The sequence below is a fragment of the Panthera tigris genome, chromosome A1, assembly GCF_018350195.1.
Source record: "Panthera tigris isolate Pti1 chromosome A1, P.tigris_Pti1_mat1.1, whole genome shotgun sequence".
In the NCBI taxonomy this organism is placed as follows: Eukaryota; Metazoa; Chordata; class Mammalia; order Carnivora; family Felidae; genus Panthera; species Panthera tigris.
The window spans coordinates 199,452,012-199,524,100 of NC_056660.1; positions in this window are offsets into that span (position 1 = coordinate 199,452,012).

Genomic DNA, 72,089 nt, shown 5'->3' on the forward strand with positions numbered 1-72,089 from the left:
TCTGTGTGTGTGTGTATGTGTTTGTGTGTGTGTGTGTGTGTGTGTGTGTGTGTGTGTGTGAATGTGTGTGTTTAACAAGCTAAGATTTTTAAATTTCTGATTAACATTAGTCAGGATTTTAACATTAGCAGCTCTTAAGACTGATTATGCTTTGGACACCTTAGGATGTCAATCCTCTCCTCAGGCAGTCTGATGTATACCAGGGAGCCAAGAGGAAATACCTTGATTATAAAGTTATCCAGGTTATTTTCAAATAATTGCAAGTAAACAGGAAGTAATGAACTGACATTCTCAAATATTAAAAAAAATTGTGGTCCTATTGTTTCTGTGATTTGCAAAGTTACTATAGTAATTACTGCTTGTTTATTCAAGGGTTGCTTAATTTATACAAGAAAACTTTCCTTTCTGCTTGAAGAGAGTTTTCTCCTACTTTTGGCCATACCGAGTAATTTGTAGTCACCCCTCACTATGTAAAGGGATGTCATAAAACAGTTTGTGCATATCATGCAGGGCTAGTCTATTCACCAAATCCTGTATCTCTTGAAGTAGTATGCACCTGCTGTTAAGATCAGATGGCTTAGATTATAAGGGGGAAGCCTGTGGAATTTAATCTAAGTGATGGCTCGTCATGATCTTCCCTCTGTTTAATACCTGTCTGTGAGATGGCCCTGGCAATGCAAGTTTATGTATGACAGGAAGACAGGAAACACAAAACTACACTGAGACACTGAACTTAATCTTGACTTTTTCATCACATGAATGGAGAATAGAGTCTTCAAAAATGTTTGGAAGATCAGTAAACATTTTTAAGAACCAAACTGCTAAGGATATAAACATTCAAAATGTTTAGTCTCGGGAGAGAAACTCTGCTAGAAGATACTTAAAAAGACATGTTACTCAGAGGAAAGTAAAGTTCTAGTGCCCATCTTTACTTGTTTAGGACCCAACAAGCTGCTGACACTAACTGCCAAACTTCAGGTTCATCCCTGCCCAGTTCTTGACTAAACCAGGCAACCTAGACAAATCTTGGGATCCTCATTTATACTGGCCAGTAGGCATCTGTAGTAACTAGATCTGGTAAGCCTGGAGGATTTCAGAGCTTCTTCAGCCCACCTCCTGCTTACCATTTCATCTTCTACTTCTATTGGACTCAAGCTATTTGAAGATGTTCTAAACTTCTAGCCTCGGTATTAGTTTGTTCTAGAGATCTTTGCTATAATTTTGAGTTTTATCCTAAATCCCAATATGTACATAAACTCTAGTATACTAATATAGTACTTAGTATAGTGATAACTACAGTAATTACTAATTATATATAACATATACTAATTGTATAATATGTACTAATTATACTAAGGTAGTATATTAGTCCATAATGTTAATATAGTATATTAGTCTATAACACTAATGTAGTATATAGTCTATAATACTAACATATTAGTCTAATACAGTTTATCATTTAACTTCTCTGTTTCATTTTCCTTTATTGTAAGTGGAGTTGATCATAGAGCTAATATTTTCTACCTCATGTAGAGGTAGAAGTAGGTGGGATAATACATAATGGTCACAATGCAGTACAATGCCGCATAACGATTGTTTAATACATAATGACGATTATTTTCTATCTATAATGACCAAGTGTGACTCTTGGTGAGGCCCCAACTCAGCTTCTTCATCACAGCACTCAGTGTAAGAACTATTGGTTAGCAAGGAGGTCTGCATTATACAAAAGCAGTAGAGTGATTTCACACTGATAACAAAAGGTTTCAATGGTGTTGCACCATCATTCTTTTTTTCTTTTTAATTTTTTTTTTAGCGTTTATTTATTTTTGAGACAGAGAGAGACAGAGCATGAACGGGGGAGGGTCAGAGAGAGGGAGACGCAGAATCTGAAACAGGCTCCAGGCTCTGAGCTGTCAGCACGGAGCCCGACGCGGGGCTAGAACTCACGGACTGCGAGATCATGACCTGAGCCGAAGTCGGCCGTTTAACCGACTGAGCCACCCAGGCGCCCCTTGCACCATCATTCTTATAGGGTATGAGCCAAATGCAAACACTTTCATTGCCTTTGACAGTGAGTGGAATCTAAGTCTTTTGTATTTGCTCTTCCTTTCATTCATACTGAATCTGGAATAAAATGAAAAATAAAGATGACTCTCTTTATTGAGAGCTGGATGTAATAGTTCTTGGATCCTTTATATATAAATACTGATGCTGTGGATCTATGACTTAGACGTAAGATAATATTCCATTTAAAGAACTACATTTCAGGGGCGCCTGGGTGGCGCAGTCGGTTGAGCGTCCGACTTCAGCCAGGTCACGATCTCGCGGTCCGTGAGTTCGAGCCCCGCGTCAGGCTCTGGGCTGATGGCTCGGAGCCTGGAGCCTGTTTCCGATTCTGTGTCTCCCTCTCTCTCTGCCCCTCCCCCGTTCATGCTCTGTCTCTCTCTCTGTCCCAAAAATAAATAAAAAACGTTGAAAAAAAAAATTTAAAAAAAAAAAAAAAAAGAACTACATTTCAGCAGCCACCTCCTCCTGCCACTATCTCCAAATTAAGAAAGCAATTTTATTCTTTAATTACACATCTTCAGGATCCAGTTCAGTATCTTCTAGCAATACGTTGCCCCTTTCTAATTTTTTGTACCTCTTCCACACTCTCCAGAGATCAGTTCCACAAGAATTCAATACCTTTATTCTCTTTCACTCCTCTTGTTTTATCTCCCTCTCTTTACATATACTGTCGTGACTGATTCTTGCATAGTTATTTCTCCTATCTTCTGCCTCCTGGGTTTTGCCCATTTCTATGCATTCTCTAAGGGCTTATCATCAAAGTCTAGTATTTGATCCAACAAAGACAGGTTTACTGTGAGATCACAAGGGCAGGGTACATGCATGTAGAGATGACCAGGATAGTAAACCTAAGTACTAATCTAGCCTAGCAGACAATGATGGGAGAAGTTACAGGGATGGGGAGGAGTGGAGATGACTTGGCAGTTGTGACACCATTTCCATGTCAATAATTTTAGTCCCTATTGAAAAAAATTGATATCTATAAGGTAGGCATTGACATTATATTTTTTTAAAAAAATGTTTATTTGTTTTGAGAGAGAGAGAGAGTGCGAGGGAGAGACAGAGAGAAAGGGAGAGAGAGAATCCATGCAGGCTCCACGCTCAGCACAGAGCCCAGAGTGGGGCTCGGTCTCACAATGGTGAGATCATGACCTGAGCTGAAATCAAGAATCGTATGCTTAACTGACTGAGCCACCCAGGCACTTCCCTTTCTTTTTTTAACATTCTATTTTTACAGGTGAAAAAACTGACTCAGAAGATTTTTATTATTAATCTATACAAACATAACTAATATTTTTCTAAGTCAAATATGTCTAACTTGATGGTCTTTGCTTTTACCCTTCATTGTGAAATTTCCATGTTTGTTATATATGGTATTAGGTTATGTTATAAGAATTGTTATGTAAGCAATTGTATTAAATCTATCAACTACATACTATTCCATTATATAATGACATGCTCTGGATGATCTCAGAACTGGACTCACTTTACCTCAATTATAACAAAATCACTAAGTAAAATATGTATTTGTGCTAAAGTAAAAATAATCTAAACAAACAAAATTAACACACTTACTAAATCAATAGCTCTTTTCTTCCTAGAATAAAGGAAATTTTATGTTAGTATACTGAAAGATCTTATAGGCATCAGTGCAGGAAGCAGAGTGAGTGTCCGTGTGGATCGGAATGAGAGCAAGCATCTATCTCTGTGTCTGTCTCTCTCTTTTGGGCCCTACGTGTCTCTTGTCACTACTGTATGTGTCTGCTTCATTTTTATCTGTCCGAAGACGGACTTCTTGTTATTCTATGTGCATACATCTCACCATGGCAACCTTCAAAAGGTATTCTCACTCTCCCAGTCAACATGACCTTTCAGTGCAAACCTCAAAACAATAAAAATTTCACTACTTGTGTCTTTATTCCAAATTCTGTGGTACAAGACTAGGATTGGCTGAGCATGTTTTAGTTGTTTACCCCAAACCAAATGGTGGTGGCCTGTAGGTCAGAGTCTTTTGCTAGGTATCTGCTCCTTCTGGGATGTGTGAACATGTTTCACCAAAAAGAAGTGTGGATAGAAATAAAAGGATTGACAACCCTTTTATCATAGTGTGAGAAAGAAGAAGAAACCAGGTGTTTCTATGGCCTAAATGAACGCTGGATTTCAATTTGGGCAATTTTAGTGCATAGCTAATTATTCCAGGCTTTGGTGGCTAGACTCTAGTGAAAATTTACTATGGTATTAACCTTCTTGTTCACTGAGTGTGGAGATGTTTTAGATTTAGTAGATTTTTTTCCCTGATAACTCACCCCTGGAATTCAATGATAGAAAATAATGAGAAAGATCATTTATATTATCTTTTCATCAGATGATTTTGTTGTTAACAGTTGTGAAGAATCTAAAATTCTACCCCACTTGAACACTGACAAATTAGTTTGCAACAGTTTGATACACAGTAGTAGAAGGCAGGAGACTCCAGGGTCAGAGACAGGAAACTTACTACTCAACAGCAATAGTGGTAGCCAGAATAGAAGCATTTGCACTGTTTTTTTCTGAGCCCTGGTTGCCATTAAACAATACCTGTTGTTTGAAGATGTTCTGGACATCTGCATATGAGTGTGCTATGCTGTAGGGGAGGAATTCTTAATTTAGAAAACCCAGCTCTTTTATAATGAGCAGTGATCCCAACTGTGGTTTGCCCCAGAGGGTAATATTATCTTTATAAACAAACCTGCCTTTTCCCCAGAGGGAAGTACTATCTTTACTTTCAAGATTATTTTCTGTACAAATATTCTTGGAAGATTGTTCACTGAGAAGGCAGTTTATGTCTCTACTTACAAGATATGCAGCAACAAGGGAAACCCGTACAGAATTCTCTCCCAACAGTTACATTACTATCATTTTGAAAGAATCAATATAATCCTCAGAAAGGCACAAATTCATGTGAAAAAGTAAATAGGAAATTTCAAATATTAAGAAATAAAGTAAACCACTTTTTTTTTGTTAAAATAACTCTCAAGATTTTCTTCCTAGTTAGTGATGTCACTCTAGGAAAAGACATAATGAGAAAATTCAAATTTAAAAGATGGATTTTAGATCAAACTAGTTTTGAGAGAAGTCTGTATGACATAAAAAATCAACTATTTTTTTCCATTGATTTTTTTTTCTCATTTTCACCATTTTGTGTCATAACATGAGTGATAGGTAGCTTTGCTGATTTTCAACTATTAGGATTTTAACTATCATCAGGGTTTTACTTGATCTTTTAAAATTAGAGTTCATATTAGTGTCTGATTCATAAATGTGTTTAAATTGTTCAGAATTTATATACTCTGACATGTTTTTTCATAATTATATTGTTAGAATTCATCACATATGTATTCACAATATTAGAACCTCACAACAACCTGGGAGACAGGCAGAGCAAACATTTATTTTTGTCTTGACCTGAGGGATGAGGAAGAAAGCAGAGTGTTAAGTGGCCTGTCTGTCCAACTCCACAGAACTAATTAGAGTCCTAGATATTAAGTCTTCTTACTTCCAGTCCAGTCTCTTTCCACCACCTTGCAGTATCCTTTCCTCAGAAGCACAGTGGAAGTGGAAACTAAATTATACACAGGAACAAAGAGAATGATCCTGTCTAGTCAGGGTCAGAAACACATTTGTATAGCAGCATGTTGAAAACTTGGTTGAATTCATGGGGATTTTACTTGAAGAGGCTCAAGGATATAATCTCCTGCCTTAATAGAAAACGTACTGAAGAAATAACTCTTTATGCTTAAAAGATCCAATGATGGCAAGTACAGAGAAACTCACTAGGATTTCTATTCAGACTTAAAGTAGGGGACTAGGAAAAAGGTTGTTAGAATAGCCATCCTGCAGTTTTAACATAAAGGTTTAGAGACTGAATGGATGACAGGAGCTTTCCAGATTTTTGAAGTAGTACCATGGTTTTTACTAAGCATTCTTGCTCATGGAATTCTTTCTTGGGCAATAGGTGCAAATAGTTTTGGGATCCCTCAACCTTTAATATTATTAATCATTTAAGTTTACCTACAGAAATAAAATATGAAGGTATATAATAATAAAATTTTAACTGAAGTACTGAAATTTAAAAAAAAATATGAACAGATTTATGTTATTGAATTCAATTAGTTAATTCCAATTGAAATGAAATAGAAAAAAAATTAATTAGAAAACAGAGTAATTAGAATGGTTACTCTTTAAGACTAAATAAGAGATAACAAACAATTGACTGTATGTGCCTCTGTGTGTGTGTGTGTGTGTGTGTGTGTGTGTGTGTGTGTGTGTGTCTGAGTGTGCGTGTGTTTCTATGTGCACACCTGTGCTGTGTGTATGTTTATGCCTCCCACTCAAAACTATTTTGGGTTCAATGTGAAAATTTCTCATCTTCTGGTATTTGTAAGGATTAATATACCAGATTAGCTTTTCTACACCTCAAAAGGCAGAGAAAGCCAGACATAAGCTTGAGGGGATAATTAGGTAATGAGGCAGTTATCTATTAAATGGAAATAAAATGCTAGAAGCTTTATAGTGACTGGACTCAGGAATTTAGAGCAACATTCTAGAGTACCTCAGCTCAGTGGCACCAAGGAAGATAGGAATGTGCTGAAGGGAGCAGGGGAGACCATGCTAGATTTCTAATTTTTCCTCAGACTGGGCTTTGACAGGGTGTCTGAAAAGGTTAAGTATGCTTTTATCTTTCTTTTCTAATTCAATTATCACAATAGCTCAGTGACTAAGGCATTATTCTTACTTTTGAATATACTGAAATCTCAGAGTTAAATGGTATGTGACTTGCTCAGGATCTGAGATTTGAATCCAAATCTGGCCCTCAATTAAAAACCCTCTCTTCATTTCATTTCAGTTGCTCTTGAATTGAGCTCTTTACAGATCAAAAAAGTTGGGCCAGACTTTTTTATTATTTTTAAAAATTAAAAAAATGTTTCTTTATTTTTGAGAGAGAAAAGTGCAAGCAGGGGAGGAGCAGAGAGAGACGGAGTGAGAATCCCAAGCAGGCTCTGCCCTATCAGCACAAAGCCTGATGTGGGGCTTGAACCCATGAACAGTGAGATCAGTACCTGAGCTGAAATCAAGAGTTGGATGCTTCACTGACTGAGCCACCGAGGTGTCCCTGGGCCTACTTTTTTGTAAAAACTAACTTAAAATCTTGACTTTGAAAAAACAGTGTTGACCAAGGATCATTTATAAGTGAGGTGGCAGGATGTGAGTGAGTGAGTGTGTGTGTGTGTGTGTGTGTGTGTGTGTGTGTGTCCCCGTCTGTGTGTACGTGCCTGTATGTTTTTGAGACAGAGAGAGGATCAGCTTTTAAAAAATTTTAATATTAATTCCAGTGTAATTAATATACAGTGTTCTATTAGTTTGAAATGTATAATATAGTGATTCAGCAATTCTATACATTACTTGGTGCTCATTATGATAAGTGTATTTTTTATTTTTTCAAATTTTTATTTAAATTCTAGTTAGTTAACATATAGTTGCAATATTGGTTCCAGAAGTAGAATTCAGTGATTCATAAGTGTATTCTTAATCCCCTCATCCCACCCACCCACACCTACCTCTTCTCTGGTAACCATCAGTTTGTTCTCTATATTTAATAATTTGGTTAGTTTGTCTCTTTTCTTTATTTGTTTTGTTTCTTAAATTCTATGTATGAGTTAAATCGTATGGTATTTGTCTTTGACTGACTTATTTCACTTAGCATAATACGTTCTAGATCCATTCATGCTGTTGCAAATGACAAGATTTCATTCTTTTTTATGGATAAGTAATATTCCATTGTGTGTGTGTGTGTATGTGTGTGTGTGTGTGTATCTATCTATCTGTCTATATATCTATATATATCTCACATCTTTATCTATTCATCTATTGATGGACACTCAGGCTGCTTCCAATACTTGGTTCTTGGAATAATGCTGCAATAAACATAGGGGTGAATATATATTTCTGAATTAGTGTTTTTCTCTTTTTGGATAAATACCCAGTAGTGGAACTACTGGATGACACGGTAATTCTATTTTTTAAGTTTTTAAGGAACTTCATAATGTTTTCCAGAGTGGCTGCACCAGTTTGCATTCCTACCAACAGTGCAAGAGGGTTCTCTTTCCTTGCTAACACTTGTTGTTTTCTGTGTTTTTTACTTTAGCCATTTTGACAGGTGTGAAGTGATATCTCATTGTGGTTTTGATTTGCATTTCCCTGATGATTAGAGATTAGCTTTTTAAAAAAGGTATTTTTCATTATGTATTGAAATATTATCACCACTGATTCAATCTGAAAATTATGTATGTCATATCATTTGAAATATTTGTTATGTGTTGTGTTAGGTGAGGCTGCCATAAGAAAATATCACAGACCAGATAGTTTAAATAACAGAAATTTATTTTTTTCACAGTTTAGGGTCCAGAAGTTCAAGATTAGGGTATCACCAGGATTGGATTCTGTTGAAGTTTTTCTTTCTGGTTTGCAGATGGCCAACTTTTCAGTTAAGTCCTCACATGGCCTTTTGTGTATGTGTGTGTGTGTGTGTGTGTGTGTGTGCGCGTGTGTGTGCGTGTGTGTGTGCGCGCGCGCGCAGAGAAGGATGGAGAACTGGTATCTCTTAGTCTTCTTATAAGAACTTAAGTGCTATTGGATTAGGGCCCAGCCTTATGACTTTATTTGACCTAATTACCTTCTTAAAGCTCTGTTTCCAAATATGGTCATATTGGAGGTTAGGGCTTTAACATATGCATTGGGGGGGGGTGGTGTCACAATTCAGTCTATACATTGTGTACTATCAAAAATTTGTGAGATGAATTAAAGAATGCTAATTTTGATGTATGTATATGTGTACACATGTATTGTGTTTATATAGAATTTATATCTGATGTTTGAGAAGTCTAAGTGGATTTTAACACGTAAAAAATGGAAATAATTTGAGATAGTTCCTGAGATTCAAAAGTTTCAACACTCCACCAATGATATGTTACAAGATAAATTGAGGCAGGTGTTAACAGCACAAACAAATCTCCATTTTAAAACTTCCAAGAAAAGTTTGGAAATGGGATAAGAAATATGTATGAAATAACTATTTTTTTTTCTGATCTGAAGTCTAAAATTTCTACTCGTGAGTGCTCTGACACTGGAATGCCATGAATACTTTTAAAAAATAAAAATGTGTGTAATTTAACACATATTTAATAGTTCTCTGATGTCTTAATATTTGGAATATATTTGAAATATTTCATAAATATGTATTCAAATTTCAAAACAGCAATTTCTTTAGTGGCAGTGCACTTCACTAGTTGAGAACATAGGACATAGACATTAACTTCAGACTCAAATCCTGGTTTCACCACTTATTAGCTAGCTATGTGACTTTGGAAAATCTACTTAATAGTTTTGTGTTTACATTTTTTCATCTGTAAAGTAAGGATAATGGAAATGCCTGTCTCTGGGGTTATAGCAAAAAGTCAATGAAATAACATCTGTTAAGTGCTAAGAATAGTATTTGGTTCAATAAATGTTAGTTCAAACAATTTGTGGTAGCTAGCCTTCAAACAATTGGTGGTAGATCACTTTTAATAAAAATAAGATCATCTACTAAAGTATGTGTACTTTTTTGAATACCAAAACATATTTCTAATTAGATCTGTGTAATCTATCTACCATTATATGTGTCTTTAGAGAAAAAGATATACTTTAAAAAGCATGAGAAAGTTTGTCAGTATTCTGGGTATAAACAATGTTTATTTCCTCAGGTGTTGAGAATTAAAATGTTACCCAAAGCAGGGGAGGAGTTAAGATGGCAGAGAAGTAGGGGGACTCTGGGCTTTCCTAGTCCCTTAAACACAGCTGTATTGAGGCCAGATTATTTGGAACACCGAGGAAATTGATCTGCGGAGTGGCAGAAGGATCTCCACAGTTGGAGGAAGACAGCTTGGCAGGTGCAAGGTGTGTAGATGTGAACTGGGGAAGAGAAAAACAGCAGTGGTGCAGAGAGGAGGGAACCCTTTCCATGGAGTGACAAAAGAGAGAGAAAGAGAGGGGTTGAGACAATGCGACATCAAGTTAGCATAACAGGAAAACATCTCTGGATCACGGTCTGGGGAGTGAGAAGTACTGAGTGTCCCAGTTCTTTTTTTGCAAATAGCTTTTGGAACTCAGACTCTGAGGTTTTTGGAAGTGCGTGATTTTCTCTGGAGAAGAGCTGTGGCATGCACTCCTGGGGAGGAGGGACCTGTCCCCAGAATATATAGCCTGCGATAGCAATCTCAAGAACATACTGGGAAAGAACATTCCCCTTGCTGGAGTACTTTTGGGAGAGGGTTTATTGCCTCCCCAAGGACAAAAGACCCTGGAGGTGCCTTTCATCAACAGTAGAGAGGCTCTACTCTGGAGGAGGGGAGAAGTACTGTGCTGTGCCAGGCTCTTTAAGATTTGGGGTTTTAAATCCCAGTCACAGGCCAAAGAAAAAACAAGAGAGTTGTGGCACAGAGCAAGCTGACTGCCTTCACTATTCTGTGAGGGCTGCCTGAACAGTGGAGGTTGAGATCCCTGGGCCAGGGTTGAGAGATTGGGGTGGCACCATTTTCCCCCCAACACCAACATGGTAGGACTTCAGAGAGCAACACAGTGGTCTCTGGTGGCGGTGGGACCCACTTACAAAACACTGCCCCTCTGTGCCTGGAAAATGCTTATTTACTGGGGCAAGACTGACTGTGAGCCAAAACAGCTGGCCTCTCCTGCAGACCAGCACAGCCAGCATCCCCTAGTTGCCAACAGACAACTCTTTTTTTCTCTTTTTTTCCTCCTTTTTTTCTTTTGTAATCAGGGTCATAGTTCCTTATTTATTTTTTTTTATTCATTTCCTTTTCTCTCTCTCACTCTCTGTCTCCCTTTTTTGGATCAGACTTTTTGATTCTTGTCTTTTTTCTTCTTTTTTTTCTTCTGCTTTTTTTTTCTGTTCTTTTTATTTGGAATCAGCCTTACATAGTTTTTTGATTCTCTGTTCTTTTGTGTTCCCTTTCCTTTTCTCTTTTTTTGGGGATCAGCTCCCTCCACCCTTTTTTTTTTTCGAGGGTTACTTCAACAAACAAATCAAAACACACCTAGCTAAAGATCCAAACACTTAAGCACTGGAAGCAAGAAGGAGCTCTACAGAGTACTGATCAGTGGGAAAGAGCACCCAAAACACAACAGCAGAGTGCACACAGCATACATGGGAAATACTTCCTGAGGTGCCAGGCCCTGGACAGTGTATGACCCTTTTTAATATAGTAGTAGTCTCTGGTGCAGGAACATAGCAAGCTTTTAAAACATGCAAAAGACAAAAACTTAGCCAAAATGACATGCAGAGGAATTCTTCCCAAAAGAAAGGTCAAAAAGAAATCATAGCCATGGACTTGCTCAAAATAGTTATAAGCAATATATCTGAATAAGAATTTAGAACAACAGTCATACTGGCTGGGCTTGAAAAAAATCATAGAAGAAGAAGAGGAACCCTTGATACAGAGATCAGAGACCTAAGAACTAGTCAGCATGAATTAAATAATGCTATAACTAAGATGCAAAATAAACTAGATACAGGGACAATGAGGATTGAAGAAGCAGAAGAGAGAATAGGTGAAATAGAAGATAAAATTATGGAAAATAATGAAGCTGAGAAAAAGAGGGAAAGGAAATTACTAGATTACCAAGGGAGATTTAGAGAACTAAGTGATTCCATGAAATGAAACAAGATCCATATCATAATAGTCCCAGAAGAAGAGCAAGACAAAGGGGCAGAAGGTTTATTTGAACAAATTATAGCTGAGAAATTCTCTAATCTTGGGAAAGAAACAAGCATCCAAGTCCAAGAGGCACAGAGAACTCCCTTCAAAATCAACAAAAACAGGCCAACACCATGACATATAGTAGTGAAACTTGCAAACTACAAAGATAAAGAGAGCAGATAGGGGAAAAAGGTCCTTAGCCTACAAGGGTAGACACATGAGGTTATTAGCAGACCTGTCCACTGAAACTTGGCAGGCCAGAGGAAGTGCAGGAAATATTCAGTGTGTTGGATAGGAAAAGTATGCAGACAAGAATCCTTTATCCAGCAAGGCTGTCATTCAGAATAGGAGAGATAAAGACTTTCCCAAACAAAAACTAAAGGAATTTGTGACCACTAAACCAGCCCTACAAGAAATTTTAAGGGGGACTCTCTGAGTGATGAAAAAAAAAAACACAACAAAGCAACAAAGACTAGAAAGGACAGAGACATCAATAGAAACACCAACTCTATAGGTAACACAATGGTACCAAGTTCATATCTTTCAGTAATCACTCTGAATGTAAATGGACTAAATGCTCCAATCAAGACATAGGGTATCAGAATGGATTAAAAAACAAGATCCATCTATAAGCTCCATATAAGAGACTCATTTAGATCTAAGACACCTGCATATTGAAAGTGAGGGGATGGTGAACCATCTATCATGCTAACAGATGTCAAAAGAAAGCCCAAGTAGCTATACTTATATCAGACAAACCAGATTTTAAACAAAGACTGTAACAAGAGATAAAGAAGGACATTATATCATAATTCATGGGTCTATTCATCAAGAAGATCTAACAGTTGTAAATATTTATGACCCCACCGTGGAACACCCAGATATATAAATCAATTAATAACAAACATAAGAAACTCATTTATAATAATACCATATTAGTAGGAGACTTTAATATGCCACTTAAAGCAATGGACAGATCATTGAAGCAGAAAATCAATAAGGGAACTGGTTTAAGACAAGATGGACTTTATAGATATATTCAGAATCTTTCATCTGAAAGCAGCAAAATACACATTTTTTTAAATATGAAATTTATTGTCAAATTGGTTTCCATACAACACCCAGTGCTCATCCCAACAGGTGCCCTCCTCAATACCCATCACTCATCCTTCCCTCCCTCCCACCCCCCATCAACCCTCAGATTGTTCTCAGTTTTCAAGAGTCTCTTATGGTTTGGCTCCCTCCCTCCCCCAATGGTCTTCTGTTAAGTTTCTCAGGATCCACATAAGAGTGAAAACATATGGTATCTTTCTCTGTGTGACTTATTTCACTTAGCATAACACTCTCCAGTTCCATCCACATTGCTACAAAAGGCCATATTTCATTCTTTCTCATTGTCACGCAGTATTCCATTGAAAATACACATTTTTATTGAGTGCACATGGAACATTCTCAAGAAGAGATCACATAATGGGTCAGAAATCAGCCCTCAACAGGTACAGAAGATCAAGATCATACCATGTATATTTTTAGATCACAATACTATGAAACTTGAGATCAACCACAAGAAAAAATTTGGAAAGCCCTCAAATACATGGAGGTTGAAGAACATCCAACTAAAGAATGAATGGGTTAACCAGGAAATTAAAGAAAAAAAAATACATGGAAGCAAATGAAAATGAAAACATGACATTCCCTTTGGAATCCAGCAAAGACAGTCGTCAGATGAAAGTACAGTGCAATTCAGGCCTATCTCAAGAAGCAATAAAGTTTTGAAATACATGACCTAACCTTATACCTAAAGGAGCCATAAAAGGAGAAGTAAATAAAAACCCAAGCCAGCAGAAGAAGGGAAATAATAAAGATTAGAGCAGAAATAAATGACATAGAAACAAAAACACAGTAGAACAGATCAATGAAACTGAAAGCTGGTTTTTTGAAAGAATAAGCAAAATTGATAAATCCTTAGCCAGACTTCTCAAAAAGAAGAGAGAGGACCCAAATAGATAAAATGAGTGAAAGAGGAGAGATCACAACCAACACAACAGAAATGCAAACGATTATAAGATAATTCTATGAAAAATTATATACCAACAAACTAGTAAACCTGGAAGAAATGGAAAAATTCCTAGAAACTCATATAGTACCAAAACCCAAACAGGAAGAAATAGAAAATTTGAACAGACCCATCAACAAAGAAATTGAATCACTTATCAAAAATCTCCCAACAAATAAGAGTCCTGGGCCAGATGGCTTCCCAGGGGAATTCTACCAGACATTTTAAGACGAGTCAATACCTATTCTTCTCAAACTGTTTCAAAAAATAGAAATAGAAGGAAAGCTTTTAGACTCATTCTATGAAGCCAGCATTACCTTGATTTCAAAACCAGACAAACAGAAACAGAAACAAAACCTAAAAAGGAGAATTAGAGGCCAATATCCCCAATGAACATGGGTGCAAAAATTCTCAACAAGAAACCAGCAAATCGAATTCAACAGTGCTTTAGAAGAATTATTCACCAGGATCAAGTGGGATTTGTTCCTGGGCTGCAGGGCTGGTTCAATATTTGCAAATCAATCAGTGTGATACACATTAATAAAAGAGTAAGAACCATATGATTTTTTCAATAGATGCATAAAAAGCATTTGATAATATACTGCATTCTTTCTCGATAAAAACCCTCAATAAAGTAGGGATAGAAGGAACATACCTCAACACCATAAAAGCCATATATGAGAGGCCCACAGCTAATATCCTCCTCAATGGGGAAAAACTGAGAGCTTTCCCCTAAAGGTCAGAAACTCGACAGGGATGTCCACTCTCACCACTGTTATTCAACACAGTTTTGGAAGTTCAGCTTCAGCAATCATACAACAAAAGGAAGTAAAAGGCATACAAATTGGCAAACAATTCTCAGATGACATGATACTCTACATGGAAAACCTGAAAGACTCCAAAAACTGCTAGAACTGATAATGCAAAATCAGCACAGTTGCAGGATATAAAATCAATGTTCAGAAATTGGTTGCATTTCTATACACCAGTAGTCAAGCAGCAGAAAGATAAATCAAGGAATCGATCCTTTTTACAGTTGTACCGAAAACCATAAGATACTTAGGAATAGACCTAAGGAAACAAATAAAAGATCTGTACACGGAAAACATTAGAAAACTTATGGAAGAAATGGGGGATGACATAAAGAAATGGGAAAACATTCCATGCTCATGGATTGGAGGGACAAATATTGTTAAAATGCTGATGCTACCCAAAGCAATCTACACATTCAGTGCAATCCCTATCAAAATAACAACAGCATTCTTCACAGTGATAGAACAAGCAATTCCAAAATTTGTATGGAATCAGGAAAGACCCCGAATAGCCAAAGTAATGTTGAAAAAGAAAACCAAAGCTAGAGGCATCACAATTATGGATTTGAATCCATATTACAAAACTGTAATCATCAAGACAATATGGTACTGGGACAAAAACAGACATGTTGATCAATGGATCAGAATAGAGAACCCAGAAATAGATGCACAAATATATGGCCAACTAATCTTTGACAAAGCAAGAAAGAGTGAAAAACAGTTTCTTCAGCAAATGGTGCTGGGAAGACTGGACAGCGACATGCCGAAGAAGGAACCTGGACCACTTTCTTACACCATACATAAAAATAAATTCAAAATGGTGAAAGACCTAACTGTAAGACAGGAAACCATCAAAACCCTAAAGAAGAAAATGGGCAGCAACCTCTTTGACCTCAGCCGCAGCAACTTCTTACTTGCCATGTCCTCTGGAGGCAAGGGAAACAAAAGCAAAAATGAATTATTGGGACCTCATCAAATAAAAACTTCTGCACAGCAAAGGAAATAGTCAAAAAAACTAAAAGGCAATCAAAGGAATGGGAATATATTTGCAAATGACATATTGCGTAAAAAGTTAGTATCCAAAATCTATAAAGAACTTATCAAAATCAACACCCCAAAACCAAATGATCCAGTGAATAAATGGGTAGAAGACATGAATAGACACTTTTCCAAAGAAGACATGCAGATGGCTAACAGACACATGAAAAGATACACAACATCACTCATTATCAGAGAAATACAAATCAAAACCACAATGAGATACTACCTCACACCTGTCATAATGACTAACGTTGACAACTCAGGAAACAAAAGATGTTGGTGAAGATGTGGAGAAAGGGGAACACTTTTGCACTGTTGGTCAGAATACAAACTGTTGCAGCCACTCTGGAAAACAGTATGGAGGTTCCTCAAAAAATTAAAATAGGGGCGCCTGGGTGGCTCAGTCGGTTGAGTGTCCGACTTCGGCTCAGGTCACAATCTCGCGGTCCGTGAGTTCGAGCCCCGCGTCGGGCTCTGGGCTGATGGCTCAGAGCCTGGAGCCTACTTCCGATTCTGTGTCTCCCTCTCTCTCTGCCCCTCCCCCGTTCATGCTCGCTCTCTCTCTCTGTCTCAAAAATAAATAAACGTTAAAAAAAAAAAATTAAAAAAAATTAAAATAGAACTACCCTATGAACCAGCAATTGCACTACTAGGTGTTTATCCAATGGATACAAAAATGCTAATTTGAAAGGGCACCCCAATGTTTATAGAAGTGCTATCAACAATAGACAAATATGGAGAGAGCCCAAATATTCATTGACAAATGGGTAAAGAAGTTGTGGTATATATATAGATATAATGAATATATATAGTAGAATATTACTTGGTGATCAAAAAGAATGAAATCTTGCCATTTACAACAATGTGGATAGAAGTAGTGTGTATTATGCTAAGCAAAATAAGTCAGAGAAAGATTAATATATGATTTCACTCATATGTGGAATTTAAAAAATACAACAAATGAACATAGGAGTCGGAAAGGAAAAATAAGATGAAAACAGGGAGGCAAACCATAAGAGACACTTAAATTCAGAGAACAAGCTGAGGGTTCCTGGGGATGAGGTGGGTGGGGGTATGGGCTAAGTGGGTGATGGGTATTAAAGAGAGCACTTGTTGGGATGAGCACTGGGTGTTATATATAAGTGATGAATCACTATGTTCTTCTCCTAAAACCAGTACTACACTGTATGTTAACTAACTTGAATTTAAATAAATAAATTTATAAAAATAAAAAACAAAATGTTACCTAAGGGTACAAAAGATATCCATGGGATGTATGGGATGCACCTTTGTGTGTGAAGTATATGGACCCTACAGAGTAGTACCAGGTAGCACGGTTTTTACCATTGGGTTCCTTTGGTCTTTACAGTCCTTTGGAAATCCTTTTGTAATTAGTTGAAGTTAAGAACTTAATGGTTAAAAGGAATTAGACTTTAATTCCACTAACATTTGTAGTGTGGTGCTCATTAACTTTTCTGAACTTGCCAGAATTGGCTGGTAGAGGCAAATGAATTTGTAAAACTCTGCAATTCTGTGGGCGTTGTCTGTGGACTCCTGTCCACAGGAGTGGCGTTGTCCAGGAGATCAAAACTGTTTTCCTGTATTCTTTGCCTTTTTCATTGTGTTGACATTTGCCCTGATGATGCAGATGCAATTGTGGATTAAACTGCTGGTATCATAATATAATTCAAGGCAGTGATACCAATGTGTACTGCCAGTTTCATTTAAGGATCTCTTCTATGAAGTAAAAATTAGTAATTTTATGAAATTCTGATCTTTAGGATTTTAAGTATTCTGTGTGACAAACAGAAATTCATGGAAAGTACTCCTGCTGCATCCTAAATTATGAGGGTTGTTTTGTGAAAAGAATTTGTGTGATCACTGGAGGTACAAGCCAGATTTGTACCTTTTTCTTGGAGTACTTATTTGTGCTTTAAAACATAACTGACAAACTATGGTTATGCAGACTTAGGTACTTGGAAGATATTTCCTCAAAAGTAAGCAATATGAGTCTGTCACTTCAAGGAAAACAACGTGTAGAATATTTGTTACCAATGATAATATTTGCACTTTCAAACACAAATTAGAATCTCTGGCTTGTATATGATACCTGCCCAATACTTAAAGACCTTTCAGATGTGATCTATAGTGATCTCTCTCTCTCTCTCTCTCTCTCTCTCTCTTTCCTTATTTATATATGTATGACAGTTTTGGCATTATATAAGTATATGTGTCAATATTTGGAACATCTGCATAGCTCAGTATTTTCCAGAGACCCAGTATTTTCCAGAGACCAGTTCATGATGCTACAAAATCATGCATGGGTAAAAGGTTCATTCAAAGTGATAAATATAATATAAAGTCATTTAATTTCCAATGTATTAAATGTCAATAGATATAATCCATATAAACAAAAGTGCTTTAGGATCCTCAACATATTTTAAGAATGAAAGGGATCTGAGACTAAAATGTTGGTAAACCTTTAATAAAATCTGAATTTATCCTGGAAGCTGGTCCCATGATGTGGATGTTAGACATTGGTAGGGTCACCTTTGTTCTGTTGCATTTTGTCATTCACTGCATGCCAGTTCATGCCAGATCTGAATGGGGAACATCCCAAGGCCACTGGCATGTAACTGGACTTTCAGAACTTTCTATTTCTAAAAGAGTAAATACATTCTTTTTAATCTCTACATCTATCAAGTCAGTCCTCAATAGTAATACCCCTTTACACTTAACAAAATGCAAACTCATATAATCTAATGACTCTCTCCTTTTTGTTGTTATCCTGTATAGCCATCACATATTTCTAGTACATCATGAAAGTTCAGTTTAAAACTTTTAAATTAAAAAATCTACAGAGGTGCCTGACTGGCTCTGTTGGAAGAGCATGCAACTCTTGATCTCGGGGTCATGAGTTCCAGCCCCATGTGTGGGTAGAGGTTACTTAAATAAATAAAACTTTAAAACAAAACGCTGCTAGTTTCAAAGATAATTTTTTTAAAAATCTACAAAAGACATTAATTAGGGAAGAGATTTGAGAGGTCCTCCAGCATCAGTAGATAGTTATGTTTTCCCTTTGGGAGAAAAAAATACTCAGTCTATAAGTTTTTAAAAGTTGTATTGGAACATGTGTGCTTCTTTTACCAACAAGTAAGCTGTAACTGAAATAAAGAGAGGGAATATGGCATGTTTGAAACATTCTTGTGAGAGGCCCCCCTTTCCCCGCCTAAATTATGCTTGCTTATTGTTGTCACCATTGAGTGTATCAAAAATGAGGTGAGAAAGTTGTGACAGGAAACTACCTGTGGATCTCATTGCTGATCCAGAGGAAGTGGTACTCACTCTCCATAGTGAGACACTGTTGTCATTTGTACATAAATTCCTCTTCACTGGTTCCTCATCTAAATTTTCAGAGGAGTGTTAGACTGCTTGGTTGTTCAAATAATTAAAAAAAATCGGGTGGTGAGTGGAGTTATTTCAGATAATGTCTGAATGTCTGTAATAGAAAATGAAGGCACTGTTAACCCTAAGCTTAGTTTCTGTCTCTCAGTGTCCCAAAACATCCATTATATTGCAGAGAAAAGAATGAAATTAAGGCATTATTAGCATAAGAAGAGGAGTCATTTATAATTTTGCCAGATCCATACGCAGCATTACAATCTACTAAAATACATTTAATTTAATTTCTTCAAAAATAAAATTTTGCTATTTTGGTGTCGAATATATATCATATTTATTTTTTTAATGTTTGTTTGTTTTTGAGAGAGAGCACACATGAGCAGGGGAGGGGCAGAGAGAAGGGCCAGAGGACCTTAAGCAGGCTCTCTGCACTGACAACAGAGAGCCCTATGTAGGGACTGAACTCAGGAGCTGAGAGATCATGATCTGAGCCAAAGTCTGATGCTTAACCAACTGAGCCACCCAGGCACCACTAGATACTTATTTGTTTTAAGGATGACTAGCTCAAGTTTTAAATCAAGGTTGACAAACCATGAGATTTTTTTCTTTCTCCCAACTGTGCAGATGATTTTATTTTACTTTATTTTGGCCGAATTGGATGCATTGATTTGGGGTGTTTATTTTTATAAAATTTAAATTTGAAAGCTTTGTAACAATTTTCTTTTTCTTCTCTGCACATTCAGTAAGTTTTTAGTGGAGGGAAAAAATTGAAATCTGGTATTTGAGAATAGCCTCTGCCAAAGTCATGAATAATGTGTATTTCAGACAGGAGGCTCTGGGTGTGAGAGGGTCTTAAAGAGTAGGGGGATGCCTCAAATCAGAATGCTTTGGGAGGTTTCCCAAGAAGGTCAGAAGCACTGAGTGTGTAATAAGCGGGGGGCACTACAGCAGCCATTATCTTCCCTCTGACAGAGCAGCTCACTGACCTGGCATGCTGGCAAATGGAGAGGAAAACTCTGCACCGAGATGTAAATTCCCCATCCAGGTCCCTCATGAATATCTTGTCTCCAGGATTCAAGCCAGTGACCTGGAAAACAAGGTTCCTCCCCAATCAAAATGACAGGCAGAGCTGGTTTCCTGTTAGGAAGACTGTGAGGTGTGTAAAAAAATTATGATTTCTGAGGGGAAAAAAATTAGATGTCACACAGAGCAAAATATTACTTTCAAATGGTCCTCTGCAGTTCTTTTGAATGGCAGCTGTTAAGAATTCAATTGTGTGCATGACACGCTGGAATCCAGAATGGAAGTTCTGTTGGGGGGCAGGAATGAATAGAAATTTTCAATTTAAATACTCATTTGAGAATATTTGAATATCTGTCATTCTTTATAGCCTAAAGGTTAATTCTTGAAAAATAATTTCCATTAGCAACACAAATTGTAACCTTGTCAATTCCTCTTATGTAATGCTTCAGTGCTGAAAGGCATACTCTTGCAAAACTATGCTATTAAATATATAGCCCTGGTTTATACAGTATTTTTCTTTAGAAGTTTCATTGTTTTATCAGTTATTTGTTTATGGAAATTCATTAAGGTTTGTCTACCCTTATGTTCAACATAATATAATTATGGATCAATTTTTTTAATTATGGAAAAGACTAAAATTATGAAAGATACCCGTGTTACATATTTTAATGAAAGAGATGTCTAAAATTTCTATGAAAAATATGACCATTTTAGAGTATTGTATTATACAATACTGTACATAGTAAGTCAATGCTTTAGATTTTGATTATATTTTCAACAGCATGTTTATTTAAAATCTATTTTTTCTAGTAATATTTTATCCTCCTTTTTATAATAATTGATAAACTGCAACTCAGTTAAGACAAATCAAATGTTCTACCACACATGATCAACTTGAAACAATTAATCATATATCAAATACAGCATGTAAAGTATGTGTAAAAATCAGAACTAAACCTCTTTTGCTTTCCCAACAACAGCATTTGCACTTAATGTCAATTAAAATTAAATTTTAAAAAGAGGTTTTGAGATTTTTAGTTTACACAGACATATGTAAAAATTTTTTAGAAAAATAACATCTCAATATTCTTTATTTTAAAATGCATTTTATTATTATGATGATATATAGACCAATTAAAAAATCGACTTTGAAGTTAAAAAATCACTATCTGAAAGAGAAAACAAAACCAGGAACACGTATTTTGGGATTTTCACTAGGAATATTATACATACATAGACATTTTTTTCCCTTGTTACTCCCACGTGAAATTTCTGTTTATATATTGCAGTTTTTAAGAACTTTTTGATTTAGTAAAATCCAGGTGCAAATTACATTCTGTATTGTTATGATCTTTGTATCAGAGTTGGGAGTTACCTTCCAAAAGATTTCTTAGCATGGGAAAATCTTCAGACTCAACCACTGGTGTTAAAAATGACTGGTTTTGATATTTTGGAGTTGTTATTGGGTGGTTTTTGGAAAACTACAATTTAAATTTGCACACAGAGCTTAGACAGAATAAATATGTTAATGAGCTCCAGCCATGGATTGCACACTCAAATTATCATCAATTGTGCATGAAATTTTTCCAGGCTATTTGTTCTGAAAATATGTACTAAATTATGCATTCAGCTTAGATTCAGGCATAAACTAGGTTTTCACAAATATTTTCAGATGGCAATTTTTGTGTGTGCAAATACTATACAATCTTGTTACATGGCATTTTTACTTTACTAGATTAAAATCAACATACGGACTAGTTCCATTCATTGTCAAAAAAACACAGGCAGGTTTTTTGCCACTCTTAAATTATATCCTCAAATAATAAGATACACTATTGTTTATAAAAACTACCAAAAGCATGCCTTCTGTTCACTTCTATGTCACTAAAATATACCTTCAATCTAAGGAAACAATTCTTAAGCATTCCCTTGCAGTAAGCATTATAATGGCAACATTGAGTTCCTCTGAATTTTATGTTCAGTTTTTCAAAGGACTTTATAGATGTGAGAACTACATTTGTCTCTTTGAATTCTACAACAAAATAACTTAAAGTTTCAGATCAAAAAAATAACATTACAATCGTAGCAAAATTTAATACTAGAAGAATAAAAAGGCAAATGAATGACCTTTCTGTGACTAGAACTAAATATTTCCTAATCTAAGATTGTTAATTTTACTGATGAATTTATTATTTGATCGTAGCCAAATAACAGTCCAAGTAGCAGTTTGCAGGGTGATTCTTCATTCTTCACCACAAGAATCAGAGAAAATGTTTTCATGTAGTGGGGGTGAGGAAAGTAAGCATGAGCTTGAAGGAATCTTACTTCTTCTTTGCTGCCTCAATTGTGCATTTAAGAAAGAGTACGAACTTGAAAGCAGATTCAGAGGAACAAGGACCTTTGTCATTGTATGAGCACAGAGCGGGAGATCTGTAGTAAGGGCATGAATTACTGGGTATTTTCTTAGGCTCAGAGCTACAGATTTCAACTGCTTACTGTAAGGGCTTCCATTGCAGCTTAAAGGTTTATAATCAGGGAATGTTTGGGCTAGAAAGCATCATAAAGAACATAAGTCTGGGGGTGCCTGGGTGGCTCAGCTGGTTAAGCGTTCGACTCTTGATTTCAGCTCAGGTCATGATCTCATGGTCTGTGAGGTCCAGCCTGACAGTGCTGAGCCTGCTTGGGATGCTCTCCCTCTCTCTCTGCCTTTCCTCTCTTCGTGCGTGCTCTTTCTCTCTCAAAATAAATAAACAAACTTAAAAACAAACAAAAAAAAAGAACACACTTCTGATCTTCTTACCATGCTCACTGGTTGCTGGGTAGGCTCTAACATGGTTGCAGAGTAGTTCAGTCACAGAGAACTTCAGTGCTTCCAAATAAAGTTGTTTGGAGGCCAGATTATACTTCAAAGTTCATTATAGCCAAAATGTCAAAAATACAGCTATGTTTTTTGTAATAGAAACATGTAACTAAATAAGTGAATATTTGTGATGATCTTCGGAATGATCTAATTCGGTTAGAGTGTTTGCTAATTAATTTAGTGGTTGGAAGTATCCCAAACAGGCTTGTATCTTTTCGATGGCTTTGAAAAGTATTTCATTCTTTTAGCAAAAATGAATGATCCAATATTTTTCAATTAAAATTTTTAAGAACATTTTTTGTATTATTTTTATATTATTTATATTTATATTTTTGAGCTCAGGGACAGCCATCTCTTAAAATGCTGAAGTAGGTAAAATTTGTCATTGGTTTCATCACTTTCCTAACCTGCACCCTTTTCTGCCCAAATTTTCTTTTCCGGTGAGTGAGTCTTTCCTTTAGATTTTCCCAATTGACTCCCTCCCATCCTTGTAAAGTTCAGTGCTTTCAAGCCTTCCTGGTGATCCCACTGTCTGTGGATATGCATTCTCTGTACTGCCCTCCAAAGTCAGCCCTTGTTCTGTACATCCTTACCCTCCTTTGAAGTATATCCCTAGGTGGCTGTCTTTGCCAGGGATTGTTTGGTTTTAAGATATGGAAACCCACCTCAACTAATCTGAGCAAATGAGAATGGCCATCTATCTGAAGCCAAGAGCAGAAACTGTAGCCATGCCTTAATGTAGAACTGAAAAAAAGGACCTGGGAGGTCATCAATAATTAAAAGAAATTACCCTCTCCAACTGTTTTTCTCTGGGGTTGCATGTGTATACATCTCTTGTCTCCATGCATTTTCTTTTCTTTAACTTCAGAGAATATATGCTGCTTAGTTGCAGAGGAGGCCTCATCATGACTTGTCCCTAGAAAGTGACCTTTAAATTTGAGGCTAACTCATTTTATAAGTATAGTATCTGAATTTTTTTGAGCCAGTGCTTAAGTGTACCAGTTGTAATTTTCTTAGAGACAGAATCTCATGGACCTAACACAGCCCCTGGATTACATGTCCAGCCCTGAATTAGTCAGTGTCTAGAGAAAGAGGTATCTGGTATGCAATGATGAAGGGTGGAGAGTGGAGAAATATGGCGTGGCTATGAAAGGCACCTGAGACTTTCCTTTCTTTCCATGCAGCTTTGTTGTGTTTTTGAAATTAATAAATTGTTAGATAAATTAATCAGTTAATATATTCAAAAAGTGCTAGTAAATTACCCTCTGATAAAGCTTTTTGCCTTTTAATGGCTCTTTGGTGCCTAGATCATAACTTCAAATGCTTCTAAGGGGTTTGACTGAAAATTACAAGATGAAAACATCTGGATATAAGGCAGTTGTCTATAGAAGAGCCTCTGGCCAATTGGAGAGGGCATGCCCAAGGTAAAGACATTACACATCATTAAATCATTAAAAAATTATTTCTAGAAAAAACAAAACAGCTTGTTGGCCAGAAGTAGCCCACAGTCTGCTGTGGTTCCTGGTACGAAGCTCTGCTGTGATTCAAAAGGATGATTCTAATAGTTGCTCTGATTGGCATCATGAAAAAGCCAGTGGAAAATGTAGTATTTATTGCCCTATACTATTTCTAAAGTCCAGTAGGAGAAGTTCTGAATGGGGAGTTAGAAGACTTGGATTCTGGTTCTAATTTTGTGCTTATTAAGATTTTTAAGGTAAGTTTCTTCTCTTGGGGCTCATAGAAAAAGAGATGACTGCAGACAGGAATACAAACTTAGTATTCATCAGAACAACATGATGGCGGTGGTGATTGGACGTGGTGTGTCAAAGCAAAGAGGTCTTCTTCTAGACCAACATTTTCAAAATGCCTGAGAGTAGTAACCAGGAATGTGTATTTCTTAAAAACTCCCCAGGTGGTTTTAATGCAATTATGATGGTGACTGCCATTTAGGAAACTGACCTAGCTGTTCGCTTAGCTCTGACAACCAAAGAGACTAATATTCTAAGACTGACCTTTTTTCATGGGCTGCTCTGCTTGAAATGAAATCTGGGATTGCCATATTGAGTAAAACCAGACTTCCCTTGGGAAAGATTAACACATCCACCGTTATTTTCTCCTCAGAGACTAGTATGAGGGATTTCTATTTTCCTACATGTTAAAGCTTGCCTCTGCTAGGGATCAATCATTCAACTGTTAATTCTTTTTTTTTTTTTTTTCCAACTATTAATTCTTGAGTCCTGGTTTTGTAATGCTGTTTTTATTTTATTGTGTGTGTTTGTGTCTTTGGACTGTCTACAATTTTTTGCTCCTCTTCAAAAAACTAACTCTTTAGTTTTTGAGTCTAGAAAGATTGCATACACCTCAATCTTTCCCAGCCAGATTTCTCTAAATGCTGTCTTATTTACACAGTTCTCTTGCATGTTTCTGTCATATCTTGCATAAAGTTTATGTATTTCTTATGTTAAACTGCAGAACTTGGTTTATTTTTCTGCTTTTTCCTATTCAATTTTATCTTCATAAAGCAAAAACTCTACCCTATTTATTTTTCTATTGCTAGTGTCCAATACATTGGCTAAAAAAAGCAGATATCTCTGTAATGAGTAAATTAGTAACCTGAAAATTGCTGCCACCATTGCTTATATCACCACCATCACTGCCATCATCATTATCATTGTCATTACCACTATATGTGTGGAAGAGCTTTACACGCATATTTTCATTTATTTTTCACAAGAATGAGAGTAGTTGCCTATTTCTGTCTCCAGTTGTTTTCAGATGAGAAATCTGGGTATAGCGTAAAATAAATGGACCAAGGTCAATATGTTTGTAAGCTGCAGAGCCAGAGTCTAAATCTAGTCTGACTTTGGAGCCCAAGGTCTTAACCACAAAGATATACTCCTTCCAACATTTATTACAGTTGCTCTGAAGTCGGGAGTAAAGATTTGTTAGGCTGCTTTAGAGTCAGGGTCACCAAATTATTCACAAAAAGAGGAGCTGTAAAGACATTTGTTGCTTCCTATCACTGCTCACACAACCCTAGATTTTGTATCCTTGTCTCCTTTTTTTCTGCATGACTGCATCTCTGTGCAAGCTCTGGTCAAGGCAAAGTCACAGTGATTCTGGTTTACATTGTGAAAGCCAGGAAGAAAATGCACTGTTCTGACAGTAATACATCAACCTGTTCAGGGCAAATGGAACAAAACAGCAAACAAATAAAAACTCCATAACCATCATAGTTCACCAGGTGATCTAAGAAAAATAATACGTTCATTAAAAATACTTAGCATTGTGCATCACAGATGTACAAATTGACTCATATGCCACTATTGGTAATTTCTTATAAGTGCTGGTTACCTTTCTTTATTATTATCTGAAATGTTCTTTATAACTGAGGCAGGAATATATTTCTGAACTCTCCACCATGCATCCCTGTCTCTGGTCATTTCTAACCACCTGAAATTCAAAAATAATAATAGCAGCAGCTAAAATGTTCTGAAAGTTTGCTTTGCATCATTGCATCATGTATTCTACAGACATTCTCTTATTTCATCCTGAAAACAACCATGTGAATCACAACTTAACACTATTTCCACTTCACAAATGCATGTACAACCTGAGGCCTAGAGAGATCAAGTAAATTATCATTACCATGTAACTAATAAATGGAAAAAAATAGTATTCAAATAAAATTCTATCTGATTTTAAAGCTCGTGATATTAACTACCACTCTGCCTCCTCACCATTCTGCCAAGTATTCCACACATTCATGTCCCTGCCTATGCTGCTCCCTCTGTCTGGGTTGCCTTCCCCAGAGTGGTACCCACCTGGCTTCCTTCTGCTCATCCTGTGAAAATCATCCAGTCACCACATCTGGAAGACCATCTTGCCCATACTTTCACCATCTCTTACACTAAGTAAACTCTTTTCTTTTTGTCTTCTAATTTAGCAACGCTCCATTGTTATGTTTGTGAAGCCATATTTAATTTTCCTATAATGTATTGTGAAAGTGTGCCCTCCTACTGCCAATGTCCAGCAACGTGACCAGCTTGCTAGGAACGTATAAGAAATACTAAATGGAAAAATAAATGAGCTCTATTACTGATTTCTTTTAAAAAAATACTTTCTTTTACTTTAACTTCAAATTAACAGAAAAGTTGCAAAAAAATTCATCAGTTATTCAATATATTTACATTACTTCTCTCTAAAATGTATTTTTCATAGATCTCATACAAATATAAGAGAATGGTATCTAGATCCATCTACAGATAAAGATATGTGAATATACATATGTATACATATAATGAGAGAGCAAATTGCAGGTGCCACATACTTTTATTCTTAAATATTCAAAGTCTATTATCTGAGAACAAAGATATTCTCTTATGTAGCTGTAATACAATTATCAAAATAAATATTTTTAACAATGATACAAAAATAAGGCTATTGTTACCTAATTCACAATTTTCAAATTTTATAAGTCGTTCCAGTGCAAGATCACTCATTATCTAGTCCTCTCTCTTTTAGACTCATTTAATCTGGAATAGTTCTTCACTCTGTTTTTTTTCTTTCACTCTTGTTACTTTGACATACTTTAGAGTATATGCCAGTTAAATTGTAGAATAACTGATGGCTTAGTCTGATGTTTTCTCTGACTTTTCCTCCTGATTTGATGCAATTTATGCATTTTTGTCAAGAATTTCTCAGAAGTCATATTGTATCCTTCACAGTGCCTTGCATCTGAAGGTGCCTCTTGGTTCTTTGGTAGTTGCTTTTTTGTTTGTTTCTCTCTACACTATTGGTGATGTTAAGATTTTATCATTCCTTTAAGGTGGTATCCTCTATTCACTTTAAAGAAGTGGATAATTAATATGTTATATGTGAGAATATATTTTGAGACCATAAAAATATTCCTTTCCTCCTACAAGTTTCTCATTCCTGCCTGAATCACTTACCCAAGGTTATTGTATAGTGGTGATTTTCTAATTCCATTATTCCCTGTGCATTTATTAGCTGGAATTCTACTTCAAGGATGATATTTCCTTTTTCCTCATTTATTTATATACTTTAATATGGAATAATGGATTTTTATTTTATTCAGTGGTTTATAATGCATACCAAAATTTTTAAAAATCAGAAAGTGTTCTTACACTTGGCTAGTGGGCTCTCTTAAAGCTGTGCTTCTTTTGCATGTTCTTTTGAAGATATTCCATACAAATTTATTTTTGATACTTCTCCTATAAGAATTTTAATAATCAACAATGTTTTGATGTCTAGGGAAAAGGAACTCTGGGATGGATATGGATGGTTTCCTGAACTGTAGGAACTATAGTCTCGGTAGTTATGATATGCTGCAGCTGTCTTGAAAGACCCAGTTGCTTGCATTTCTGCCCAACTTCCAGAAACAGCATCATGTTTGTAGCTTGAAATCAGCCAGGCCATGAAAATTGTCAGTTTTCTCCTTCCTTCCTATCCCCTATTGAAGAGATAGTTCTTGAATACCTTACTAGCACATGGCTAGCTATATCCAATTTCAAATTTGCTGTTACTTTTTTTCTGGCTAAGAATCCTGAGAAGCTGGTGTAGCTGTCCTTGAAATACTTAATGTCACCTACTCGTCTCCTGCCTTAGAACACAGTCCTAAGAAGCAGAAGGACATAATGAATGGGAGATAAACAGTAGCTGAGAGTAAATTCCCTTATTGGTTGTCCCTCCCAAACATGTAAAAGAGGCCTCATAAGCCTAGAGTCATCTGGTAAAAAGAGGTCATTCCAATTCTATGAACGTGGCTCTTTGGGGTCTCAGAGGGGTGTGTGCCTGGAGCTGAGGAGGTCTCTTCCGAACGGGCAAATACAATTACCCAGCTTCAATGGATGTAGCTGCCATTTGAGGTTCACTGATTCCTCTTCCTCTCAACCTCACAGCCCCCACACCATGTCTTTGTCTCACTGCAGCCCATCACAGAGAGCTGTCCCAGATAACCACAAGTTAAAAATGCTTGGGTGAATTTGTTCTGGAAAGTGGGGTCTCTATCAAATTCTTATTTAAAACGTGTGTGCCCAGCTGGAGCATTTATTTATCTCAGATTGATAAGCAAGCCTCGGCTTGTTTTCATCGTTCCAAATTTGCTGTGACACAGAATGTTGACACTACCAACCTGGGCTCAGATTTCATCACATGCTTTTACCAAAAGGGTGGCCAGCAGGATAGGATTTCTCTAATGTGACAGTACTTGAATGTACTATACAGCTTTTAGTGTAACAGCATTTGAAAGGCTTGCTCTAACACTAAGAGGGGTTGTAACATTCTTGAACAGATGCAATTCTAAGTGCTGTGCCATTCTCAGAAAGGTAACCAGGAGTATGGAAGCTTTGCTTACTCTCTTTCAAATCCACAAATGATCACTCTCTCTCAATCTGCTGCTTCCAAAGGAATGTAGATCATATAAAGATGTATTTAAATATTTTCTCTTTCTTCTTTATCTGGTGTCACAAACACTACATTTTTTTTTTTGCAACAATTTGTAAAGTAAAGATGCGAAAATAAAAATTTTACCTACTTTATTATTTGTAGGATTGTTTCCTGACAGATCTGATTGTGACAACCAGACGAATATTAAATGCTGACACCTGCTATTAAGTTGGAATTTTTGATGAGGTTCAAAGATAGATCTCCATGACCTGGAAAAATAAATCAAGGTCACTGATTGACTCATGCAAAGTCTTTCAGCCATTTATATTACAATGTAATTATAGCAAACTGAAGTACAATTCTGGAAGAGCTGTAACCTAGTCACATTGATACATATGCATTGTATGATGAATAAATGAAAAGAGAGAAAAAGACAATATGCAGAGGAAATTGCTTATATTCTTTATTATAAGGAGGTTCTAAGTACTGCATAGATACCTGAAAGATTAGTTTTCAGATACCCATTGTTCAGTGATGTTCAGGTCATCTTGATATACTATAATGTTGCTTGTATTCACTCTTTATTATTATTATTTGCATTTAAAACATAGTCCTATTATTTTACCTGATCTTAGAAATGAGCATTATTTCAAAACTGAAACACTTTCTGATTAGAATAGTGAAGAATATCTAAACATCCATTGGTATATCTTGAAGAAACATCAAATCAAAGTGTGCATTAAGGTTTCTTCTGCTGCAGTGTCTTTGGGAAATTGTGGGAGGATAGAAATGTTCATATTTCCAGAATTTTTCTGCTCATTTATTTCAGATTTAGACTCAGTACTATTAAGTCAGCTGGTCCCCCCCTTGTCAAGGAGGAGTAATACAAATGTACAAATAGAAGCACTGTATAGAGTTATGTGTGTTCGAGATGCAACTTCTTGTTAGTAGTATTTTCTTTCTTGGATGAAAAGGAAAGTGCTGATTGGCAGGCCCGTTGCCTGAAATATGAAGGAGAATAGTCAAGAATTTATTGGTTAGGGGCGCCTGGGTGGCTTAGTCGGTTGTGTCTGACTTTTGGTTTTGGCTCAGGTCTATGAGCTCACAGTTTGTGGGTTCTAGTCCTGCATTGGGCTCTGTGCTGACAGTGAAGAGCCTATTTGGGATTCTTTCTCTCTCCCTCTCTCTCTACCCCTCCCACACACACTCTCTCTCAAGATAAATTTAAAAAACGACTTTATTGATTAAAAAAATTATAACATCAAGGGGTTACTTAGCCCTTCCCTTGGTTCTAGTCAACAGCAGTTCGTTTCCTTAGTTATTCTCTGGAGGAAAAAAAAAAAAAGAAAATATCAAGGAGCAAAGCTGTGGCTAAGAGGTATTATGACAAATTTCCTGTACCTGAGAAAATGTAAAATGGAGGACCAAGGTAGATTTGTTGTCTTTTTATTTCTTTCTTTCTAATTCCAGGAGATTCCAGTACATTGTTGCACTTTAATAGCTAAATGAAATACTTAAACACAGTGTACATAGATAATTCTCATAAATCAAATGCCTTTTTTAGAGGTACACCTAAAATGTATTGTAGAAAACAAAGTTTCAGTATTGTTTAAAATGGATCCCTCCTTTCAATATGTATGAATTGCATGAATTTTACCATCTTTTTGACTATATGCCTTTAGGCTGTGCCCCTAAAAATTTTATATGACATCCCCTTCACCCAAGATTGCATCAAGCTTTTTTTCTTGTAGTTGGTATGATGGAAACTCTCTCTCTCTCTATCTCTCTCTCTCTCTGTCTCATCTCTATCTCGCCCTCTCCCTCTCCCTCTCCCTCTCCCTCTCCCTCTCCCTCTCCCTCTCCCTCTCCCTCTCCCTCTCCCTCTGTCTCTCCCTCTCCCTCTCCCTCTCCCTCTCCCTCTCCCTCTCCCTCTCCCTCTCCCTCTCCCTCTCCCTCTCCCTCTCCCTCTCCCTCTCCCTCTCCCTCTCCCTCTCCCTCTCCCTCTCCCTCTCCCTATCTATTTATGTTATCTAGCAACTAGCTCTCTAGCTATATAGCTCTCCATATTTAATACTTTATAATGCTTGGTATACCCTAGCATGACCTCCTTCCTGTGGAGTATGTTGTATCATTCTGGGGATATTCTTTCGTGTTTTCTCTAAAACCTCAATTGAGAATCACTGAATTAAAGTAATCTTCTTACGGATCTTTTTGGGAAGGCATTTTTTAAATTAAAAACTTGCTGTTTAATTTACAAAGTAAATGATTTGAACATTTTCAAAAAGAGTTGGGATTTTTAAGGTCATTTCTGGAAATAATAAAGAAATTAAAGTTACCTTCTATTGAACATTACAGCCCAACTCAAAAGTTGTGAAAATAGAAAAATAATTTATCTCTTATTTCCTGCTGATTAAAATTTGATGTTGTGTCAACCTTAATTAAGACTTAATCTCAAATTTGTGCTTTTATTCTCAAGAAGACTACTGATGACTCACTATGTCATAAAGATGATTTAGCCATACTTGAGTGTATCAAGGAGGCAAGTTGTTTTGTCAAGAAAATACATGATTCAGTGCACACCACATTAAACATTAGAATAAGAGAAATGTATAAGGCAGTGAAATAAAATGAATTCTCATGTCTATAAATATTTACATTTGCAGAATGTAATGTAGGATGTCCTAAAATTTGACTGAATAGAACATTTGTCTCCAGGTAAGGGCGGGGGGTGGGGGGGGGGGAGCACATAGCAACACTTTTAAAAAGCTGAATAGATTGCAACACTAAATCACATCAGATGCTGTAGAGTAGCATAAATAGGATTGTGTCTCTGTGCATTTTCAGTAGTTAATATGCAGATAGAGCACTTTTGTGGAATTAGTTTGGCTCCTATTCAGGTCCCAGCAATATCAATATTAAATCTCTAGTACAGTTGAATAAGTAGGGGATTAACATATTTCCAGATTCATTTTATTATGTACCTTGATGGTTGATTTCTTGTATTGAAAAAAAAAATTACTTCTGAAGTTACTCCATAGATGAATAATTTCATTCTAAAGATATGGAAATTTGTACACATTTTAGGTATAACAAACCAACTTAGTAGCTTTAAGAAAAGTTAAAGGGGAGAGAATTCCTTTCTGCCTCATTTTAACATGACTAGTTGTCTATATTTTTGTACAAATGGAAAATTCTGGATACAGTTGATGAATATTAGCCTTGTTGCTAATTTACTTAAATATCACATTTAAAATGTTACTAATTGCTCTCCCTTTCTTTTTTTCCTCTGTCTTTTTTAGGCAAGTAGGTATAACAAAAAAGTGCATAGCTGCTATCCATAATGTTCCCTATAGCGAGTTCTATTTTGCTGGTGCTTCGTCTGCAATTTTCCTCTTGAAATTTGGCACAATATACATAAAAATTAGAATATCTGCCACTAGTATTGTAGATTCTGCCAGACAGAACCATCAATATGAAAAAGGAGGAAAAAAAAACCCAAAAACAAAAACACTGCCTTTCATAGATCACACTTCAACCATCACAGTGACAAAATAATTGCAGGACCAGTAATATTAGTCAGACCACATGGGCACAGGACACCGAGTCTGTGACAGAAGCAAATGTGCTATTAAGAAAGTAGCCAAGTAAGGGCATGCTGTTCTGACATGTCGAGTGCTGCCTGTGAATATAGAATGCCTTCTTTGAGTGAATGTCAGGGCATGGTGATTACCATAATTAAAACATACACATATGGCACATTTGTAACTGTTTAAGGTTCCAGCAAGTAAAGATTAGTCACAACTGGAAATCTGCCACAGCCACTGTGGCCTAAAGACATTTCCGAGTTCAGGTGTTAGAGGTAACACCCATTTAAAGAAAGCACAGCCCTAAACTCAAGGGGCTCTGTTGCCTCGTGGGCCACCAGAATCTATTTACTCATGCTATGGTTTGAAAGAAAAAAATAAATAAACTCATTGGCTTCAACCAGTTTTATTTTTCTTACCAAGCAGCAGAAACTGAGAAGCTTTGGGTCTTATGTTTTATAGGGAAGTCAAAAAAACATTTCTCCCTCTGTGAGAGCCTAGCAATAAAATAGTCTGGAAAATCACATTAATTATTATGCATTGATGATTGAGTTGGTGAGCATTACATCAAGTAGTTCCTGGGTGTACTCTAACTTTTCAAATGCACCAATGCCATGGTTCTATGTAGCCTGTAGATTAGAAGGGTTATACATTTCCAGTACTTAGTTGATTTATTTAAAAAAAAAATCCACTGTGTAACTCACACTTTGCTTCTCAAATTAGCTTTTTGGCACAAAGTAAAAAGTTTTGTTTTGTTTTGTTTTGTTTTATAACAGATTAGACTAATATGAAATGATGGTGGTTTGATGTAACAATTCAGTTAACAACCCAGGTAAAGTTATAGTTTTATTTCCCAATAATGGGTATTGCTGAGGAATACTTCTAGTCTATTTTTGAATAAGTCAAAATTGTGGAAAATTGTGGACACTAAATTGAAGCAGTTACCTGATTTAAAAATATTTCTTCTGGGGTGCCTGGGTGGCTCAGTGAGTTGAGCATCCTACTCTTGATTTTGGCTCAGGTCATGATCCCAGCAAGGGTCATGGGATAAGCCCCACATCAGTGTGGAGCCTGCTTCATATTCTCTCTCTCTCTCTCTCTCTCTCTCTCTCTCTCTCTCTCTCTCTCTCTCTCTCTCCTTCTCTGCCCCTCACCCCTACTTGCACACTCTCTTCTCTCTCAAATAAATAAATTTAAAAATTTTAAATTAAAAAATTCTTCCAAACCACTTCAAATAAAATGTAAATTAATTATAGTCACAAAAGTTATACATTTTATACTAAAAATTTAGACACTTTTTTTTTAGAGAGAAGAAGAACAGAAGAGAGTGGAAAGGAAGAATGAGAGAGAATCCCAAGCAACCTCCACACTAGTGTGGAGCCCAATGCAGGGCTCAATCCCATGGCCACAGAATCATGACCGGAGCTGAAATCAAGAGTGAAACGCTCAACTTACTGAACCACCCAGGTGTGCCTATTCCAAATTTTTAAAAGAATATTTTGGAGAGAAAAATAATTCCTCATTTATATGAACTATCTGAGGAACAAATATTTATTAAATACTTGCACAATATTTGTTAAGTACTTGTTATCCAAGGGGTACTAACTTACCCTAAGATACATTTTTGAAAAGTTGTGGCACCTTTCTTAAGGTCACAATGAAATTGGTGATATCTCTGGCATTTAGTGTGGGGGCCAGCCCGAGCCACCCTGCAATGCAGGGATTATTTGTCCCTTGCTAGCTAAAGTAGGCAGTTTCCACCTCAAACATCTTCATGTCTCTTCTCTTAGTAAAACTTTTCTCTCACATCACAAGAGCTTACTCTGTCACAAGCAAGGGCAATCTGGAAGTCAGGAGTAAAGACTGGAGTGGGTCAAGGGAAGTAATGGGTAAATGCTCCAGCTTTCCTATCCTTGGTTTAGCTATAGAATTCTGAAGCATGTACCACATGGTTTCTCATGGGGGCTGGTCCCTATTTACTCACAGAGGTAGCCTACATAGTAATTCCTCCATAATTCCCTTTTCATCTTTCCCTTTACTCAAGTTCTTGTCTCATTGTCTGCTTTGGAGGGTGACAATCTAAGATATAGTCTCTCCTAAGAAGGGTTGTCCTGAATGCCTCACAACTATTGAATATTCTGCTGGGTATTCAGTAAACTATATAGGCACACACATGCACACACACACACATGCACACACAACTCATATATGAGTTGTGTGTGCATGTGTGTGTGTGTAAACATATATATGTTGTGTGTGCAAACATATATAACAAAATATATATGTATATATATTTAATAGGTCTAGAATCTCTGAATATAAAATAGATCTCACATGGTTTCAATACATAGCAAAATTTTCAAGAATACAACTATGGGGCAAATGGGAAGATTTTACTTAGTTTTGTTTCATCTTCATCAAGAAATTTTCGGCATGTTGGAAAATCTTGCCACCATTAGTAGAAACTTGTCTTTTGAACAGACCATTGTGGCTGCAATGTAGAGAGCCTAATGAATAGGTGATTGTTGATCTTATTGACCAATTAGGTGTCTTGGGCAGTTATTACAAGGCACATAGTGGTAGCTTGGACTAAAGAATTGTCTTGGATCTGAAAATAATGATATAGTTTTAAGGGAGAGTGAAGAGTTAGAACTGATTAATATGGGTTGAGAGAAAGAGAAATGTATAAAGAGTGATTGCTAATCTTCTGGATGATATAACTGAATAGATGATGGTAGTGACATACACAGAGGCAAGGCAAAGTAGAAGATAATTATCTTCATATATGAATCCTGAGTTTGGTTTCCATAGACTGAATTTGAGCTGTCATTGAGGTATGCAAAAGGAAATGTTAGGTAAGCACCTGAATATTTATTTGTCTGGGAATTAGAGAACAGGTCAGATTCAGAGACATAAATGTCATATATCATCATCCTATAGAAAGGTAATAGATTTTGATGGCACAGCTAGGATTGCCCAGGGAGAGAATGTAGGGTGGGACAAGAAGCTTGAGATGGAATTTTCAAAACAAGCTATAAAGCGGAAGCCAGTGGGGTAGGGGAAACCAGAAAAGGCATAATCATGACAGCCAAGGGAAGAGAGTACTTCTAGAAAGATTAAATGCCAAATTTTGCTTCACAATAGCAACTAAAAATTGCTACTTAGTTTTGGTAGCAGACAAGTTAGAAAGAACTGAATTCAAATTTTGGCTTCACCATTACATGTTTACTCTGTAAACTGAGGCAAGTTACTTATAATCCCTCCATCTATATAATCTAGATAGAATTATTGACCTCATGGAAATATTTTCAAGATTAAATGAGGTACTGTTTGTTTAAGGCTTATCATATGCTATCTTAATTAACAGAAATTTCATCAAAGGTAGAGGAGGGTTAAGGTTAAATTTACAACATCCCCGTAACCTGTTCAACATTCAGTGTAACCAAGAGAAATTGAATTGCTGATCCCTACCGTAAAAGAAAGGTGGCAGATACAGGTAGTATAAAGGAATTTCTAAAGCAATTCCAATAGCTAAAAATTCAGTGAACAGTGTTTATTACAGAACCTAATTATAGTTAAACCACATTTATTGAGAATCATTGAGAAATAGTGGGATCATTATCAGGGCATTTTCTGTGCTATACTGTACTTTGCTACTCTGTTACTATACCTACTATTTATTTATTTATTTAGATTTATTTTCAAATTTTTATTTAAATTCTAGTTAGCTAACACATAGTATAATATTGGTTTCAGGAATAGAATTTAATGATTCATCACTTACATATAACACCTAGTGCTCAACACACGGGCCTTCCTTAATGCTCTTCACCCATTTAGCTCATCCTCCCACCTAACTGCCTTCCAGAAACCCTCGGTTTATTCTCTATAGTTAAGAGTCTCTCATGGTTTGCTTCCCTCTCTTTTGTTCCCTTCCCTATATTCATCTATTTTGTTTCTTAAATTCCACATATGAGTGAAATCATATGGTATTTGTCTTTCTCTGTCTGAATAGTTTTATTTATCATGATACACTCTAACTCCAGCCATATTGCTGAAAATAATGCCTGGTTTTAAAAGCATTTCTTATTATTATCTTCTTCCTCTGGTAGTCCATGGTGATTTCAAGTTGTGCCAGGATGCCTATGATTAACCAACATTTCCTTCTCCTCAAACAGTCACTCTGTGCTGCTTTAATCAGTGATGAGGCTATTGTCTTTCCTTTTTTCTCATGTTATGGCTTGAATTTGGGGCAATGAGTAGCTTCTTTAGGCAAGTGTCTAATGTAGGTATGTATTTAACATATTAAATAATAGACAAAATTGCTGATTGCCATTTCTGGCTCAAGTTATGAATATTCACCTATGAATAGTCTTCAAAATAATGATTTACTAGGAGCATCTGGGTGGCTCAGTTGGTTAAGCATCCGACTTTGGCTCAAGTCATGATCTCACGGTTCCTGAATTCGAGCCCCACGTTGAGCTCTGTGTTGACAGCTCGGAGCTTGGAGCCTGATTTGGATTCTGTGTCTTCCTCTCTGTCAGCCCCTCCTCCACTCATGCTGTCTCTCTCTCTCTCTCTCTCTCTCTCTCTCTCTCTCTCTCTCTCTTTCTCTCTCTCTCCAACACTCTCAAAAATAAATAAACATTAAAAAAACTCAAAATAATAACTTATTTGATTTGGTCTATGGACCTTTAGTGTATGTACTTAAGAATCATCTGGGGAACTTTTTAAAAATTCTAAATCAAAAAAAAAGGGAAATAAAGAAATAAATTATGGGGGAGGGGAAGGAAAAAAAAGTTAGGGAGAGAGCCAAACCATAAGAGACTCTTAAAAACTTAGAATAAACTGAGGGTTGTTGTGGGGTGGGAGGGAGGGGAGGGTGGGTGATGGGTATTGAGGAGGGCACCTGTTGGGATGAGCCCTGGGTGTTGTATGGAAACCAATTTGACAAATTTCATATAAAAAAAAGAAATACATTAAAAATATAATAAAAACTCTAAATCTCAGCCAGAGTTTCTAATTCAGTAGATCTTATTTGGCACTCATTAGGCAATTCACTTAAGCTTAGTTTCCTTATATAGAAAATGAAACTCATAATAGTAGCTACATTATAGGTTTGTTGTGAGGATTAAGTGAGTCAATCGTAAAAGTATTTAGCACAGTACCTGACACATACCTAAGTGCTTGTCTTAGGTTGAGTTCCTTAGAAAGCAGACCCTAAAACAAGGATTTGTGCAGTTGTCTTTTTGAGAGATGATCATAGGAAACAAGTGAATGATGAAGGAGAGAGAGGGGAGGGAGAAAAGCCAGTGGAAGGTGAATTAATGGACTGGTTACCACTGAGGGCTACTAGGGTTCAGTGCCATGGGGAACATTCTGAGGGGAACCTTGGATCTGTCCCACCAGAGGAAGTGGAGGCGTGGTAATCAATCCACTAACTCCTATCCCCAGCTGGTTGAAAGTTGCCTGGAGGTGATAATTTTTCTCGATTCTGGGCTCTACCTGTTCATGGGTGATCATCTGTCTTCCTTGATTTCAGAAAAAGCCTTGCAGCTTAAAGCAGAAACACCACTGGCAATTTGATGGGGGCTTGGCATTGTGCATAAAACAGTCAACCAGAGCTGAGCTGAAATTAGGGGGCCTGAGTTATATGACAGGATTCATCCCAGGCATCTGTGGCAATTATTAATTATGAATGACACATATGTGTTCCATAAATGTTAGTCATTATTTTCATATTTTAGACATTGTGCTAAAATTCTTTATATGATTATTTCACTTGCATTCGGTAAAACGCTTTGAGGTGTTACTATGTTTATTTCACAGAAACTGATAGCTAGAAAGATTACCTAAAATGAAAATACACAATATCACAAGTAAGAAGAAGTAGGCATATTTTAAAACTAAGTTGTTTTTCATCATGACTATCTTTACTTCAATATGAACAAATCTGAACAGTGGTAAGAGAGAACAAAGACATATCCCCAGATTTTAAGGTCTTGAAGTCCTTATAGGAACAGCAGCAGCTTTATATAACTTTAAGATTCCAAAAGTTAAAAAAAAATCAGAGTTAAATCTTGCCCTCAAAGTCATCTAATAACTTAATTTCCCTATGGGTAAAGCTCTTTTTTGTCAAAGTGTTTAAGAATACAACATAAAATGGATGCTAAAATTATTTTTGAAGCTAATATAATAAAAATCAGAAAAGCACAGAAATAACCTGTCCTTTACATCCAATAATTTTTGTCAGATATTGCTAAGAAAATAATTTTTATTATGTCCACTTTGCAAAAAAGAAAATTGATACACTAGAAGAGACTATGTGACAAGCCTGGATTTACCGAGTAATCATCTTGAATTCAAAACAATTACTTGAAAATTTCAGCTTGGTGCTTAGTATCATGAAACAATACAATGAAATAAATTCCTTGTAAGATCTTTCCATATTCCAGCATAGAGGTGAAAGAATACCTCAGAAGGAACATTTTTTTTAAAAGACTATTTTGCTAAAATGAAACATGCAATCTCTGATATGCTGAGGAGTGATTTTGAAGTGGGATCCGGTGCTGTGCCTGCACTTGGGCTGAGCAGACCAGCTGTGCTAGTTGTTCTGTTGGAAGGAATACCTGCTGAGAGAGTAGCCTGCATGTGTTCCTTAATTTCCTGCATTATCATATCCTTATAATCAGTTTCTAAACCATGACGCCATTATGAAGACCGAAATACTAGGTGCCAGGAGAGTCTCTAGGAGATGTAGTTTGAAGTGGAATATTTTAGTTAGCCTCGTTATCAGTCAGTATGTGTGTGTTTCTGTGTCTGTGTGTGTGTCTGTGTGTGTATGAATTTATACATATATGTATATACACGTAGACTCTTATGTTTGCCTTACCTAAGCCATGAGCCACTTATGTTAATTTATCATAATGAGGTCTCAGACTCAGATGGTCTTCAAGTAGTTAAGTAAGAAATATTATCTCACTTTAGAAGGCTGAATCAGACAAAATCTATTTGGGTTGTGCATACACTGTGAGAAGAAAAAAAAAACATCATGTCTTACAGACACAATGCAGGGCCAAAATAATGGATACACCTTTAATTGAAAATGATATGCTCTTCATAATTTAATGATTGATGCTTCTTTACATGGGGGTGGATGCAGGAAATAGACTGATCCATAAGAACCATGTTTTTATGAGGGTCCAATAGTCCTTGTTTATCCTTTAGATGTTCTTTTTAAAAAATATTTATTTATTTATTTTTTGAGAGAGAGAAGCAGAGCATGAGTGGGGCAGGGGCAGAGAAAGAAGGAGACACAGAATCCAAAGCAGGCTCCAGGCTCTGAGCCGTCAGTACAGAGCCCAACGTGGGGTTCGGACTCATGAACTGTGAGATTACGACCTGAGCCGAAGTCAGACGCTCAACCAACTGAGCCACTCAGGCGCCCCTATCCTTTCGATAACCATGAGCTGCCATTTTATTCCATGAAGTTTCGCACTGCATGGAGACACTATGGGCTTTTACAGTTAATAAGAACTTAGTTTTAACTTCAGAGAACAATGATTGTTATTATTAAGAATGCTAATCCATGTCTTCTAGAACATTTTGATAGGGTTAAACAGTAAAATTTGTCTTCCTTCCTTTATATTTTTCAATTGCTGTTATTGATAAAACTAAGTTTGTATTGTTTAAAACAATGTATTTTATTGTCAGAAGTTGTAAGCATGAGTGAAATGGAGGATGATAGTATGATATAACATAAAACAACAACAACAAGATAGGGTGTCCAGAAGAGAAGCCCATGTTCAGCCCATGAAAATTAAACGCTTAGATTAGGGCATATTGGGTCTGAAGTGGCGAAGAGAAAGTCATGTGGAAGAACCAGCAGGTCATTTTTGCATGCTCTGCTGGTTGAGGCAACCAAATGCTCAGATTCCCTCAAGCAAATTAATAATGTTTACTTCTTCATGTTTGAAGCAACCCTCTGGATCATTTTTAAAAAATAGTTCAAATTAATTTGGCAGTAAGAATCAAGTGTGAGCAGCAGTAGGTAGCAAGATGAAAAGCCCTAAATGTGTGGGCATCTCACTTGGAGTGGACCCAGGTCTGGACGATGCATGAAGGCCACCCAATTAAATAATCTAGGCCCAAAGTGCCCCCTCTGAGCTAATGGTACTTGTATATTTCCAGACTAAATTTCTTTCTAAAGCCCTTTGGATTAGTCCATTTAAATGACCCTAGGGAATTTACTCTAAATATGCTAAAGAGCAGTCAGAATTTTCCGAAGCAGTGTCTGCTCCTCCTGTGTTCTTGATGTCAGGGAAGAACATCTCAAGCCTATAAAAGAAAGTTCTAGAAACTGTGTATTTTTAAACTGTAAAGGACTTTTTTTAAAGCAGTATGAATGAAATGTTCTTTTCTCTTTCCCTTCAGCTTCACTTGGAAATGGCCCCAAATAAAACTGTAGTTTATAATTTGTCATTTTTACCATGTATGATTATTATATCCTATGCTCTTGGATTAAATAACACATGACTAAGATGTCTTATGTTTCTTTTCCACTCTAAACCACCCTCAAAAGGAACAAACAAATCCCCCAAACTGAATAAGTTTTTCTGTACTTATGAGGTCCTCAGCCACGAACTGGTGGTTTATCATTCATGATGGCAATAAATTTCCCCAGACAGACTATCGATTTTGTCTCTACCATATTCTTTTTTTTTTTTTAATTTTTTTTTTAGCGTTTATTTATTTTTGAGACAGAGAGAGACACAGCATGAGCAGGGGAGAGGCAGAGAGAGAGGGAGACACAGAATCTGAAACAGGCTCCAGGCTCTGAGCTGTCAGCACAGAGCCTGACGCGCGGCTCGAACTCACGGGACCATGAGATCATGACCTGAGCCGAAGTCGGACGTTTAACCGACCGAGCCACCCAGGCGCCCCTGTCTCTACCATATTCAATGAACAAAGAATTTCATTTTACACTTGATAATATTGGCCATGTGCTCTTCTGTGAAAGAGATGGTGTTTGAGGTGTGTTCAAACATTTTCATAAATTAAAACTTGCAGAGTGCACAGTCTAAGTAACAGGCACTATAGTCCTAAGCCCAGTTATGGAGGAACCAGGTCTGTTCCTTCCTGCTTCAAACTTATTTCATTCCAAAAATTGGCTGTTAAAACCAGAAAAATTGGGGGCGTCTAGGTGAGTCAGTTGGTTGAGCATCCAACTCTTAATTTCAGCTCAGGTCATGATCCCAGGGTCATGGGATCAAGTCCTGAGTTGGACTTGGTGCTGAGCGTGGAGCCAGCTTAAGATTCTGTCTCTCTCACTCTGCACCTTTCCCCCACTTATGCTCTCTTTTTCTCTCTCAAATTCAAAGAAAAAAATTGTTAAAGGGAAAAAATAATTAAAATTATAATGTTTTTAAAGTATGTTTTATGCTTATTTATATTTTTGAGAGAGAAAGATGGAGCACAAATGGGGGAGGGGCAGACAGAGAGGGAGACACAGGATCCAAAGCAGGCTCCAGGCTCTGAGCTGTCGGCACAGAGCCTGATGCGGGGCTCAAATTCATGGCATGCGAGATGATGACCTGAGCTAAAGATGAACGCTCAACCGACTGAGCCACCCAGGCACCCCTAAAATTATAATTAAAAAATTAATTTATATACCTTAAATATTCTTGCTTCTAAATGTGCTGAGAACTTGGTATTTATTTATCCATTATTTTTTTCATTTTGTGCATGTTTGCTATATGGTAAAGTACTTCAATAACTAAATCCAAAAGAATGAAGTCTTACTTAACACAGTATTATAGTGATTATTTGAGGAAAAAACTAGTAAATATTTACTTCTATGAATCATTAAGTTAGATTCTTTCTACTTGATTCCTTATCAGTCTAATATGCTATTTACTTGAGAAATGATAGCCATTCTCATCAGTCAGCTAGAATTGAAAACTGGGGTTTGGAGGGTTTAGCCAAGTGTTACATTTTGTCGATGCTTGCTTTTTCATATCCCTTATTATAATATTAATATTTAAACAAGAACAATAGTATTCAACATACAACTATAATATTCCCTATATATGTTTATGCTGGAGTCCATGAAAACATAATCTAATACAGTATCTGTATGGGGATTGGATTTTATAATTTTGTTGTGAAATTTTAATTCATTATTGGCCAGAGCATTTCCAAGATGTTAATATTGAAGCTTTTTTTAACCATGATACCAGTGCCCTAACCAGCTTATCAGGGTGACTGAGAGTTAAAGATAGTGCATATAGGGGCGCCTGGGTGGCTTAGTGGGTTAAGCGCCGACTTCCACTCAGGTCATGATCTCCGGGTTCATGAGTTAGAGCCCCACGTCGGGCTCTGTGCTGACGGCTCAGAGCCTGGAGCCTGCTTCAGATTCTGTGTCTCCTTCTCTCTCTGCCCCTCCCTCGTTGGCACTCTGTCTGTCTCTCTCTCTCTCTCTTTCTCAAAAATAAAATAAACATTAAAAAAAAGAAAGTGCATATACGTAGCTGTTTCTTCACCCACACCTCCAATCCAACCATACTAGAGAGATGGCCATCATTCTGTTGCTAGACTAGTTTTCTGCTCCACTTCATTTTCCTAGTATGTTGCATGCAAACCCTTGCAGATGCCTTCGGTATTTACTCCATCTCTTATTATATTGCACAAGCTTCAGTGTCCTAATACAAAAAGATCCCTGTACCTCCTGCTCCTGTAACTGTTGCTATGGCAGCTCTGGTTTTCTGAGCTACACGCACTCACGTTTCTTTGCACGGTACTGTGCGTGATATTGCTGTATTGAATTCCAGTTTGTTTTCTTTCTTTGTTGAATTCAACTACTGCTACATCTAAACTTTCTTCTTTTCGTTTTAGTTTTCTTTCTGAATTTGGCAACTATTTTCAAGATTGAGCTTTTGTATTTTTGTTTTTTTGTTTTCTTCAGTTTTATTGAAGGACATACACTTATAAAAATCTAATAATACGCAAAAATAAAAGAATATAACAGTTAACCTAATTCACATTGGTCACACAGGAATAACAAATTTTAACATCAGGTCTCCTCATGTATATGCATATATTAATATATTAATAATAATAACAGTAATAACTATTAAGTCTCCTCACATGTATGCATATATACAAAAGTGAAGACCCAATGAGATAATAAAATGTGATATATAGGCAGCAAAAATAATTTTATAAAAATTCAGTTCACAAAATTCTCTCTCTGCTCTTCCCCCGCTCACATTCTCTGTCTCTCAAAAATGAATAAATATTAAAAAATAAAACCACAGAGCTAATAAATGGACCACTGCCACTTATTTCAAAAAGTTTGGAGTCTAGTCTCAATACCCACATGATCTTCACTCCTTTTACTAAATGTGATTATTCCAAGGTCTACCCACTAATAGTGAGAATTGTTCATATATTTGAACATATTGTTTCAGGACCATTATGATTAATGTGTCACTATTTTCTACATTTATGTAATATGTGAGAAACCTGATGTTTACTCAGCTTCTGGGTTCCAAGCAGGGAAAAAAAAAGCCTTTCAGTTTTGATTAGTCAACTAGAGTCAGCTTAAACAGAACATCTACTCAGGGGGCATTTTTTAATGTACCATCTTCAAATGATTTAATGTGTTTTCCATGATTATCTTTGACACTTTGGATAATTAACAAACACATTTATAATTTTTGAAATGGCTAGGATACTCTTCTTCCTAGATGATGAGAAAATTTGACTTAAAATTATGACTGTCATCTGACTGGTTAGTGACCAGGAAGTCATCTACTAGCCACCATTCAAAAGGAGGAAAAAATCCACCAAAATATTTCTTCAGATATTTAATTGACCAAGATTATATAAAATCTTATTTTTACTTATAAATGTAACATATTTGGAAGCTTTATTAGCCCCTTCACATAATTAAGATATTGTTTTTTAGAAAAGTATAATATATATGATTATTATTATATATTATCTTGCTATTATCTTAGTGTATGTAAGATTATTATCTTATATATAGTATATATAGAGATAATATATAAGAGATTAATCATATATATGATTTTGGTGGTGAATAGTAATGGTTAGCCTAATCAATATAATGATAATAGTCTTGCCCTTCTGTGAAAATGACACTAAGGATATTCATGTAACTTGTGCTCATCCTCTTGTCCACAATTTTGTCTGTCTGCATATAATCAGGAAACTGACCTGTGTATTCTCTATTCTGTTTCTTGCATATGTCTCTGGCATGTAGTAAGAATTCAATAAACACTACTGACTGAATGTATTAATTCTAGAGCCAAAGGTTTTTAAGAAGTATATATTTATGTCCCTTCCATATTTGTAGAATTTTCCCTGATGATTATTTTTTAAAGAATAATATTTTCATGTGGTTCAAAATGTTAAAAAGAATAAATATTATGAAATTATGTCTTTCTTATCCCTGCCTCTAAGATTTCCAATTGCCCTCCCTAGACTCAACCAATGGTATTAGTTCTTTATATACGTGTTAAAAAATACTTTTTCATACAAACCTGGTGGCATATTCCATATGTCCACATGACTAGTTACAGAAAATAGAATCTAGCTAGTTAGCTTAAAGAGAAAGATCCTTACTAAAGTATATAAATAATTCACAGAAATATTGGGATGTCTGAAGAAGAGACTTGAGGTTGAAATTCCGAGGATACTCTGAAAGCCATACCTTTTCTAGAACCAGAACTGTAAGAGAAAGTTCTAGCATTTATCCATGATTTATACAACAGCCACAGTGCCTGTGCCTGGATTCACATTACAACATGAATGCCTTACATTCTGCCACTCCTCTCACTCTTCCTAGGAAATCTCAAGCTATCTTCATATTTCAAAAGATTATTTTTTTTCTCTGTATGGATTGGTTCTTAACAAAAGTCTATATGATTACATCTCATTGATAAGGTGAGATATTTGGAACTCTAGCTCTTTAGGTATCAAGAAAACACATTTTTCTTAGATTTGTATATATTTTGTCTTGGTTGTTATTTTTTTCCCTTTTCATTTAATGATAAATCTTGAAACTTATTTTATATAGCATATAAAGATAGTATCACTCCTTTTACTGGATATACAGCCATCCATAATATGGCCTTACTGTGGTTTATTTAATCTGCTTTAGTCGGTGGACAGTTGTGTCATTTCTGATATTTGCAATTATAACCAAAGCTTAATTCAATAACTTTTTATCTACATTACTTTTATTTTTCGCTTGCTTTTGAGAATGCCTTTGAATAAAATGCTAAAAGTGGCATTCCAAACACAAGCTCGTATGTACCTATGCATCTTCAACTCAGTAGTTCAGAGAAATTAATATTCTGTGGAATGAATCTTTGATTAGTGGGAGAAGAAAGCCAGCAGAGAAAATCTTCTCTCTCCTATTCCTGCATGTGTGATCTGAGAATCATGTGTTTACATGGTCTTCTGCAAGATGGTCTCAAGAGATAGAGCAGTTTGCTTGATGTCAGGTGGTTGCTGGTCTGCTAGCTCATCTGGTGTTGGCTCTTTCTCAGTTCTCAGTCTGATTTCCCTTTAACCTGACTTGTTGCTTGGCATTGCACTCTTTAAGAAAGCACATAAGCTTTCGCCTCATGTTCTTTTGGGGGAACCCAGTATAAGCAAGGAGACATAGAATAAACAAAATATATGAATAAAAGACTTACTGTGTTAGATGATATAAGTATAATGGGGGGTGGGGAACAGGGTAGGGAGAGAGCTGAATCTCGCAGGTAAACATTACTGCAATGCAATAAATGTCATAGTTTGTTGTCCAGATCCCTCCTTCTGGACTGAATAGTTATTCTCCCAGACAACGGAAGTGTTGACAATTGTTGGGTTTCACCTAAATCTGTTTGAGTATTACCCTTGGTTGAAGTGTGCCATCTTCCACGGTTACACTTCTTTTCCCAGAGTGCGTGTATCCAGTAAATGGAAAATGTGGGATATAAGAGCTTGGCTACCTTGGCTCAGTTGTGGACAATTTCAAAAGACCATCCCAGCTTCAGAGCTTCCTGTGGTATGTCCCAACACCTTTTTTTGGAACTACTTTATAGTTTAACTCATCCCTTTGTCCAATCCTGTTGTGTTCACTTTTTAATAGGTATTGCTCCTATGGGCACTCCTAATACATATCTTGCACATTAATCTCTGTCTCAGATTCTGTTTACCAAGAAACCCTACATAAGATACTATGCAGTGATTTGCTAGAACTCTGAAATTCAGATGACTTCCATACGGTGTGGTCCAGTTTATTGCCCCGAGTGCTCTCTAATCCTGCCTTGGTCGTGCCAGGTCTTCCCCCAAAATACCCAACTTCTCTTACTCACTAGAGGTCCTAAAACTCTGACAGGGCCTAAATTAGTAAAATATGCACAGTTGCAAACCAAGATTTGACTATAAGTTTTGACTTTCAAATTCTAAATTCTTTGTAATGTATTTAGATGGCGGCATCTCCATTGCCACACTCATCCATGATTATGTGTAAATGACAACATAAACCAGTGAGAAGGCACATTCTCTTATATCTCTAGTTTTCAGAATGAGAAGAAAAAATGTTTTATAAAGACTGCTGTTGAAACAAAGTATTTTTTACTGAGACAGCAGATATATGAGTGAAATATATGGATGAATGGATAGATAGTAGTTATATATATGCATACAAACATAATTGTTGTAATTTTGATTAAGAACAGATCTCATCAATTAAAATAACTAAACATTGTTGGTTGATTATCTATGGGAAAGTATGGTATAAAGGTGCCACATTAAAAAGTTGGAATATGAAAACAACCCATGACATAATAATAATCTTTTAAATAATAGCAAATTTTTAGTTGTTATAATTTAAGTAGTCAATACTACATAGCAATCATTTCTTGATTTTAATAATTCATATGTATTAAAATAGACATTATTTCAAGAAACACTAACAGAAGAGTAAGTAGCTATGGACTTCACCCCCTTTAAACATATGAAGCCACTTCTAAATTTCATTTCTGTTAATATTACTAATTTACTCGATATAGAAGCCTGTCTTTAAGAGCAGGTTTTTCGAATTTTAGTTTTAAAATTAAAATTAGAGAATGATTCTTTATTAAAATGATGGTGATAAGACATTTTAAACATTAATACAGTAAAATAAAAAGTTGCCAATGCTATGTATGGACTATTATTTTTGTTGCTGATATTTACTCTTTTTCAAATCCCAGAAATTTAGGCATTTGGTCTGACAAGATTTTGCTTCTTTTTTCAGAAGCAAAGCCAACATCAAACAGTATGATACTACTGACAAGAGATCAATTATTGAAGGTTTCTTCATTTATAGCTATACAACTTAGCTTTTAAGATATTTAGGATATATAAAGGACAAGATGTGTAAATCGATGTAAATATAAAATGCTATGCACTTGCAGTGTTCTCCACTGTATTACAGCTCTAATTTCAAATTCACTGATTTTAGAGTGAGTGTTCTTAGCATTGATGTCACTGATGATTTTAGGTTAAGAGAGCGCTATATTTGTGGAATGATAAACACAAATGGGAAGAGAAACGTTCCAGTCAGCAAGCAGTGCAGCAGGGTGGTTATCGTGTCCTTGTAATCTTGATAGCATCTTCCAGGAGACTTCTGGTGTTAAACTCCTCTGGAATCAGCTTTCACCTGTGGGGCCTGGCAACAGATTGTGCCAAAGTCTGACAAGGCTCCCTGGAGGCCGTGCTGCTCCCGGTCACCATATGGCCTGAAAGGGCTTTTCACATGTTACAGTATTCTCCGGTCAGGTCTTCTGGCTAATCTTCAGAGTACATTCTTAATCTCATGAACCTAATTATCTGTAAAGAACAGTTTAAGGGGTGCTCCTTAGGCTTACTCATACTAGTCCCTGCACTTTTATTATCAGAGGGCATATATAACTCTCATCATCCAGTGATTACATTTTGGCTTTGAAAGTGTATTCCAAGAAGGATTGAAAGGATTATTCATTTCCATGGTGATCTGTGTGCCCATTATTGATCATAAACACCAATTTCAATGCCTCATTCACATTTTCAGAATACCTCAGCTTTCACATACTTGTTAAATGTTCATGTTTCACCTAGAAGCCATAGGGAAATGCTGAATTCCTACTAGAGACCAATCTCAAACAAGTGCTTTTAGGATTTCTATAAAAAGACTTTGTTCTCATGTTGTATATCAGAAGCATATAAATGGGAGATGTGTTCTTGATCATATTTTAATCTCTTCACAACTCTGCTCTGATTACCTTTTTTGTTTGTTTGTTTTTTTAAACAACAAGCATAGGCTCTGAGGTGATTGTCCTTTTACAATGTTCATACCTGATGCTGTGATTACAGTTTAGCCATCATGAACTATGTTATGTGAATCAAGAGGGACTGAGTTAACACAACACCAAGTTCCTTTATCAAGAAGGGTATGTTCCTCCCCATATCATGGATAGTCACATTCCAAGCAACAACACGATGACAAGTGACCCTATTCCTTAACACGCAGATGTTCAAATAGTAAACAGATAAAAAATAAAAATCTCTCATTATGAAATGCTTAATTTAAGTTTATGGAAAGGTAATATGCAGTTAAACTTGCAACAGTCTATTACTCTAACAGATATGCACACAGTATACTATTTCCACTAAATTTTGATCACTAAAAATAGGTTCTTATTCTTGTGATGATATATTGGACCGAGGCAATAATTTAAGTCAAAATACATCTCCCCCCCCCAAAAAAAAAATCAGGTAAAATGTTTAATCAGGTGAAATGTCAAATAGCAAATAGTTCTAGTAAGCTAAATGCCTGCAGTAGCCTTCTCATTGAATTAAATAACTAGTATTACTATTATTATTTGCATGTAGTAACCTATCAAGGAATAGCACTTTTAGAAAATGTTATGTAAAAAATTAAATATTCAACTATTTGGGCTAAGAAATATGCTTGAAGAAAATGCATAGTAATAAATCAGTTAGTGTAACAAGTAAACTTTCAAAGTATTATCCTAATAGCTGGACAACCACAAACAGAGTGTTAGAGATACGATTGGATGGAATACAGAATTCAGACAGGAGAGCAGTTGGTAACACTTCTGGGACTAAATCACTCCAGACATCACTAGCCTCATTGTCCCACCTCTACTCCTTTAAATGAACCTTTAATAGGTTCATTTGGTAATGCGCTGGAAGGGGAGAAAAGTCCTGAACTCCAGCTGCACTGCTCATTCACCTGTGCAAACAACTTGAACTTGACTTCTCTCCAAATGGTTTCCTAGTAATCTTCCCAATGTACAGCTGCTATATATAAAACATGAATTACAGTAGAGAAGGTCCTGCTGTGTTGTGAATCACAGTGCACTCGACCACACTTTAGCAGGTTGTGGATGAAAAGAATAAAATGTCTGCAAACGCCTTGTTCTGTCCCCTTTTCCAGCTGGTAAAGTCAACGCATGGCAGCTTCCTGGATGCTTTATTCTGTATCCAGCTGTACTAGATAGGACCTGTTCCATTCCCTTGCCATCCTTTAGTGTAAAAATAAATGGTAAAGAGCATCTTTCCTTTTTTGAGGCACTAGGGGCCAAATCAATTGCCTAATCAAGTGAAAACAAAACATCTGTGATGTATGAAAGGGAGGGTGGCTTTCTCTGGAGATTTTTATAAACTGATTAAGTCAGGGCACTGCTAATCCTCTATCCTGCACTTCAGATGTTCCATTGACAAGGAAGATCAGAATGAAAAGATAATGGTTATGTCACCAGCATGCAATAAACAACCTGTGAAGAGCCAGCAGAGGTTCAGAAATGTTCCCATTACAAATGTAAATGTGAACTTTAGCAATGGGGCTGAAGAACACTGTGAGAGATGCCTGCCTCTGTGTCAAGAAGATACAAAGGAGAGAAAAACAGAAAAAGGAGCTTATTCTAATAACATAAGACATCAATTCCCAAGTGCTTATCATATTAAGTTTAGGATATGTGAATTTGACATGATAACATCTGTTCTACTTAATCTTAGAGTTGTTTTGGACCTTAAATTAGATATTTTGAAAGTGCTTTTTACAATTCAAAGGAGTCCCACGCAAATGGTAGTTGTAAATTGGCAGAATCGTACATGAATGAAACCAAGTTCTAGAGAAAGTTTAAAAGTGAAGCTCTCATTGTACTAGCTCATAGGATCCAAGTTATGCATTAGAAGGAATCATGGAGTAAATCAGACATTAGGGTTTGGGTTCATACCCAAACATACCCATACATGCCTGTTTATCTATAGACCTAAGTACTTAATGCTCTGTACACAAATTCTTCAGGTAGCAAAATTCCTTTAAATGTTACTTCCATAATAGAAGTTACTTCTACCTTTTAGTTCTACATACCAGATAAATATGAAAGATGTTAAGTTTTTAGAAAAAAATAAACTTGCAGCAAGCAAGAAAATATCATAAGAATAAGGTGGCATTATTATTAAAAGGTCAATTGAAATGATTACATACATTCTGGCAAAGGGATAATTAAAAGTAAGTGCATTTTATTTTTATCCTGTGCTAATTTATAATCTTTTCTGGTCATTCAATATTGAAAGCAATAGGAAAACTAGAATTGCTAACATACTAAGAATAAACACATATGATGGAAAATGATAAATTTTGAGAATTACAATAGCTATTTCGCTCAGGTAAAAAATGATTTATCAGAGGGGACAAAAAGATTAATAAGTTATTTTTCCTATGCTTGGGAACTTTACAACCATGTAAGAAAGAAACATAAGTAAATATGTAATAATGATACAATGCTAAAAGTGCTCTGACAGCTGGGAACATATAGGGTGCTATGGGAGGATAAAGGAGAAACAAAATACCCAATTTGGGAGCAGAAAGACAGGAAAGGAGGAAATGATGTTTGGTGTTAGTTTTTAATATGAAAGAAAATTACTGAGCAAAGAAGGTAGGGAGACATTTTAGACAGAGAAAGTAGCATGTGTGAAAACTTAGATGCGTGAGATGTCATTACTCCTTTAGTAGTTCAGGGTGATTGGCTCCCAGGGAATGAAGAGGGACCTCAGAGAAAATAAGGATAGATACATAAGTAAGGGTCAGATCTGAAGAATTGTGTTTACTTGCTGTGGAATTTGGACTTCTGCTTAAGGATTTAGGTATCACATAGTGGTAAGCATATAGTACATACTTTAAAAGATTTGTTGCATGAATTCATGAAAAGTTCTTGGTGATATTTGGTCAGATGTGCATTTTAGAAAGGTCAGTCTTAGCAGTGTGGAGACTGGATTAGATAGCTGATGTTCTGGGCAACAGGACCAGTTAGGAATCTGTTGCATGAAATGGCCAAGAATGATGAGGACTTGAACCAAAGAGGAGGCCATGGAGTTGAAGTGTAGTCACTATTTTAACCTGTATGGGAGGTAGAATCAATAGTGTCTGAAGGCAGATTACATTGGAGAGTTCAGGGTTCAGTGCTGCTTTGAAATACAACATGCGTGTGTGTGCACGCACGCACACACACACACTTATTCTAGATAGATGTAACTTCTCTAGACTGGCAAACAAGAAACGGCCTTGTCAAAAAGGTAGGGTGTGCTTTCCTTCTGCTTGATGGCTCACAGACACACAAGGCATAAAACTTGGAGAGCAGAGTGTAAACTAGGTTTCGACCCCAATTTGTCATCTCAACTGGACACCTTTGTGCAGTGCACAAACAGTACCATCTTATATGGGAGCCTCAGTGGGATGATTCTCAGATTTCTGACGTGAATTATCTTCATCACTAGGATGCAATTTACTGAAGGAATAAAGTCATCTGGAAGAGCAAAAATTGGGAAAAGAATGATGTTTGCTTGAAACTTCTTGAATTTGGTGTGTCTGAGTACGTGCAAATGAAGATCTCTAGATTTCCATTTAAAATATGGGTTTGCAATTTAGGAAATTGACTTGAAACTGTGAGTTTATTAACGGAAGAGAGTTACTTGGATGAGGTGGTTCCAAATTTTCTCTTTAGGACTATCTTTGGATGACAATGTGATTGGAAGTAGAGAGAATGAGCATTTAGAGATTGTGGTGATTAGAATGATCAAAACCAAAAATGAGGCAGTAAGTACCATAATCTGGTGTTAAGGAAGGTCAAGGTCAAAAGGGTTTTAGAGGATTTGCCACCTAAGAAGTAATTGTGACCTGCCTAGGCCGAAAAAAAAAGTGTGATGTTAGAAGCAGTAGGTATGCTGGAGTGGGTTTATTTTGTTTTGTGTGTGTTCAGAATAATCTGTATCCTGAAAGTCCATTTTCTTCATTGCTTTGCATTAGCAATGTGTATTAAAGCATTATGTATCATTTTTTTAAATGTTTATTTATCCTTGAGAGGGAGAGACAGAGCACAAGGGGAGGAGGGGCAGAGAGAGAGGGAGACACAGAATCCGAAGCAGGCTCAAGGCTCTGAGCTGTCAGCACAGAGCCCGACATGGGGCTCGAACCCACAAACCGTGAGAACATTACCTGAGCCGAAGTCAGACACCTAACCAACTGAGCCACCCAGGAACCCCTGAAGCATTATATATTAAAACAACAGTAGTGTGCTTTTATTAGAACTTTCTCTTCAGGTTTGCCTTCTATGTATTTCAGTAACAGCCACATGATAGAAAATGGTCTTCCATTTTGGAAAAAGCAGCAATAAAATCACAAAATAATGGGATATTTGATATTAAATGTATCTTCATAAATTTATACATTCATTAATCTATTCTATTCTACTTATCTATGTATTTATGTGACTTAGGAAGCAAACAAGTGTGTAAGGATCGAGTGATAGACAGGCTTCAAGATGGCTTTCAATGAAACCCACTTCTTGATATTCACATCCTTATGCAGTCCCTTCCCACATTGTGCCAGAGTGATCTGTGTGACCAATAGGATGTGTCAGAATTGTGAAATGTCACTTGTGAAATTAGGTTATGAAAGACTGTGGCTTCCATTCTGGTATCCTCTCTTTCTTGGATTACTCCTTCTGGGAGATGCTACCTACCATGTCATGAGCAGCCCTGTGATGAGGAACTGAGGATTGCCAACAACCTCTACTTAGCAGTGGGTCCCTCTTCCCTCGTTGAGCTTCTGTATGGTTGCAGTCAGGGCTAACAGCTTTGCCACAACATCTCATGAGACCTTGACACAGAACTACCCAACAGACTGCTTCCAAAGCCTTGAACTTCAGAAATTATGTAAAATAACATATATGTGTTATTTTAGCTATAAAGTTTTGGAGTCATTTGTATATAGCATTAGATATTTAATACATATTTGGATCATCTCAATTTTGATATGTTTATAAATTCCTTTCTTCAAGGAATATAATCTAGATAATCATATAACCTGGATATTTTGTATATAATTATTTTTTTACTCAATGTATGCTTTAAGACTAAAGTAAATTTCTTTCTTTTTTTTCCTTAGAATTCTAAGGTTTAGATAATCCAGTTAGGGACTCAAGTTAGTTAGCCTTCAGCATCTTACTTTTTTAGGGTGGCTTATATGGTGGTAGTGCTTTAACACTGATCTAGAAGTTAGATGCTAAAGCGTCTCTTTCTCCACATTGTGTGTACATGACATTCTTCCTGATATTCTTCTCTCCAGGTTTGCGAATGGCACTGTACCTCCAGAGAAGCTGTGGGGCTAAGAAGAGTGGAGGCAGAGTAGAAGGGAATTCCCTCCACACTCTTTCCCTTTCCACTTACCCCTTTTTCTAGACTTTCTTTCATTTTCCCTTCTTTCCCCCCTTTCCCTCCCTCCTGCCATTCTTGGCCTCTTGTTTCTCCCCTCAAATTAAATGATATTTTTGGAGTGAAGGCAGGAGAGCACCCCTGCTGTTTGTGCACCTTTCAGGTGATTAATGAAAATACCATGACAAGACGCCAAGTGTGCCCCCCTTGGCCTTTTTAGTGAAGGCAGCCACTCTCACAGGGAACCAGAGACTCCTGGAGACATTTTAACCTCTGGGTGGTAAAATAAACAAACAAACAAATCTTTATATGGGTGCCTGTATATAATATAGATAGAGATATATACACAGACATGCAAGCATACTCAGACACATGGATTTCTATAGCTTTCCAAATACATTTCATAAAAATATAAAAATATGCAAAAATTACATGACTTGATGTATAGATGGAGTTGAATTTATAGGACAATATGGGCTACCTAAAGTTCTTATCAAGCTAATTGTATTTTGCCAAAAAAAAGTTCTTTCTGACTGGTGACTTGGGTTAAGTACAGTTTTTAAATGCTAGGTTCAAATCCATGCAAGTGTATCATGTGCAGAGTAATTCTCAATTGTTATAAAAATTATGTCCATTATGCTACTTGCTGGGATTCCAGTAATCATCTAAATTCCATAAAACTTAAATTTTCAAATTATCCTCAGTAATTTAAATGTGTTATTAGGCCTTTCATGAAGCATTTTTCTTCTCTGAAGAAAACAAGCTAAGTTTCTCAAAAGCACTGCAGGATAAGTTATAAGTGACTTTCACTTGTAATTTGCAGATGCTGTAATAGGAATTTTCCTTTTACCACCATCTAGGTTCAACTGTTTTGCATTCTAATTTGCAAGTAAAAAGTTTGAAACTTGGTACAGAAGTTTTTGAGGACTTTAAGAGATTTAAGGTATATTTTTTCAAAAGAGTCAGAAATTGGGCATGAAAATGAGGATGCGATTTCTGATAAAAAGGGGGAAGAATATATAGAAAGGGATGAGGGAGTATAAATATCTTTTATTTGACATCTTACTTTTTAGAAGCAGAAAATTACATCCTTAGGGGTTTGCCTGTGTCCTATAACACAAACATGTTTTAGGCTCTATTTTAACTCATTTTTGTACAGTAAATGAGAAATGTCAATAGATACCCTATGGAGGGAAAAAAAGATTCAGATTTCTGCCTCTTGTGATGTTGATGATTCAGATGTGACATTTGAGACGGTGAGCATCATAGTGTTATCAAGAAGATGATATAAGGCTGGAGATGTCGTCATCTCAATAAGACATACACCAACATGGCATCAGTGCACCACCTTGGAGAAAACTGACTTTCTTCACAAGAGTCACAGAGATTCATAGAACAAAGTTGAATAAAAGAACACAGCTGCCACTTTGACTTGAGTCCTTATTGCCATGTAGGAATAGATTACTTACAGATCAGGTTAGTAATGTTTAACATTAACGGCTCTTCAATGAGCATGAGTATTAGTTTGATTGAATTGTTTACACTTCTCACACAATAATTCAGATTACCATAATAGATTAATGATCTCAAATGCCTGATAATTCAGTCAATGGTGAGTATTTCCTAAGAATGATAAATGTCACAATTGGAAGGGACTGTATATATTCTCAGGTCCAGTACCATCATTCAGGAGTGGAAACTAAATCTGAGATGTGAAATTAATACTATAAGAACACATGACTAAGGAACTATTCATAGTGATCCTTCAGATCTGTCTTGTGCCACCTGCTGAGGGCCCCAATTTCTTTGGAAGAATCAAAAGCCAAAAATAAAAACAAAAACAAAACAAAACAAAAAAAACAAAACCACTGTATGAACACAGAAACCATAGAAAAATAATATTTTCCTCACACTAGTCGAATCCTTTCTAAAAGTAGGTAGGAGAGCAATCATATAAAATGCATAATTTCTATATACTGCATAGACATAAAAATTGATCTCAAATTAAAAATACTATTGTCATATTAAAACTTAGAAGGGTTTAAAAAGCTGAAATTTTCTTTAACATTTTCTTGAATGTAACAAACATTAGGTTTATTGTGTTGCAAGAGAGGTAGTATAAGATAGTGATTTAGGACTCAGGGTCTAGTAGCACAGCTTCATGATTCAAGTCCAAGATGACACAAGACAAGGTTATTTTTTTAAATGTTTATTTATTTTTGAGAGAGGGAGAGAGAGAGAGGAAGGGAGAGAGAAAGAGGGAGACACAGAATCCGAAGTAGGCTCCAGGCTCTGAGCTGTCAGCACAGAGACCTTCATGGGGCTTGAACTCGTGAACCACAAGATCATAACCTGGGCCAAAGTCAGCCACTCAACTGAGTGAGCCACCCAGGCGCCCCAAGACAAGGTTATTTATTTTGAGAGAAGGTATGGAAATTCTCCTCTCATTTTATCTTTTCTAAGATGGGACAAGTAATGCTATTTGCCTCATAGGGTTGTTATGAGAAGTAACAAGCTGATGTGTATGGTATGTATTATTATGCCCATATTAGCACCTAGTAAGTTATCAACAAGTTGTTAGGTTTTATTATTTAGAAGCCTCCTTATAATTACTAATATAAAAGGCTTTATTTAAAGGAGATTACTTTTACTTTGCTTTATTGCTGTACTTAATCAGCATTATTGAAATAGTTTTCTATAGTTTGAAAATATGTATCATTTTGGGGAGGGAAATAATTGATCAATGGTATTTATCAAGAATATACTTTTTGGGGCACCTGGGTGGTGGCTCAGTTGGCTAAGCATCTGACTCTTGATTTCAGCTTAGGTCATGGTTCATGGATTTCCTGCATTGGGATTGGCACTGACAGTGTGGAGCTTGCTTGGGATTCTCTCTCACTTTCTGCCTCTTTCTCACTGTCCCTAAAAAATAAATAAACTTAAAAAAAGAATATACTTTTTGATTTCCACAAAATAAAATTTATAATGCAATAATGTAATAATAATATAATACAACAATATATGTTAATATATATACTTTGTATATATATGTGTATGTACTATACTATACATAAAGTATATATATGTATATGCACAAGTAAGCACACACACATTTCTTATATAGTGGAGAAAGATTTGTTATATTGTTCTCCTGGAATGCTTTGCCTTTAAAGATAAACTGTAAATTCTGTTGCAAGAACATTTCCCGAAGTATGGGTCATGTTATTAAAAGGAAAATATATGTGAATGTGGGCTGAAAACCCCCCACAATAATTGCCATGTTAATAATGACTGTATCTATGGCTATAACATGCAATATTTAGTAGCTGTGATTTGGTAGATTAACAAAAGAAAGCTCTAAATGAATCAATTAGGTTTTTAACAAAGGAAATATATTTTTGTATTTTGCACCGTAGCAATTTCCATAGATGGTAGCAATTTACAACAAGGATTAATAATACAAATTTGAGTTTCCTGGAAGGGGTCCACATGCAGAGTGTTTCTTTGCCATACAGTTCTGACAAACAATAGGCAACTATTCATTACTTTTACTGTGTATTATTATTACTTCAGCTTAAGATGGGGACAGCAAGATCCTCCAAATTGGATATGGTCTAAGAGGCTTGAAAGAACAATGCTTCCAAATGATCCTTATTGTATATCAGAAGTCACGGTATGTCCAGGGAGAATGCGTAGCTGAAGGTGGGCTGGGAAGGAGCCCCAGGAGAATGCTCCACGTCATGTCGCCCACTGACATACAATTACAAGGCTTTGAATCCGATCCATGACACAATCCATGGTGATTACAGCACTCAGAGAAGCCAAAAGACAGATGAAAATGCTTAATTTGCTTGTTCTCAAATGTGGCAATTTGCCTAATGAATGAAATTGACTTCATAAAATGTCAGGGTTATCTTTTAGTTTCAAATCTGGAATGCAAGCATACCATAGATCCCAGTGTTGGTAGCTATAATGGATTCAAAGTGAGGCACAAACAGAGTGCCTCATGACTTCAGTTCTACAGAAAAACAGGTCAAAATAAACAGAAGAGTTGGTCAGCACAAAGGTTTTGCTGACAGAGTAAGAGAGAATCTGAAATCCTGGTCAACCAAGATTATCTCTAAACACCTGCACAAAAGGATATAGAGTTGTAGTTTATTCGACCATTTCCTTTCATTTCAGCATCTTTCAACAACATATTACATTGCCTGTCACGTGAATTCTGTGAGAAGTACAGAAAGAAAGATTACCAAGTCTATTTTACATGACAGAAAAGCCCCAGAATGTAGAAGGGAAAATCTGCAGATCTCGTGGGTAATGGGCGGTGGTGGTGTGTCTGGGGAAGGCAGAAGTTTTAAAAAATTTAAATGTGTTTTCTGAATTTAGAGCAGAAAAAAAGAATCCATAATCATCTTAAATCAAAATGTAGCTAAAGACACGATTCTAATATGACAGTGTAGGAAAAGCAAGAATTAAAGGCTGAAGACCTGTATTTCAAAGTATAAAAGGCTTATTACTCTAGGTCTGTTTTCTGTCAAATGTTTCCCTACCATTCTCATCCATTTTTCAATTTGGCATTCCCTTATACTGCAAAGCAGGTGTCTTGCTCCGCAATAGCAGGGGATGCATTTCAGAAGGTCCCACGGGGAATAATTTATCATGCAAGATTACTTCATGACTAATGATGATCTCTATAAACATTCAGGTGCAACTTGACTGCCTGGTTGGTGGTGGTCCAACCTGGTGACAGTTGGCATGTGTTTTATCTCGTCTCACCTTCCACATTCTCAGCATAGGCTAATAAATGCTGGAAGGAAGCACTGGGATGTTATAAGGAATAAGATGAATAGAAGCTAGTCAATAAAATTGCTACAGATAAAACATTGAACATAGGACGTTATCATCTCTGGTTTTATCAGTGACATCGGAGGTCCTTTTGAAGCTGTATTGCAAACCTAACATATTGGCCGCTGGATACTATAAGATAACAAGGAGCTCATTCCAGCCCAGCTTATGACTGGGAATGTGCTAATATGCTACTCTAGCTAAAGCTTCAAATCTACAGATAATAATGCATTTAAAATGCTGTGGCAAGTGTAAACACTATATGAATATGAGGTGTTTTTTATATTACTATAATATTTAAGTCATATATCTTATTAGATAAACATTCTAAACAACCTGAGTTTAATGACTGGTCCTAGTCATTTTGAGCTCATTCAGCTACATCAGCAAAGGAGCAAACACACGAAACAAATGTGTTTCTGACCTAAAAAAACCCACAAATTTTATTTTTTTATTAAAAAATTTTTTAAATGTTTTATTTATTTTTGAGAGAAAGAGAGACAGAGCATGAGTGGGGGAGGGTCAGAGAGGGAGGGAGACCCATAGAATCCGAAACAGGCTCCAGGCTCTGAGCTGTCAGCCCAGAGCCCGATGCAGGGCTTGAACTCAGGAACAATGAGATCATGGCCTAGGCTGAAGTCAGACGCTCAACCAACTGAGCCACCCAAGCACCACACAAATTGTATTTTGATATTAGTATGTATAGCCTAAGAAGATGCAACTTACGAAAGAACTATTAAACTGATAATTTATAATTCTGAGCATAATTAGAATAAAAAATGACATTTTAGCAGTAGAAATTGAAATTCTACACAATTTCTAGAAAAATATCTAGTACATTTTAGGTTGTAGATAAATCATACAGAAATATTTTCATGAAAATGGAAACATTTCCTAGCACCACCTCCTTATGGCATCCAACATAATCTGCAACTTATGCAAGCAAATAAAACAAAATTTTTCAGTTTTCTACTTTTTTGATAGATGAATTAGTGTTTTTCTAAATGGCCAAAATTTACAAGCTCATTGTTTCTTCTGTCTTTCTAATGATCATTGAAATGACGAAGCTCTTGAAAACTGCAAAATAACTAGAAAAAATGCAGATAAGAACATTAATTTAGGTGTTAGGCTGCCTGGCTGTGGACCCTAGCTCTTCTCTGCCAGCTCCATTATTTTGGACAAATGACTTGGCAACTCTGTCCCCCAGTTGCTGCTTCAACTGTAAATTCGGGGTAACAATAGTGCCCACTTTTGGGGATTATTGTGAACATTAGAAGTTATGTGTAAAGAATTAAGAATTTCCAACACATAGGCTGTGTTCAACAATTATTAGATGTTAATATTTGTTAGATGTTAATTAGATGTTAATATTATTTATCTTACTTCTTTTTAAATGATTTTCACGCTTCAAAAAAAATAGCATCAGAACTTGGCAACTGTAATGAGGTGTGTTGTAGCAACCTTTAAACTCTACATAGACTTAATTAGTACTTGCTTCATGCACCACAGTGACTCCAGGACCCAGCCCAGTGTCTGACACACTGGGTACAGTCAATGCCTGTCCAATGTATGAACAAATGAATATGTTAATGAACTTGACCTCAAGGCCAAGGGAAAACCCTGTGTTGTTTCCTCTTTGGCCAGGAACAGCCAAGGATGCTTCTAAAAACTAGGGTCAGGTTTGTCTCAGTTGCCTTGTATCACTGTGTCCTATCTATTTTGTCCTCAGAGCTTGCCCTAACATTGACTGAACATTCTACTTTGGCATCCCAACACTTCAGAATCCTGATTATAAACTTCTGTGTTGATTTTCATGGTCCAGTTTGAGAACCTGGAATAGGTAGGACATGGCTTAAGATATAAGACATGTGCAGACCTCCAAGAACACTAAACACTAATTCTAAAAGCGCCGAGGTATATCTACTAGTATATGCTAGTGTTATAAATATATACTCTCACTTAATCCTCATACAAATCCTACAAGATTATTATCTCCATCGTATATAGATGAAAGAAGTGAACACTAAGAAAGGTTAAATTAACTATCTGAGATCCACAGTTCGGTTAGTTATCACAATCACAACTAATAACTAATAGTTATTGAGTGCTAAGTAAATACTGGACACCTTAATTTGTATGTAGGCATTTGCAATGCATGGAGTAGGTACTATTATTACAGTTGGAGAAACTGAGGGTAAAAAAGACTAAGTAATTGAATGCAAGTCACACACTTAATAAATGGCACTGCCAGAATTCAAATCTAGGCAATTTCACTGCAGAATCCACATACTTAATGATTTTGATGCAGGCATTGCCACTATAGAGTCAGTGCTAAGACTTATTCTATTTTATTTTAAGCCCATATGTTTTTAAAATTATTTTTCAATGTTTATTTATTTTTGAGAGACGGAGGCAGAGCATGAGTGGGGGAGGAGCAGAGAGAGAGGGAGACACAGAATCTGAAGCAGGCTCCAGGCTCCGAGCTGTCGGCACAGAGCCTGACGTGGGGCTCGAACCCATGAACCATGAGATCATGACCTGAGCCGAAGTCAGATGCTTAACCGACTGAGCCACCCAGGTGCCCCTTTAATTTTTTCTTTTTTGATCTCATTTACAAATGTTATGTACTTTAAATATATATATATGTATATATATATACATATATATATATTTATTTATATTTAAGTCATATATATACTTTATATACATATTAAGTCATAATATTTAAAGAGTATCCCATTTAACATTTAAATATATTTAAATATATCTCTATCTATATATCTATCTCTATCTCTATCTCTATCTATCTATCTATCTATCTATCTATCAATCATCGATGTTATCTATTCCCTTAACTATTCTGGGTCTGAAATCTTTGTAAAGGCAATTTAGAGCTTGTTGAATGTAAAAATGAAGTTATGTTGTTTAGTTTTCTTGTACATTATCACATTTGGATTTTTAGCATTTTTTCAAGTTTATTTATTTTGAAAGAGAGAGAGAGAGAGAGAGAGAGCATGTGGGAGGGCCAGAGAGAGAGGGAGAGAGAATTCTAAGCAGGCTCCACTCCATCGGCATGGAACCAGCACCATGAGATCATGACCTGAGCCGAAATCAAGAGTCAGGTGCTTGACCGATTGAGCCACCAAGGTGCCCTTCACATTTGTTGTTTTTAAACTTAATCTGAAATTAAATCATAATGGCTAAAAATTCACCATGGTAAGCATGATGGCATTTCTATATGGCATTTCCAGCAATACCTAAAGTTAGAAATAGAGGTAGTGTTCTTGGACAGACTATTTTAATAGGGAAACTAAATAAGATGAGTATATGACATAAAATTCTCCGTAAATTGCACCTTTTACCTAGCCATCACTCTTGGTAGAAAACTGTCTCTGCTCCATCTCTATTCATCACCTGTTTAGCTGACACATACTATTCTTTTTATTTACAAATGTGGAACTGTGTACAATAAACTACTCTTTTTAGGAGACCGCTTAACTTCATTCCTATTTCTTGGAGTTTAAGTTAGCAATAATATGGTTTAGTTAGAGTTTAAAAACTTAGTGTGAAATTGGAAGGAACTAAGGGAAATAAAATGAAGTAAAACTGTGGTAATCAAAAGAATCAAAATCAAGGAGACCTGAGCTTTGATAAGAAACTTATGTATTTAAATTTTTAAATTTTAAATTATTTAAAAATTAAATTAATTACATTAATTTTAACTAAATTTTGTATAGTCAAGTTAACTTTTTAGTGAAATTCAATTGAAAGATTTGAGAAAGGGAGGCAACTTAGCTAGAATATTGACTCAGTGTGTTTCAAATTAACATCCAAAAAAACATTCTTTAGTATAATATGAGGTCTGCTGTAATTTTCACCTCAAATTGTTACCGTTCATGTTTAAGGTTGACGAAAGCAGGTTGGGGAAAATCTCAAGGTGCCAACAAGTGGTAAGAATTTCTTAGGGCAGGACTGCAAAGCACAAAAGAAGTAGTTAGAAATTTGATGTGAGTTGGATAGCTATATTAAAATTTACAACCTGAGTAGTCATTATTATTCCCACTGTACAAATGAGGAAACCAAGGCTTTGAGATTCTATATAACTTCCCAATAGGTCCACAGCTAGTTAGTGGTAGAGCTGGCATTGAATTCCAGGCTCTCCTTACTCAACAGCTTGAACTGTTTATGGCACATTATATTGTGTTGGCACACAAACCAGCTGCATTCATTATTTAAATAAAAACCAGTTAATTGAGCATAAATTATGTGGTATAAGTCATGATATGTTCTTCAAGTGGGACAGTAAAACAAGACACTCAAATTTCTGCCCTCAAGTAGTTCAAACCTAGGAAGAGAAAGCTTCGTAAACAGACACTTAGAAGGCGGTGTCATCAGGGTGACAGTGGAGGTATTGCACCATGGAGTAAAAGGGTCGATGCTGAATATACTGTCTTAAATGACAAGTTGAAAATGTTTCCAGGTAGGTAGGCTGCAGGGAAAAATATATTCCAGGAAAGGAAAATTACTTATGTTAAAATCACAAAACATGGTGTCACATGATGTCTTAGGGAATAGCAGGTGAACGAACTTTCATGGACTGGTATAGAGGCAGTAAAGTGAGGTGGTGAATACAATCATGAGCTCTCCATGGTCATGATGGCAATATTTAAAAATTGTGTTTATGAGTGTTTTTATCCCCATTTTCCAACAGAATAGTGTCCAGTATCTCTAGCGCAATATTAAAGGCTATTTGTAGCTAGCCCCTGCTTACATACCCCATGTCATCGCCTTCCATGCTCTCTTCGTAGAAAAACCACCTGTCCTTTATCCAAACTAATATTCTTGTGTAGTGCTTACTGTGAATCAATCATTCTTATAAGTACTTAAAATATACTAACATTTTTTCCTTTTTCTTTTGAAATTTAAATTTATAGAAATGTTGCATGAATAGTACAAAACATAACAAAACTCCTGTGTATCTTTCATTCAGAGGCTCCATGAAAGTTTTAATAATCATCCCTAATGACCTTTATAGCAAAAAAAATCAGTTCAGGATAAAGCCTTCACTTTTTGTCCTATCTCTCTAGTCTCCTTCAATCTAAAACATTTCGTTTGTCATTCCATGACTTTCATGACTTTTATGTATGGATATTGATGGGTACTATTTTATAGAATGTCCCTTCACTTGGGTTTTTTTTTTTTTTGGATATTTCCTTATGGTTAGTTGCACATTATTTATTTTTGGCCAAATATATAGTGATATTGTATTATTTTCATTGGATTCTTTTGTGGATCAGATGGTGTTAGTTTTAAGTTTCATCACTAGTGGTCCTGACTTGGATTTGCCTATGATGATTCTCATGTTTCTCCAGTATGTAATTACTTTTTCTTTCCTAATAAGTATTTTGTGAGGAGCTTCCTTGAGGCTGTGTAAAGTACTGTTCTTTCTGACACTTTCACCCATAGTGTCAAATATCCTTGCTGTTTCTTGCAAGAATTACAATTATTATAGTTGTCAAGTGGTGACAACTTACTGATCTTACTGATCTTTCCATACATATTTGCTAGTTGTCCCTTTACTATAAGGAAAAGCTTTCTCTTCTTTTCAATTATTAATTAATTCATTTATGTCAGCATCTACTCATAGCTTCTACATTTCACTCAGTGGATTAGAATTTATCCCTCTCACAGATTATTTTGATGCTCAAACTGTTCCAGACTTGACGAGTCAGAGTCCCATCCAAGCTGCTTTCTGCATCCTTCTTTGAGCACTTCTTTACTTTCTCATACTGTGTGTTCCAGTCCTGGAATCAGCTGTTTCTCCAAAAAGACTTTGTTTCTCTTGTGGACAGTTATATATGCCAAGACCTAGGTACTCAACCATAACTACTGCAATATCACTACTTCCAAGCTCTCTCAAGGATAGAACTAAAAATATATGTGTTTGTATACCAATACAACTTCTATACATGAATATGCATATATGTGTATATGTATTCATTTAATTTATATTATTCTCTATCTGTGTTGAAACCCCTAAGCTTCTACTGGTAACTCTAATTCACCATGAAGTTCATATTTGTGCTTTCCTTTTCAAAGCATGAAAAATTCTGGCTGTCCTTATCCTCAATACATTACCTTTTTCTCAATTTCTTTGCATATACTCAATCCCCTAATCCACTAGGCCACTGACACACTCAGCTCCTTTTGGGTTATCTTCTCCCTCTGGTCTATTGTCACTTTTTTATGTAGGTTCCAGCTACCACCAGCCTGCTTGCTCAACTCACTGGGGCTGCTGTAGGCTATTTTACTAGGTTGGAAGAAAGAAATTAGCGAAGGAAGATAGACTGATTTTTTACTATATTTCTCTTTATAATCTTGACAATGCTGTGATACAGTACTATTATTTCTATTTTGTAGATTGGGAAAATGAGGTACTTAATGGCTGGATAACTTGTCTAGAGTCACACATTTCACTAGGGCTAGGATTCAAAAAATTCGGGTATTATGACTCTAGAGCACACACTCAGAACCACTACATTTTGCTGTCTCTCTTAGGCAGATAGAGGATGTTTAGAAGGGTATATCTGTGACACAGAAAAAAAAATCTAAACTAGAGACACAGGTTTGGGGTAGGAGGATGTTAATTTTTAAGTTCTGTGTTGTATTCATGGCACTGGAATTGAATACTAGTAAGAGAGGAAGTAGAAGAGGCAAGGATAAAGATCCAATATGCATAAAAGAAAGAAGGGACTGGTACAGAGAGACCATAGGTTGATAAAGAGAAAAAAATGATTGACCAGAAAGGTAGGAAAAAAACTAACATGACAAAATGGTGCTTAAGCAAGAAGCTAGCATAAAAAACTCTCACTAGATTTCATGATTCAGTCACTGCTGCTTATTTGATTCTGTACTTCATGTGATTTACTAGCAGTCTGTCTCTATAACTAGAAAATGGTGAAAACACTTCAAGGTGTACCCACTTGTACACCTCAAACAATTCTCTGTGTAGAGCAAGTAGTCAATATGAAGCTATCAAATTTTCAAAAGAAATTGAGATGAACTTAAATCATTATTTAACTTTACAAAAGAAGAGAACAGAAAAGAATAGAAATTAAAGGAGAAACGTTTTAGGATCTTGGATTTCAAAAGAGAAAGAGAGAAGAGATAGGGAGTTCTTTTTGATAGTGTTTTGGAGAAGATTAAAGAAGGAAACACTTTGGGATTGCTTAATTTGCTTCTAGAAAGAAAACAAATTGTTTTACTAGAACTCTGAAAAATGATAATTTATTTAATCTTAAAAACTGCTTCATGATGTAAAAAATGTTATTTTTCTCACTTTATAGACAAAAACGTTAAGACAAATTAAATATTTTGCCTAAAATCACACAACCAGGGAGTGGCAGACATGAGCTCCAAATCTATGAACCTTTCATTCCAGTGTCCTAGTGCTTTGCATGGGAGCTTTAAATACACATGTAGCTTAAGATCACATGTATTTCAAAATTATATTATTAATGAGCCTGAAAAAATTGTACCTGTGAGAACAGAGAAGAGAGATGAGAACAAAGGGAGAAGATCGCATCTTGTAGAGGAGGGGCAGTTTGTTATTCAGGAGTGCAGCAAAAATAGCAGTAATAGAAGAGTAGGGGGAGGGAGAGTAAAGGCAGCAGTTAACAGTTACAATAGTTGTAGTAGCTGTTGAGGGGTGCCCACTCTATGTCATGCATTGCTTCATACAGTACATAATATCTGTTTACATTTTTTTTCTGGAAGGAATTCCTATTTTTTTAGATCTGGGATTGCTTCTAACTACTAATTATTTTTCTTCAACCTCTGGCATTTGAGATAAGATGGACAAGAAAATTTTTCCACTTTTCAAATTCTCCCCACAAAATGACCTTTAGTGTTCTGGTTCAGTTTTTAATGACAGGCAGGATATAACTGCTCTCATCCATTTCAAGCATCCATGAATTGTTATTGTTTTCTCTCTCCATTATCATTTAGACAATCAATACATGTTTAGCTTCTTCAATAAATAAGTCAGTGATTTCAGAGCCTTCACCATTACTTGAACTCTCTCTAGTTGTGTCTTTCTGGTAATAAAGGGATGAAAAACAATCATATGGTTTTCCAGAAATCATCATTAGTTGTGTAAAAGAAGGATTTTCATTTTGTTTTTCATGGTACAATGTCTCTGAACTTCACTCAAAATAATTGTGTGTGTGTGTGTGTGTGTGTGTGTGTGTGTACTATCACAGGGTGTATTCAATACATATTACAACTTTATTTCTTAGTAGGCATTTCTTTATTTTTCCCCTTGTATATCACTGCCCCCCCCAGAGATGGGGGAGGAAGATAAGTATTCATATATGCTAAATATAATGGAATTTCCAATATATGCCCAAGACAAAAATAAAGTAATTATTTAAACACAGACCTGGTTTAAAGAAAAATTTAAACAACAATATAAGTCATATGTGAGATATAGTTAGTTTTTGCTGCCATAAAACTTACCTCAGAGCTAGCGATTTAAAATATAACTGTTGAGGTGCACCTGGGAGGCTCAGTTGATTGAGTGTCCAACTTCGGCTCAGGTCATGATTTTATGGTTCATGAGTTCGAGCCCTGCATCGAGCTCACTCCTGTCAGCGTAGAGCCCACTTCAGATCTTCTGCCCCCTCTGCCCCTTCCCTGCTTGTGTGCTCTCTCTCTCTCTTAGTCAAAAATAAATCAAAATGTAAAATATAGCCATTTACTTATTTTACAATTTTGTAGAATGGTGATCTGGGCTGGCCCTTTTTGGACCATTCTTCTGGTCTAGATCTGGCTTGGTTAATCTCAGCTGGACTCATTCATACTTCTCTCAGTAGCTGACTGGTTATCTATGGAATGGCTGGTTTCTAATGTCTTTGGCTGTGACAGTCGGGATGACTGGGGTCCCTGTCTATAAAGTTTCATAACCTCTAGCAGGCTAGGCAAGTATTCGGATGATGGTAGATTTTCAGAGCAGTACAAAGGTGCATCCCAATGGGTAAGGGCTTTTTATATTCACTGCCCCATATCATATTTGTCAAACTGTGTCAGGTTTGTAAGTCTCATAGCCAAGGCCAGAGTCATTGTGGGAAAGCAACCACCAAAGTGTGAGGATAAAAGGGAGATGTGAACAAATTTGTGAAAGTTGCACTTAAATGGCCAAGTAGATAGCATAATATATATAATTATATATATTGGAGGAATGTTGATCAAACCACATTTTACCAAAATCTATACAAGCTGAAGTGATTCTTTTTTAAAAAAAATACTTTTGTTATTTTTCAGAGAATCTCTAATTACTAGAGATTAAAATGTTCTCAAAATTATAAGGAATCTAAGTGAATTATAAGATATGACCTTAGCCTGTTATAAGATACAAATAATCTTTTGGGACCAATAGGAACTGTACACCTAAGCAAATATGAAATGATAGAAAAAACAGTTATAAAATCTCTCATTAATTTATTGAAACTAGATTGTAATGTGGATATTTTGAAGAAAATAATATGCTTTCCTTTATTGTCTTTCTAAATACATGACATTGGTTTCTATTTGATTTTAGATATCTGATCCAGTATGAGTCTGATCTAGTCAAGAACATAGGCAATTTTCGGAAATTTAATCCATGTAAAATGAGAGGTTTAACAGATAATTATTGAGCAACCATAAATGAGCAAATTTACCATCTACAAAATAGACTAAAACAGTAAGAATTCTTGTAAGTAAGGCCAATGTATTAGGAGATTTTCCAATATCTATTACATTTCCTTTAGTTTATTGAGGGTCAAGTCTTGAGAATTCAGCCCTAGAATTCTCCAGGTATGTAGAGAAAATTACTACCATTGCCTGTTATGATTTAATTATGATGTTGAAGTTGGAAATGAGGATAAATCAAAAGGAAGTATCACTAAAATGAAAGCCCACCTCACTCCTGCTCTGTCCCTACTGAGGACTCTAGGAGGAAGCTCAGAATACTAAGAGTCAGAACAGACAATAATGTGCCTTGATTTATCAGTATTGAGCTGCTTTGGATTCTTCTTCCTAAAACTCCAGGGATTGTTAAGACTGGGCCCAGAGTGGCTGGAAGTCTGTGTTAGAAACTGACAGAAGGGGCCACTACAGAGGGGATGAAGTCAGCTGAGTATGGTACACCTTCTGCATCAGGGCCAGTGTAACTCCAAAGGGAACCAAGAGCCATCTTGATCACCAATTAAGGCCAAAGTAAGAGGTTTCCACAAGGGCATGCAATTGTACCAAACCCAAGCCTAGAGAGATACCCCATGATACATACCCAAAACAGAGGTACAACAAACAAGCATGCAGACCACACTCAGGTAAAAAATAAATTGTTTCCATCCACCCCAGGAACCAAGAGACTGTGAATCTTTTCCTTTAATATAATATTGAGTAATCTGTATCCCTACTACCTAGACCTACATGCCATCTTGGGAAGGGAAAGAGAAAAAGTAAGAAGATTAGAAATATGTTACTGTTATAGATTTCTTTTTCCAGTTAAAATGAGCAAAAGTAAAGGCATTATTTAATTATTAGATGGGACTGAATTTCAATCTGAATTAAACATTTAGTTTTCATGCCCAAACCCCTTCATCATGATCTGGTGAAGAAGATGAATGTATGTATAAAATATAAATACTTTGTTTTAGATGTTAGAATTTTGATATGTGTTAAGATTGATAACCTGGAATATGTCCCTGCTTTATGTTTTAAAATAAATATACATTATATTTACTTATTCCTTTGACTATTTTGCACCACCATTTTTTTATGTTTTATTTTTTTCACAAATGTGGTACCTATGATACAACATGAGTAAAATAAATTTATTGGATAATTTCATGCTATTTGTCATTGACTACATATAAATGATGATAGCTAGCTTTCTGGCTTGAAATATCTAGATAAATGGGAGTACCATTCACTGAGAAAGAAAAACAGAAGTGCATGGTACTTGGATGGTATATGTTTAAAAGTTCAGTTTTAGATCTGTTTTGTTTGAGGGGTTTGAGTCATCCTGTAGAAAACATTATGTAGGCTACTGGCTTTGCCGTGCTACAAATGTTAGGATGGGATCCTAATTCACCGGATTAATTTTTTTTTTCAAGATTTACATTTACTTAGACTTAAAGTGACTTCATTACAAAAAAGTAAAATGATCAAGGTTGTTCATTTTTCAGGGTTACACTAGCACTGAATTTGGTGCTTTGATATTTATTTTATTCAATTTAAATACATTTGCTTTTATAGTGTATAACCTATTGATTTTCTTTTGGTATAATTCAACTCTTGCTGATGTTTCTTCTTTGCATTCTTGTGCCCTCTAACCACAGGCCTTTGGACTGTCTGAAATGCTCTTCTCTGTACCTCAGAGAACTTTCTTTCCACTTCCTGTTATCATCCATAGTTAGTTTCTAGGTTTTCCAAGGAGTCCTTTCTTACTTTCCCAATGGAGCTATTTGCTCCTTATCACTCTTAGAGAACAGTATATCTCTCTTTGTTGTCATTTACCACAGTTTCATTGTTACTCTATTTGTGTTTATTTGGTTAATATTTTACTCCCCCTTAGGATGTTGTGTTCACTTTGTCCTACCTCAATACCTAATCCAAAATCTGTCACAGTAGTGCTCAGTAAATATTTGTGAAAGAAAAACTAAATGAATCAGAGAATGGCTGTTAAGGTATAAAGTATTTAAGTAAAATACTTCATAAGTTCACTTCATTAGTGCATAACTCTTTCTATAACTCTTTCTATACTTATACCACTAAATTTCTCTTGTATGAATGATGGCTTTAAAATATCATTTTTCATGGGCTCTTTCTAAAATTTGCTTTAAGTTTCTGTTTTCTTTTATGGAAAATACTAAAACTAAGTTCATTTGTTCTTGTTGACTTTGAATCATTATAAGCATATTTAATTATACTCTGTGTTATTAGAGTTGGTGTTTCCCCTTACTGTTTTCTTCTGCAACCTTTAAAGCCAAGGTATCATTCTTTTTTTTTTAATTTTTAAATTTTTTTTTATTTTAGAAAAATATACTTCTTTTAATTTTTATTTTTTGGATAAAGAAAGTTGCCTAAATTTAAATGAAAATACAACTAGATTTATAGGAAGAAAGAACAAAAGACAATCACAATAGTGAAACGATTTACAACACAGAGTCAGAGTTTTTGGATAAAACAGTGTTGAACACTCATACTTAGAAATGTGTAATAATTTCCTTCACTTTGCATTTTCAAAAAGCTTAAAAGCATTAATAAAAACAGATTTAGGGAGGTCAGTTCTACACTTCTCTTTTCTTCATTTTATTTTTGTTAATTTAATTTTTAATTTTTTAAAATTTACATCCAAATTAGTTAGCA